The sequence below is a fragment of the Convolutriloba macropyga genome, chromosome 6 (assembly GCF_964194025.1).
Source record: "Convolutriloba macropyga chromosome 6, txConMacr16.3, whole genome shotgun sequence".
NCBI classification, from domain to species: domain Eukaryota; kingdom Metazoa; phylum Xenacoelomorpha; order Acoela; family Convolutidae; genus Convolutriloba; species Convolutriloba macropyga.
Genome location: NC_134473.1, coordinates 17,061,235 through 17,133,323, shown reverse-complemented (window position 1 = coordinate 17,133,323; position 72,089 = coordinate 17,061,235). Strand labels below are relative to the sequence as shown.

Here is a 72,089-nt window from a genome sequence, read left to right as displayed (position 1 = left end):
GTTATGGTTCGCTTGAGGTGATTTCGGACAATGTCTATTTACTTCTCTGTGATTAATAAACGTGTAATGGATAATAGTGTCCCCGCCCTTTACAGAATAATAAACAAAGAAACAGCTATACATAAGCCGTATTATGGCACGATCATTCATAGAGGGAATAAGCCACGCCAGCCTGAGAAGTAAGAGCTTGAGTGAACATAAAAAAATTGGAAAATATTTCATGCTCCGAAAAGTTTGGCAATTGTCACCAAATATATTGAAGATTTAATTAGTGCATCTCCAAAAAAATAAGTGGTTCCATTTATCTGAGAAAAATTTTTCTCTTTACTTTATTTTACCATGAATTCACAAGAAGGGGCAAAAACTGGAGGGGGCAAAAACTGTTCCAGCGTAAAATGATCCACAAAAATGGGAATGAAAAACTCTAATTGAGATCTATGTTTATAGAAACAACTCCTTGACCAAAAATGTCTATGAAAAGGCTGTGCTCGACCACAATTAATAATGGAAATACCTGTCTGTCCCAATGAAATAATTTGGTTTTGACATCAGATATTTACTCGACACCTCTGTTCCGATTTTTATGAAAGCTTTGAAAATGAAAAAAAACACAAACCAAAAAACCCATGTTGAGGTGAACAACTCAAGCCGCTCTGATCAGAGCCACTTGGGTAGCACACAAGGGGGTAAAGCGGGATCCACAAATAGAGTCTGGCAGCAAGTCTACGGTATGCAAACTCTGATCTGTGCCCGAGCCAGACTTTTCACTGCCTTCTACCCAGTGAAACGAAACTTGATAGCCATGACAAGAAACATAATAAAACATGAAAAATCTTGCCAAAATGCTGCCATGTTACATGGCAAGAAAAGATCAAGATATGTACGAACTTGTATGATCTTTGCACGGATATCAAGAAACAAATTCTTGGCAAGATTTCCAAGAAAGACTAACCATGACATGGCAAGATATACCAAGTTGTAAAAATTAAAAGGCACCTTCAAACAAGATTTAGCACGAATTCATATGATTAAGCACGATTTACCAAAATTTATCAAGAATTATCAAGAATTATCAAGAATTGTCGGAAAATTCAGCTCCCGTTAGTTTATCAACCAACCATTGAGCCTACTTTTTCCAGTATAGTTAAATTTTAAGTTTGTGCTAGCTCGGTATGTACATAGTACACACCTTCTACAGAACCGCCATCGGGAAGGCCCATAAAAACATTTTTTCTACAACAAAAATGATCGTCCTGAAATACATTATTAACGCCTTAATACCGTTTAACAGTCAGATATCAGCTTATTATTCTCTATATGTCTAAAAAAAATTAGAATCGAGCTCGAAGTTTTTCAAAAAGCAATTTTCTTTTGAAGTTTCCAACTTTTTTGAATTTCCACATTTTGATAGAGTTTTCAAACAATTTGCTATTGGTACCAATAGCACAAACCAGGGAAGTATATAAATAACGGAAAAAATGAAAAAATTTCATATCTACAACACCTCAAAAAAGTGAAGACTTTACAGATTTTTTTTGCGACCCAAAGAAAAGTTATCTGCTACAAGACCCAAGTATACCAAAAATCTGGTTCTTTTTGGAAACAAAGACGTCTACTAGTGATAACTTCTGGTCCCGAACGTCAGAGGGCCGAAAAAAAGACAACTTAAAGAGAAGTTCACAAAAAAAGGGGCTATAATTTGGAAGAAAATGTAGACCTAACTCTCCAAACAACGATATCACGAAAAAAGAAACAATCCTCTTTTATAACAAAACAGCTGAAAAACAGGATTTGGTCTTGGGCTTTTAAATTTTGTTTTAACCTGTTGTAATTCAAACTGCTTTGAATTAAATTTCTTGACAAAGGACAAATAAAATTTGTTGTTGGGCAGATGACTGATGGGTTTTCAGTTAATCTAACAGCTTAACTCAAGTCACTTATATTAGCAATTGAGTCTTAGCTATTGTTTTGTGAGGTGAAAGCTTTTGGCAACAGCAAAATGGTCTTTTTAAAACTTAATGTGAAAAACAGAGGGAAATCATTGTTCTGTGGTCACAGTTTTCTATATCACGCTCCAAGCATTCTTTCAGCGAAAACTAGTTTTAAGCCAAGCAATTTCAGTGTTATATTTAAGGGGATAACCTTAAAACTTATCACCAGCGGCTACATTCACATTATTTCTAGATTATGATGAAATTCGGATAGAAATTAGAATCAAACTGACTGCAGATTTCAACAATTTACATGAATTTTTTGCTTGCCAAACTTCAAAACAAGCAAATGAGGGTATTGAATTTTTTATAAGTGCTCTTCACGTGACGTGAGATCATTATTCAACGCACAACGGAACAAACTTTTTTCTGAATGATCCAAATTACCCCAAAAACTAGTTTATGTTGAGAAACTGATTTTTCTCTGGATTCCCAATTCATTTTTCCACCACCTCATTTCGGGTTGCTTAGAAACAAAATTTTCTATATGTCAAGAATTATATTTTATCAAGTTACGCCAAGAAAATTTCTTTACATGTCTTGATAAGATCTTGTCAAGATCTTATCAAGGTGTTCCAAGAAATGTTTGTCTATCAAGATCTTGGCAAGATGTTTCAAGGTTTGCACGAGTTAACAAGCAAGATCTTGCATGTCATGGCAAGGTGTATCAAGTTTCGTTTCACTGGGTAAGAAAAAAACAGAGGGGCTAAAATTTATATCGAATTGTTCTTTTGGTCCCACTAATTTCTTTACCGTTATTCTTTTGAAAGAACTAGTTAACAATAAGTCAGAAGTGGCTCGTGTTAGAGTGTTATTGAATATTTAGTTTATTGAGAAAAAAAAACATTTAAAATAATATTTCGCTGAGTTTCTAACCCTGACTGGCTTGAGATATTTCAAAGCAAAACCTGACTGTAGAATATTTATGTTTGCGGTTTGTAACCTGTTGGGGGGGCAATAAGTCTTGCAAGCGCTTTGGACAATATTTATGCTATTTTCATATAATACCAAAAAAAATCCTTAAAAACTGTATTGATCCATTTTAAAAGCATTGTTATTTCTTGATCATAAAATGCTATCGTTTTCTGGCCAGAGTTCCTTCTGTGTACAATCCTATTTTTATTTTCCAGGTCTTTTTGTTGATCCCAAATGACACTCCTTTGCAAAAAAAAGCAGCATTTTTGATGAGTGGTTTCTTTTCAAATGTAACGGGTCTGAGATTTCATTTGTGCAACCCAGCTTGGTCTAATTCATCAGTGCGCAACCCAATTGTGTCAGAACCCCTGGAGAGGAACCTAAGGGGAACCTAATTGAGTCTGGAGCCTCAGTGTGCAACCCAAGTATGTTTAGCACACCCTGCCCAGAACACAATTGGTCTGATCAGTGACCAGTTCGTTAGAGGTCATCTAATGACCCTGAGTTCAGCTCATGTGGACCTGATCAGAGCTGGTTTGTATTGAACTCCTCAACCTGAGAAACTGCATTGCGTAAACAAAACTACTGTTGCGTTTAAAGAGGACCAAGCACTATTGGAAAAAGAACGAAACACTTTGGGCGTTCAAACAATAGCTTCAAGAATAATTTTCTTGGCATTACAAAGCGTAGTCAACCAGATTTCAAATTCAATATTTTCAGAAACTCGACCTGGGCCAGAAAAGTCCGCTAGTTAACTGTCCTAAATTAACCGAAGAAATCTTTTGCACTGATGAATGGTCTTGTGTAGAGTTTGTTTTTTATCATCCGAATCAGAAACTTCTTTCACATAAAAAAGTATCGGTTAATGGAAACGCAGAGACAAGTCTTGTAATCACATAATTTAATTAGAATTGATGGGTGACAACAGTGGCAATAAGCACAAATCTTGATCAAATTATATACCCAGTTATTACCACATTTCATACAACCATCTTTGATATACAACTTCTATGACTTTCGGTGACATGTGATGTTTACTAGCATTTCATCATAAGAATCAACCAAAAGTCAAAATCAAGTATTATCAATTCACATGCCAAAACGGAATAGTTATGGAAAACATCAGTATAAACGCCACGTGAAATGGGCATTGTTTTCTCGACAACAAAGATATAAATCAGCACGTGTAGAATTCAGGTAAGTAAAATTTTCGCATTCAAACAGTAAATATTATAGGTTTGATAGAAAGATGTGCTCAATTTTTGACAGAATTCTTGTCATTATATAGAAAAAGACATATAATCAAAAATCCTTGAAAAACATTTTTGCAGCAAATCAGTCAAATAGTCTTTTTGTAGTAATTAGATGGCAATAGAAAATACAATAAAAACCAAAAATTGAATATTTCTGCAAATTTTTTATTTGAGATGCAGATCTCTTATTTCAAAAACGTAACATTTAGAATGCAATATTTAAAAAAGTCAACGAAAATAATAAAAGGGATGTATTGTTGAATTTCAAAGTGAAGAAAAGGCAATGTTAAAAAGATATATATTGAAGATATTTGTGCATTCTCTCGTGAACCAGTTTGAAGTCTTGCACATGATAAAAAAATATTATAGGTATTTTTTTCAAATGAAAAAATAGTTTTAGGATTTAACGCATTAGCGTCGCCAGATGACGAAATACTTCTCATTTTCATCGGGTTTATAACACTTTTAAAGAATAGATTTGATACAATTCTTTTTTCCGGCAATACTTGTTTTGAGGTTTTTGTTATTTTGTTAACTGAAGTAAATGTTTCTGAAAGATGTTTTTGACACATGAGTCATTGTAGCATAACAAAATTCAAATGCAAGTGGTTGCCATGCTTCAATTTCCTCGCCTATGGCTTTGAAAACTGCAAAAGTTTTAACAGTGGGTATTTTTGATTACCAATTGTTTATTTCGCCAGTTGTAACAACAATGGAAACAGTTTTTCGTCTTAATCAAGAGTCTACTTTGTTAAATTCAAGTAAATTCAAGCAATCGAAGAAAGGCTTTGCCATTCTCAGAACATGTCTGTTCTGTGATAGTTGAATCTCAGTTTTTAATTCTATAAAGGTACAAGATACTGTTTGAGAAGAAATTAATTGACAAGGTTTTTTTTGAAGGTATGAGTTGCCAATTCTAGTTTCGAGAAGAGGATATTTTTCAAATAACCTTTGCCAGCTCTTACCGTTTCATCGAACCTAACAATTGAACATGATATAGATGAAAAAAAATTAACAAAAATGGACGCTGATGAATTATTCCTGTTAATAGATAAAGTTTTCTCTAAACAATTGAAGAAACTCTTTCGCAAAAGCATAAGTTTGGCTTTATTGTTGACGATTGAGCCAGGCAAGATTTTTTTCCGTCCAATCTAACTTTTCATTGTTTTGCAGCTAAGAGGAGTGACCTTCTTCACCAACACGTTTGAGTTTTGAGGTTTTTGTTCGATAACCAGCTGTAGATAATTTTCGGAAGGTATAGAAAATAGAAAAATGTGCCGTTTTAAAAAAATTCCAAATAAAAAGTAATATAAGGTATTATCATGATCGGGGCTGTATCCAGAATATATCCGAATTGTACACAACCTCGAAAATGATCAAGTAAACCAATCGCTGTGTTATCGCTCTTAGTTTACCGATTAGTGCGTATAAGTCTCAGTTAAATTACTAATGTGGTTAGATAAGTTATTAATTCACCAAGTTATGTATACAGTTAAAGAAACCGTTCCAATCTAGTAATATCTAAAATATAAAACTACAATATTGAACATCTATAAAAGGCTCTTCGTTCTTAAATCAGCGGGGATAGCTGGAACTTATGAGCTGTACTAAGTTCGGCTTACCAGTTTAGTTTCAGGAAGGACGGATTAATTTTTAGAAAAAAAAACTAAAGTTTGGTTTGAGAGTTTGTCTGTGAGGAAATTGTTGCGAAAGTAAGTTAAGTTTCACAAGTCAGAAAATTAGGCTGTTTTTAACAATTTAACTTCGTTTCGAGAGAGAACCATCTGCGCCACGTCAGATGGGTTGACGATATCTGACGTTGCAGGATGAAAATAACACACCATTTGGTGATTCAATATTTGTTCACCAAGTTTATTTTAAATATCAGTTGGTTCTCAAGTAGCTGGTTCTTTTGTGTTTGTGGTAGAAAGTACCATATGGTGCAAGAACCACGGAGTCAGATTTTTCAAGTGTGACTCAACACTAACTCAACTTTTTGTGACCTTGGGAGGTTTTAAAATTGAACTAGAAAGGTGTTTCTACGGTTACAGCTCACCCCGATTTTAAGAACGAAGAAAGATTTACTACATCAGTTGTACATGATCTGTATTGAAAAAAATTAATGAACATTTAAAATATAAACCATCACCTTGAGTATACCAAGTTTTTAGTTTTCACTCTGAGCCATTTTCCGTTTAAGTTTTTTGGACTTGTTCCTTGCTTCTTCTAGTTTTTGTTCTAGCTGACGGTTTTTCTTCTCTAATACTGCTATCTGCTGCTCAGCTTTTCTTGTTTTTGCAGATAGTTCGAGATTTGTTGTGGCGTACGACCTTGCAAGCTTGACCGTATTATCTTCGTTCTGGCATTTGAGGCGATTCGATACCAAATATTGACGGCGCCAATAATCGTTGCTTGCCGCGCCGGTCGTTTTCCTTTCCAATTTCAGCTGTTCTAATTGGAGTTGCAAATCTTCTACCTCTAGTTCTCGTTGGAAAAGTTTTTGCCGGAATGTTGAGTTTTCTGTTATGAGGGCTGCATTTGTTAATTCATATTGCCCGTTTTCTTCTTCAGGGAAGGCTGTTATTGCTTCATAAGGAGCTTTTATGTACGTGCAGAGATTTTTGTTGTACAGAATGTAGCTCCTTTTTTCCACATCGCGATCTTTTATCCTCCACACGTTCTTTGAGCTTGGGAGGGGGAATACGTTAATTACTGGAACCTCTGAAACAGGGACTTCATGCACGGTTTTTAGAATTTTGTTGGTTATTGTTGTCTTCCCTTCTACTCTAAAACTGTTAAATTCCGGTTTGAGGCTGTACTTTAAATTATTCACGAATCTGGGGTTTTCGGTATTCAGCTGATCCTCTCTAACTTTTTGTGTTTCCAAACATAATTTTATGTTCCTGTGGTCTTGTTCGGTTAGGAGGTCGTTAATACTGGAGAGTCGGATTGCTCTTCCACTGTGGTCTGGCATTGTTGCCGTTGCAGATTCGTGATGAATATTCCAATTTGTTATTGGGTCGTATTCTTCGGGTTGACAGTTGGACATCTTCTTTGCTGGGTGTTGGACTAACTCGATTGGATTTTTGGTGCTGAAGTTGAGGGACTAGAGAAGAGTTTAACGCTGAAAGTTAATTTTTAGCTAAATGCTTTTTGTTATTATCAATTAGCTGCTGGTCTTAGTATTTGCTAAATGCAATCCCACCACGATAATATAAAGAATTAGAAGGAACCAAAGACTATTACCCAAAGAATGAGCTCTAATTCTTCCGCAACGAAATATAGGAAGGCATGAATCAGAGCATGCAAATTGAGGAATATGAGGGGTTGAGTCATGATGAAAGAAAGAAATGAAATCAGAGCGGTATAAGCGGACATTTTTATTTTATTTTAAGCCGTAGTGGTGTTGTGGGCATAAGGAATAATCATTAACACCAATCTTCCGTTGTTTTGGATTGTTCCGAGAGGAAAAAATTTATTGCTAAACCTGCTATTTTTAGGAATTTTGCAAAAGCTAAATAGTTTCGTTGCATACAGGACACGACGCACTATTTGCAATGCAAATATTACAGAAACTATAGTTAGGGTGCGATAAAAGATGAGTTGAGTGATTTAAAGATAACTGGGTTTTGATCCTATAGCATAAGTCACACTGATAATAAAAAACAATGGGAAACCGGTACATTTGTGTTTTACACAGTGGGCAATGTGTATTTCTTTTATTTGCTATCAAGTTTCGATAACAGTTAAGACATACAAAATGGTCTTGATCACCGTTTGTGGGGTGGAATTTTTCAAAACGCTTACAAATCTTAAAACAAATTGGACATACTATTCCAGTGGGTGTATTGATCAAGGGTTGGAAAAAGGTTGTGTTTTTATTTCCCATCTTAAATGACTTAAATGTTTTACTTACCAGGATGGGTTTAACTCCATGGATTGTCGGGGGTAATCGGGTGGTTACACACAGGACAGGATATGAGGGCCTCGATACATTTTATGCAAAAAATGTGGTCTTTGAGGGTCTTAAAGTGGCTAAGGTAAGTTTCGGCTACATGTTTCTTGGTTTGTCCACAAAGATCGCATCGGAAATAGTAACTATAACTGGACGTATATATCGGCTGATTGCAAACGGGGCAATTGGGGTGGTCCCAATATTTAAATAACTGTTGTCGACAAGGGATGCATGTAAAATGAGGGGGCTGATTTTGGGAATTTCCGTGCATTTTCTTAAATTTCTTGCAGGATGTGTAACAAATGGGGCATTCAACAACATTTTTGTCAGTAAAAGAGGATTTGGGAAAGAACCAATTATTTACATAACTTAGAATAGCAGACATAATTTTAAAGTGTTTTTTTAAAAAAGGCTGTGGATAGTTATAGGAAAAGTGTCCTTTAAATCGACAAGGCACAGGAAGAATTTCCAATGCGTGTTGTTGGGGCGTACTTTGAGGTTTCCCTTTTGGCCTGTCTCCCGATCTTCGTAATACACAATGATACATGGTTCTACATCTTGAAGGCCAGGGCAAATAAGATCGAAGGATTTTTGGAGATACGTGATTCTGACTAGTCGTTCTTGATTAAAAAAATACATTTTGGCGGTGAAAAGGAGAAAAAGGAATCGAAGTAAACAGAGGGTCAGATCTTATCTAGACTAAATGGGAGTGTGGTGGTGACAGATGTTGACAAGGCAAGAAAAAAGTACCAAAAGGGGGAAGTTGGCAGGACTGTAATGTATCCGTCTTCCCAGGAGTCTAAATATTCAAAATGGATTATCAACGTGGGTACTAGTGTGTTACTGTCTAATTTTGTGAAAGATCTCTGGAAAAATTGTATCGGTACTAATTTATTCTGATACGGTAGTATCATTTCTTATCAACAATTTTTAATTTAGGATTAAGGATTCTGAGTCTAGCGATTTTGGAACACATGGGGCGTTCTCCATAATGAGGAAGAAGTAATTCCAATATGGTGATGTTGGGTAAACTGACATTTGCCAAGAATCATTGGAGTCAATTTCTTGAACGTCGATTATCATGAAGGGAGTTAGGAGTGGCTATGATTCAAAAGTGCGCTGGAAGCGTACAACCTCCACTAATTTTCCGTTCAGAAGGAACATTTTTGGGAATTAATTACTTTTTTTGAAAAGAAATTATAAGTCATCAAGGTTGTCGGGCCAAAAAGTGGGATTTAGATTAGCGAGAAATAAAAAGAAATGCCAGTGATTAGAGTTTGGTGTCAGGGTTATAAGTCCTGTCGCGCAAGTGTCCCAGTAGTCGAATTCGACTATTAGCTGAGGGGTCAATATATTATTTTCTGAAGAAAATGTTCTGGAAAAACCGAGTATTGACACCAATTGACCCTTATAAAGGAAGTGCATTAGTTGAGCTTAATTTTCTTACAAAAAAATATTTGGTATAAAACAATCTTGTATAAAACTGGAGAGACTATCACGATTAAGACGCAATCAATTATACTATGATATGGTTCCGGAAAAAATTTAGTTTTAAATGTCAGTGTTATGATTAATAAGATTATAAAAACAAAATCTAAAAGGGAAGTACAAACGCCAACAAATTCGACATCGTAGAATACGAAACTAATAACTATAACAGTTGTTACAATGGCTATAGTCATATACATGTAGTTGAGCTTAATTTTCTCACAAAAAATATTTGGTATAAAACAATCTTGTATAAAAATGGAGAGACTATCACGATTAAGACGCAATCAATTATACTATGATATGGTTCCGGAAAAAAATTAGTTTTAAATGTCAGTGTTATGATTAATAAGATTATAAAAACAAAATCTAAAAGGGAAGTACAAACGCCAACAAATTCGACATCGTAGAATACGAAACTAATAACTATAACAGTTGTTACAAAGGCTATAGTCATATACATGTAGAATTGAAATAGAATTAAATTGTCATATAAAATCATTCTAAAGGTGAATTTTTATAAATATCCGTAAATCGGATTGATCTTGTCCTCGTAGTAGTCAAAGTCTACGCCGATGTCAATGAATGTTATGCTAAAGTCAATAAACGCTCTTCAAAGCTTAAAGTAATTAGGGTTACTGGGATAAACAATTATATCTAAAAGATCTTTGAAATGAAATGAAACTACTCTAATATGAATAATAGTGTGAAGCAAAGGCAGGTGAGAAAATATTACCTGTCCTGTATATCTTTAAAAACGAATAAACAATTGATTTGGTTGTCGAATAAACAATGGTTTCATAATTGAAGGGAAGTCATCACCTAAACAAAGATATCAGTTTTTTTTAAATTTTTTTTAGTTATGGAGGGGCAATAACGTTTCCCGTTATTTGCCGAACAGGAGGGTAAAGTTTTTTTGTTTTCATCTATTTTGGTTTCAATTAGAGCGCAATTTTGTTGGGCTGAACTATACTCATGATAGTTTTCTTCATCGATATTATATTTTGAGCTCACTCTTCTTTGTCGTGATGGTGCGGATGGTGTAGGTTTTCCTTCGGAAAAGATTGAAGTGAAAACAGAAAGAACAAATAAGTTGTACGTTGCTCCTAAGAGAATTTTCCAAATCCCTATGTTTCTGTTTGACATTTTATGAATTTCGAAGGCTCTTAGCATTGTGGTAATCACGTCAAGTATGAACTTTATGCATAGGAAAACTGCAAAGTATATACCAAGTTTTTCAAAATAATACGTTATTATACCAAATGTTCCCGTAAATTGTGTCACGAAGTAGTTCGGGGACAGGAGGGAATCGAGATAAATTTGACGATTTATTCCCATTGCTGAAGAATAGATATCTTTTTCACTGTAGTCAATTTCCCTCGAACTTAGTACTTCATGTGAAATTTTTTGAAGTACTGATTTGGAAGCGGAACTGTGCAGAATGTTGTCCCAAAAATCTTTTAATTGATTAGGAGTATAGATACCTGCGCGTTGGGATTCATAGCCAACTGAATTTATGATATGGCCAATTGAAAGCGGTGAGAACAAGAAAGGAGTTTTGAATGGAACAGGGGCAGGCATCAAATGGTACCAAGATTTTTCATTATGTAAGTCAAGTTGGTAGGCATTTTTATAACCTCCAACGCATTTTACTTCATTGCCAAAAGGAAATGTTTGCCTAGTAATAGGATCGACGAACATTGTTCGATCATTATAATGAATAGGAATACGATCGTAGCAGCGTTCGAGAACTTTTAAAGGCGAGTTTTTCTTTGGGCAGTGGTATAGCCAACCAATGCTACCGTCCGTGTACAGAAACATAGACCGGTTGCCTGTTAGCATATAACCAGCTAGCCTATTGTTTTGAAGGGCTAACATTAAAATCGTTTGTTTCTGAGTTCTATCAAGTTCGCACTGGTTCATAATAACATTATGCCAGGATTGCTTGATCCTCAAATCGTTGTGATAAATAATGTAATCCAGCTTAGCGGCTAAGTGAACCTCATAATCTAGCTCGTCTTCACCTACATAGGCCCAGGGTGTACGTGATGGAGAGCGATGAGGGTCATCATTTACCTTTCTAGTGTACCCGTTCCAACTCAGTTCTGTACCGGATGCTACCGTAACTTTGTGATAACTATGTTCACTTTTTAAATCATTAGGTTTGCCAGTCCTCATATTAAAGCCACCTGAATAAGAAACAAAAAGAGAGTCCGAATTAGTTTTGTACAAAGGTTCTTGTTTACCGCACAATGTTTCAGGTTGGTCTAAGACTCGCAACTTAATATACATTTGGGCAGTTTTATGGGTTCCTGGACCTGTATACGGAACTTCTGATTTTTCGTCGCTAACAATAAAGTACTTAGGATTTCCGGCTTCAATGTCATGTTTTATCATTTTGGCATCTTGGGTAAATTTTCTGAAAACAAGACAATTCTCAGGAATGTCCCAAGAGTATGCAAATGGATCTAAAGATGTGGAATCACATCCTCCTTCGTGAAATGCACACGGCAGTTTCTGCCCTTGGGTGTTGTAGACTGACTTGTCTTGAACATTAACTTCTAACGAAATTTCCTGCATTAGAGTTTCAAATGAGTAATGGCTTATATTGCCACTATCGTCGCATGAGGTCGATGAATCGTCCTCGAGGTCGGCTCCATAGTTTTTGTATGAAATTTTCCTATTGTTTAGTTCAATTTCAATGTCAAATTTATCTTGGAAGTCGTTAACCGTAAGTTTTCCCGATCTGTTCGCTTGTTTGCATTGTTCTGGTGAGACAATTAGATTATAGGTAATTAAGGGTGCGTCACGGACAATTGATGAATGAAAAAACATACCGCAGTGATATTTTAAAACACTTACACTAACGGAACACATAACAGCTTTTACGAATGTGCGATAAGACCGTTGATAAAGAGTTACTCTAACGTTGCGCATATCAATGTTTTCAGGGCTGATACTACATGGTGCTACCTGGTTTAAAGAGTACATTTTGTTTTCTTTCATTTGAGAGCAATCATAATGTATAACTCGCAACTTGTGCGATACATCATTGAGCTCGTCTATTTTTTGGTCAAACTGTGAGGGGCGGCAGGAAATAAGTGAAAAAATTTTTAAGCTAAGTATAAAATTTTTAGAAATTTTAAGCATTTTAGGTTTGCTTACTTTATTTTGTAATTTATTTATTTATTTAAGTTTTTTTTTGCGTAGAGATGTCTGATTATCTCTAACTTTGGCTAATGTGGAATATAAAAGAAGTAAAAAAAGGTAAAAATAAAAGTTTTTGACTTGGTCCAGTAATGTTGGACTTGTCTGTCCGTTACCTGAAACATATAAAACTAAGTGAAGCCAGCCTGATATCGGCTAGTCTGTTGTTTTCTTCTGTTTGACACTCTTCGATTTTCCTCATTGTTACTTGGATTAGGCATAGTATTATTATGAGGGTTACTGGAACGCAATGGACTAAATTCTGGGTTAGCTTGGCGTGTAATTTGCCCGTGTGAATGTGGTGTTGAACTCCATGTTCTTTCCCTAATCACTTCAATATTCCTATTAGCGGGATGTTCATTTACTGCGCCAGAGGAGCTTCCTTCTATGAAGCCTGAGTCAAAATTTGTTGGTGTTTTATCTAAATCAACAGGAGTTCGGTCAAAGTCGGTGATAGGCCAGAATTCTGTTTGCATAGGAATTTGAAAGGAATATCTGTTGACAGGTGTGTTTAGTTTTTTTAGTTGGGAACTCCTCAAGTTTTCGTAGAAGGTTTCTAGGGAATCGTTATTGATACCATATTCAACTGTTAGGTCTGGAAGTGTCTCTTCTGCCGGGTAGTATTCAGCAAGATGATTTCTATGTGCAACCTTTCTAACCCTTTTGTCGTTATCAAGCTCTATTTCGTAATTCACATTTGTAATTTTCTTTACTACCGTATATGGGCCTGACCTGAGTTCTTGGAGCTTTTTCGATTTGCCTAATTCTATGCTGTGGTTTTCCATCAGAACTTTTTGTCCAATTTCTAGTTGTTTACCCAATTTGTGTTTATTTCGATGTTTATGTGCTTTTGCGTTGTGAGCTAGACTGTGTTTATAAGTGCTATTGTAAATCTGTTTAAATTGGTTTTCACGGTTTAGTAGTGAAGATTCTGTTTTTGCCTTCAACAATTTGTCAATTTCTTTGTTGTCAGATTTTTGCAGTGTGTGTCTATGTAATGGTAGATCTTTACAGAAGTCAGAATTGCATGTGAGGTTTGAATTTCTTAATAATCCTAATTTTAGTGAGAGTGGAATTTGAGGTTTTTGACCAAAGACAATTTCATACGGTGAAATTCCTGTACTTGAGTTAGGTACTGTGTTGTGAGCAAAAGCAAACTTCGGGGTAATCTCATCCCATTTTCCTCCGGCTTGTTCTAAAAAGATCCTAAAATGTGCTCCTAAGTGTTTGTTTTGTATTTCAACTTTTCCATTAGTCCATGGTGAGAAGGCGGTTCTTGGGGCTGGAGTGATTCCTAGTTCGTGTATCCAACTAGTGAAGTCTTGATTCATAAACGCTGAACCTTTATCATAGACTAATTTTTTAGGTATCCCAAAAGACAGGATGAATTTTTCAAATGCTTTAATGGTGTCAGATGCGTCCGTAGACCTGACGGGGTAAACTTGAATAAATCTCGAAAATGAATCTACAATTACAAGACAATGGTGTTTTCCATTTGACGGTGGGTTCAAAGGTCCTTTATGATCAATGTGTGCCGTGTGAAAAGGAAATGGTATTGTGTCGGTCCATTTTTCTAAAGGTGCTTCGTATATATCTTTCCGTTTTTGTTTATTTTTTTGACAGTCAAGGCAGCTGGCTATGAGGTGCTTAACCCATTTGTACATTCCGGGCCAGTGAAAAAAGCGTCTTATGTTTGCAAGAGTTTTATGTAAACCAATGTGTCCTGCTAACACATCGTCGTGTGCCAAATTAAATGTTTTGATAAATAGGGAGATTGGTACACAAACTTCGATTAATTCAGTGTTAGGATCGTCTGTCTGTTCTTTGATGCAGAGTAGGTTTCCAATTATGCATAAGTTTTCAAAGTTATTGAGATAGTTTGTTATAGCTTTCGATTGGCGATTTTCAATGGTTTTCAGATCTTTGTTTTGACTTAGAAAAAGCTTGCGTATTTGTTGTAATACTGGGTCTTTGAATTTTTCTTCACATAGGACTTCAGTGTTTAGATCAACATTTTTTGCAAAAGAAGTTAGTTTCAAGATCAATTCTTTAGCATCAATTTTTCCGTTAAGTTTTTCAGGGAATGGTGATTGTTTTGTTAGGGGAATTTTATTTTGTTCCTCTTCTGCATTTTGTGCTGCAAAGATTTCGGCAAAAGTAAGAATTTCATGGTCTGGATCATCAATTACTTGGCAAAAATTTTCATTAGTTGCTTCGATAATTGTATTTGAAGGAGAATTTTCTTCGCTATTAGCCTCACCTGAGTTTAAAAAGGAATTGTTAGAAGTTTTTTCCAATTCATTAATCTCAATTTGATTCGCTGTTTTTTGATCGTTTAATTTTTTAAAATGATTAATTGCAGAACCTTGTGAGAAGTAGTCGACAAGATTTGTTACTCCACAAATTGTTGCTTTGCTTGGTATCCCAAAAGGCAGGATGAATTTTTCAAATGCTTTAATGGTGTCAGATGCGTCCGTAGACCTGACGGGGTAAACTTGAATAAATCTCGAAAATGAATCTACAATTACAAGACAATGGTGTTTTCCATTTGACGGTGGGTTCAAAGGTCCTTTATGATCAATGTGTACCGTGTGAAAAGGAAATGGTATTGTGTCGGTCCATTTTTCTAAAGGTGCTTCGTATATATCTTTCCGTTTTTGTTTATTTTTTTGACAGTCAAGGCAGCTGGCTATGAGGTGCTTAACCCATTTGTACATTCCGGGCCAGTGAAAAAAGCGTCTTATGTTTGCAAGAGTTTTATCTAAACCAATGTGTCCTGCTAACACATCGTCGTGTGCCAAATTAAATGTTTTGATAAATAGGGAGATTGGTACACAAACTTCGATTAATTCAGTGTTAGGATCGTCTGTCTGTTCTTTGATGCAGAGTAGGTTTCCAATTATGCATAAGTTTTCAAAGTTATTGAGATAGTTTGTTATAGCTTTCGATTGGCGATTTTCAATGGTTTTCAGATCTTTGTTTTGACTTAGAAAAAGCTTGCGTATTTGTTGTAATACTGGGTCTTTGACTTTTTCTTCACATAGGACTTCAGTGTTTAGATCAACATTTTTTGCAAAAGAAGTTAGTTTCAAGATCAATTCTTTAGCATCAATTTTTCCGTTAAGTTTTTCAGGGAATGGTGATTGTTTTGTTAGGGGAATTTTATTTTGTTCCTCTTCTGCATTTTGTGCTGCAAAGATTTCGGCAAAAGTAAGAATTTCATGGTCTGGATCATCAATTACTTGGCAAAAATTTTCATTAGTTGCTTCGATAATTGTATTTGAAGGAGAATTTTCTTCGCTATTAGCCTCACCTGAGTTTTAAAAGGAATTGTTAGAAGTTTTTTCCAATTCATAAATCTCAATTTGATTCGCTGTTTTTTGATCGTTTAATTTTTTAAAATGATTAATTGCAGAACCTTGTGAGAAGTAGTCGACAAGATTTGTTACTCCACAAATTGTTGCTTTGCTTGGTTTATAACGTTCTTGTGTCAATTGCTCGTTTTTGAATGTATATTTTGCTAGACCTGTTTTGGTTTCTTTAAGTATTGAGTAAAAATCGTCTGCATTGCCTTTTTCGTTGTCATGGAGAACGAAGTAATTTTCCTCGTTTCCATTCTGGTCATAGAACGAAATATCTTTTGGTATTTTTTGTGTTTTAGTTGATGTTTGTCAAGATCTTTCAGTTTTACGTTTCTACTTAGAATGTCGGGAAAAGCTAGATTCTTTCATTCAGTCCCAATGATTTGTAGGTTTTGGAACTGTGAAATGACTAATTGGTATCTAAAAAAACGATGGGAGAGTTTTCCTCGTCTTCCCCATAAGTACATTAGTGGTTTGTGGTCCGTAAAAACATAAACAGGAAATGGCGAGCCAATTATGTAGTGCTCGTACGTTTGAAGTGCTGAAATTACACCACATATTTCACGTGCGGTGGTACTCATTTTCTGCTCTTCTTTAGTGTAAATTCTGGAATTAAATGACACTATTCTCTTCCCTTCAGGAAATTCCTGTACTAGGATAGAGCCAACGCCAATTGAGGAGGCGTCTACGTGAACGTGAAAAGGATGTTTTGTGTCTGGTATAGCTAGTGTGGTGTCCTCACTAATGCGGTCTTTTATACTTTGGAAAAGTTTTTCATGTTCCGGTGTCCATTCGAACTTAGTTCCGGTTTTGGTTAAGTCGTAGAATGGTTTATAGTCTACATGCAAGTTTTTTATGTACATGCTATAGAACGCTAAGCATCCTAGAACTCTCATTGCATCACGTTTGTTTTCTGGAGATTTCAGGGCTTTGAGATCTGCTACCCTTTTCTTGACTGGTTGAATTCCTTCTTTGCCTACAATGTGGCCAAGGAACTGAACTTTTCTAAGAAAAAACTTAGTTTTTTCGGGTTGTGCTTTTAAACCTGCTTTTCTTAATACTAAATGGTAGTTTTCAATAATTTCAAACATTTCGTTTTCAGTTTGAGCTTGCATGATAGTGTCGTCAATGTAAGTTATGGCTTGTTTTCGTTTTATTAGTGGTGCAAAATGTATAGTCATTATTCGGCTAAAGAAGTTAGGAAGACCACAAAGGCCGTAAAAACCTCTTTCAAATGTGTACTGTTTTGAACCGATTACAAAACTCACTAACTGTTTTGTCTCCTCAGTGAGGGGGACTTGATTGTAAGCTGAACACAAATCACTAGTAGTGAAGTAGTTCCCTTTGAGCTGAGTCAATAGGCTTTCTATGGGTTCTAGGGGCCATGAATATCTGCTGAGATCAGTAAATGAATTTAGATAGCGTCCGTCAATTACAAGTTTTATGGTATTTCCTTTAGGGAGGATTATTATCGGGTTAATGAACTCAGAACCCATTTCGTTTTCGTTTCCCATTTCACGAATAATACCTGTTTTGCACAACTGATCCAAAAGGTTTTCTAGTTTTTCTTGATAATGAAGGGGTACTTTGGATGGTCTTTGTTTTGACAACGTGACATTGGGCAATAATTTTACGTTGAATTTTTGTTTAATTTTTCCAACATCATATTTATGTTGTGAGTATACGTCTTTATTATGAACTAGTGTTTCCATTAACTGTAACAGTTCTTGGTCAGAGATGTCTGATTGGCTAAAATCAATTTTTTTAAGGAAAGTTTGGTCTGTATCTGAAAATCGGCCAATTATTTCTGGTTTAACCTCAATGGGTCGCAGACTATACTCTCTTTCACTTTGGGGTTTTAAATGTTTTAGATCGTCACTGAAATCAGTTTCTAATTCGTAATTGTCAGTAAAGTCTTGTTCACGCTTACGTTTTTCAGTTTTTTTCTGTTTATTAGTTTTGTGATTTGAAATAGTTTTTTCGGAGTTAGATTTTATTACTGGAGACACAATTTTCACTTACATGAAGTACTCGATTCCAATCGGTCTCACTATGCAAAAGATGGTCTATAAAAGCAAGATTGTCTACAACTGTAAAGTTTTTCTTTGGCTCAATCTGAATGTCCTCTAAGGTGTGACCTATTGGGCCTTTAGCAATGACAACCTTATTATTTTGCGGATTGTTTAACATTATAGGTAACTCTTTTTCCTTTTGGAAACATCTTACATTATAGGTATAAATACCTTTTTTCTGTAACTCTGATCCAATAATAAAGGATGTTCCTTTTCGGAAAAATTCTTTAGTGTGCTTTATGGTGATTACACGAGTTGTTTGGGGAGCTAGATGAAGTTGGATATCCATAAAAACCGTTTTGTAGAGACTAACATAGGGGTAACTTTTAGTTTGATATCTGCTAAGTGAAATGAAAATGCCGGGACAAATGTTTAGTTCAATTGTTGGTGTTGAAATATCAAATGATTTTGTAGAGCTATCAAGAAAGTCCATTCCCAAGATGTTTGGCTTACATCCGTCTTTGGCTGAAAGCCATGTTTTTATTTTCACGTTGTATTTTCCTTCTATGTCAAATGATGAATTGAAAGTAATATATCCCAAGAGCTTAAGTTTCTTTCCGTTAACGGCTACAGTGTTAGTTTTTATTTTGACAAGATCTATTTTTTGTGTTTTGCTTAATTCACTGTATGTATAGTAATTTATAATAGAACTGGTTGCACCTGTATCAAGAAGGAACTGCGTTTCTAGACCGTTATTTTTATTCTTGTCTCCGACGGGTTGGTATAAGTTAATATAAATATGTTTGTTGATATTTTTATTAGAGTTATTAGCTTCAGAGGGTGACGGAGACTGGTCTAGTTTAAATTAGCATGATTGCTTTCATCATCGCTGAAATAGGAACTAGAACTATTGTTCATGGAATGCACTTTAGGACTTCGCTCTCGGCTATTATCTCGTGAGTTATAGCCACTGTTAGGTCGGTTACCTTGTCTATTTGAATCATTGCTTCGTTTGTTTGAATAATTTCTGTATCTCTGCTCATTATTTGGTCTAGCTCTGCTACTATTTCTATCAGATCTGTATGAATCTCTTTGATTTTGTCTATCTCGAGAGTCGTAACTACCTGACCGATGTCGGTTTGATGAAGTGTAATTGGATGGGTGAGGAGAGTTATTCCTATAATTAGGAGTGTTTTGTCTGTTTTTTTCACTCGGATAATTATCTCTTCTTCGATCGTTATTAATCGGGTAATGACTTTGCTGTCCCGGTGACCTACCTCGGTTTTGACGATAATTATCTGTAAACTTATCTCTGGTTTGCGGAGGCTGTTTGTTTTGTTCTTTATTTTCTTTGCGTTTGTAGCAGTACGCAATTGTGTGACCAGACTTTCCACAATATTTGCAAAATCTGGTTTGATTTTGGTTCATTCGGGGGTTGTTGTTATTATATGTTGCGTTGATTTTGTGGTCTTTCATTAAACTTGTTAGTTCCCTGATTTGATTTTTGAGACCTTCAATTTCTAATTTGTTATCCATGCTGTTGGATGATGTACCAGTAAACTCACTGCTCACTGCAAAACTCAAATCTTTAGTCGAATCATGATTCCTAAGTTGTTGCCAAGTGGCACCTACATTTTCGATTAGAAATTGATGTGCTTTCTGTTTCAGAGCGGGTGGTGTTAGTCCTCTAACAAAATATTCCAAACTTTTTCCCACTCTGAAGGCTTCATTGAAATCGGGATCCGGCCAACCTTTTTCTATTGTTTTGCTTAATCTGTGTATGTAACTTTTGATTAGCTCTTCTGGTTGTCTCCTTAAGTTTTCTAACTCAATCCGTTTTCTGTACTTATCTTTTTCGTCTGTAAACCTGGCTATGAATTGCGTTCGGATGTCATTCCGCGCTAATGCTGGATTCAATGATTCAAACCACTGCGCGGCGGGTCCTCGCAAAACTGAACCAAAAAGTGCTCTTTGCCTAGCATCATAAACTGCGGCTTGGTCAGGGTCAGCTGCTGGTCTAGTTCCGAGAGAGAATTGTATTTTTCTTATTATAAGGTTAATAAAGTCTTGTGCGTCCTCTGATGGGTCTAAACCAGTGAATTTTTCAAGTGCTATGTCGGGATATGCTACTACGTTTGCCATTTTTGATTAAAGTTAAGACCGTAAATTTTATTTTAAATTTTTTTTTTAATTTTTTTTGGTTAATTAGAGTTTTTTTAATTATGAGTCAGAAGTGTTTCGGTTAATATTTGTAATATCTATTGGGTTGTGTGAGGGTATTGCAATATTACTATTTGGAATCTTTAGTAAGTTTAATATATTGAAGAATTCAGGATTATTCCAAATGTACGTGATAGAAAAATTCGCAAAGGAAGCTGGCTCAAATTTGTAGAAAATTGCTAGGAAAGTGCTATTGTTTGTTATAAACCGTGTCACTTTGCCCGTTTTAGTATTTGTTGTAACTGTAATATTCAGATGTTCAACTATTATGGTTTGCACATTGTCCATTAAATCATTTGTTAAAACCTAAGTTATCAAAGGATGAGGGTGCTAGAACAGTAAAATGAAAAAGCGACAAGGTTTATAAATCTAGAAGAAAGTTAACAATATCTAAGTTTGGTTAGAATCGATTAAAACAACTAACTTCTCTGTTAGAAATATCCCACCTGGGTAAAAATAATGTTAACAGAGTAAAGAAACTTCTGCCTGATTGAGTTGGACTGATAATTTATTCTTTTCGTTTCTGCTAGCAGTTGATTTCAATAAAAGCGGTGCAATTACGGTAAACGCGCGTGCTATTTGTTAAAACCGAATTATCAGTTAAGTAAAAACAAAATATCAGGCGTGATTCTTTCCTCTGGTCGCACCAGTTATCATAATCGGGGCTGTATCCAGAATATATCCCAATTGTACACAACCTCGAAAATGATAAAGTAAACCAATCGCTGTGTTATCGCTCTTGGTTTACCGATTAGTGCGTATAAGTCTCAGTTAAATTACTAATGTGGTTAGATAAGTTATTAATTCACCAAGTTATGTATACAGTTAAAGAACCCGTTCCAATCTAGTAATATCTAAAATATAAAACTACAATATTGAACATCTATAAAAGGCTCTTCGTTCTTAAATCAGCGGTGATAGCTGGAACTTATGAGCTGTACTAAGTTCGGTTTACCAGTTTAGTTTCAGGACGGACGGATTAATTTTTAGAAAAAAAAACTAATGTTTGGTTTGAGAGTTTGTCTGTGAGGAAATTGTTGCGAAAGTAAGTTAAGTTTCACAAGTCAGAAAATTAGGCTGTTTTTAACAATTTTCCTGTCAACTGATTTTCAGGATTCTCGGTGTGTTGTGTTTTTTCAACTCAGAGTTTTCTCTCTCTCCACTTCGTTTCGAGAGAGAACCATCTGCGCCACCTCAGATGGGTTGACGATATCTGACGTTGCAGGATGAAAATAACACACCATTTGGTGACTCAATATTTGTTCACCAAGTTTATTTTAAATAACAGTTGGTTCTCAAGTAGCTGGTTGTTTTGTGTTTGTGGTAGAAAGTACCATATGGTGCAAGAACCACGGAGTCAGAGTTTTCAAGTGTGACTCAACTCTAACTCAACTTTTTGTGACCTTGGGAGGTTTTAAAAGTGAACTAGAAAGGTGTTTCTACGGTTACAGTATTCACGACACCGATTGGCTTAATTGTCGCAGTTCTTTGAAACCGGAACGATTCGTAGTAGCTTTATTCTATAAAGTATGTTCCCTTAGATATTTAAAAGGCAAACAAAAAAGGCGACTTAATGATATTTGACACCTGATAATTAGAATTTTACGCATGTTAAAGTTTACGCATGGTGCAATTGGATGCCTGAAACTCGTATGAGAACAAAACTATCATAAAAATTTTCTTCAGCATGGAAAATGAGTTCCATCGGATAAAAACCGCATCTTTCAAATGGTTTTAATATCGAATAGTCGAACAATGCAGGCTTCGTTCTCGATCAAAAGGCAACAATCCGTTAGACTGCACTTAATTAATAATCTCGAATCACGCAAAACAAGAAAAATTTAACAGAAACATGATAAGAACCCTGGATATATTTCTACTCGTCTGCTTTGAAATTTCAACACGAAGGTTTGAAACTCTCCACAGAATTTATAGACATCCCAAATTCATCTTTACAAAGGCGCAAAAGATAACTCGCGTTGTTGTCAAAAACGGTAGGAAATAAATGTTACAAATTTTTTCTGAAAACCAACAGAGATATAAGAACAAAATTTTAAAACTGTGTGGCATTTGTAGTTCATAACAAGAAACCCATGTCTCAAGCAGGCGTCCATTTGTTTTACTTTTGGTGAACTTCATACGGAACAAAGACGCAATGGTTAGGTTCACCGTACGCAAAGACGAACAAATTGTAGATCATAACTTTGGAAAGTACCTTGCTATGCTTTTGAAGAGCAGAAACAAAACGTTTAATAACTATTTATGAGAAGAATGATTTTTGGTTCGTTATTCGTCAGTATATGTAACATTAGCCAAGCTGTTCTTTTAACTTTTTAATCCGACTTTTTAGAGGAAAGTTATTGAAGTGGTGAGCAAGGTCTGCGACTATTCTGGATCTAAGTGTTAGCGGTAAAAATTGCCTGATTGTGTAAAAAATGCGTTAAACGCGGTGACTTAATCAAAAGAAATGTGGTGTATGCGTTGTGCAATTTTTTTCATTCCATTTCTTACCGATGTTTAAATTTTAAAACTACCCATTAAAATTATCTAAGAACTGCAGAAAATGTCGAGAGCGGAAAAAAAGAAAAACTTTAACGGCAAAGTGACATATTTTTTTAAAGAAATCTTGACCAGATAATTAAAAAAGATTTTGCAAAAGTTTTTTTCAATAATGTTACGTTTAAGGGCAGCATAAATTCCGCAGAAGAGTAAGCAAAACGCTTGGACATTTTAAGGGTTTGACAATGATCTCGTCTCAATTTTCAAACCAAATTCTATAGAGATAACAGAAAAAAGAAAGAAAAGATCATAAAGCCACCAGCAACCGTTAAATCAAATCAAACTCGAGGAGACGGAGTGCTGTTGAGAACGAGTAGTACATAATTTTAAATTATTTGGTCGCATTAAATAATCTGAGACATTGCATCACATTTGATTAAATATTATGAGAGAAAAAACAAATAGTTTTTTGAGCTGTCTGAAACAACAGGAAAGGCCTTTACCAAACAATTATACGAAAAAATAGGACTCTCTGTGAAATTGGAAGTTAATATTTCAATCTTTTGACAAATACTAATGTTTACTAACTCAAAAAGCTTTTAAGTTTTATCATTTTTTAAATTTTAATTTTAAAATAAAAAAAAATGATTGATACTAATGGAAATCTGATACATATTATAGACGAGGACAATCTAAAGGAAATAATGTTGCAAAAGTCCCTTTTTCGGCCAAAAACACGGTGTATTTGCCTGCAAAATATTTACATCAAACTTTACATCACATAAAAAATTTTTGTCCACTGCAGTTGTGTGCTAGTATATAAAAAACAAATAGGATAATGTAGATCATTTGCAAATTAGACAACTTTTATATCATATCTCACATTGATTTTTTGACTAAAAAGAAAACTCTCGCGCAGGGATGCTTTCCACATATTGTTTGAAAAGAACTAACGAACTAAATATTATGGATGAGATGGCCGGTGAGAATTGCATATAATGACACTTCAAAACAATACAAACAAAATTAAATAACAACGACGAACAATATTAACGACAAAACCTCTTATTTTTTATTTTAAAAAGAATTAAAAAAAGAGAAAATAGCAACAGATGATACCTGAAATAAATAAATTAAATTCTACTTCACCAAAAAATCAATGTGACCTTTGCCTAATGAGTCCAAGTAACAGATAGACAATAAAAAGAAGAAAAAGGAGCAAAGATTGAGAAAACGCAAAAATTTTTCAAGACAGTTCAATTCAAAGTCACGAACACCTTTGTCTATCAATTTAAATCAAAAAAGGTTCATTTGTACCTCCATAGAGAGCCATTCATTATGCAAAATATGTCATGTGAATTCGTCATCTGAATTTGTGATCAGCAGTTAATGTGGCAAGGCAAAAAACAGAACATTGAAAATGGACAAATGGACAAAAAACGAAAAAAATTGTTGAACAATTGAGTTATCAGAGCCATAAAACATTGAACCCGCATTAAGGGGAAATGGACCTTATGTTCAACTGGATTTTTCATTCAGTCAATTTTGGCCAATTGACATATTCATCATAGACAATTGTTTGTGGCATCATAAGAAAACCCGGTCAGCGAAGAATATATTAAAAAAACCTTTTAGTTTCGTTTTTTCCAAGTTGTTATCGAGGTTTAAACAATTGATTAATATCCTTTTTTTGTTCACCTTTTTCGTTTTTTTTTCAATTTTTTCCAGCTTTACAAAAATTTGTTGAAATTGTTAATGATGGCCTCATTAGTTTTAGCTTTTTAAACCTACAAAATCAAATACTGTTGTTGAAGTGTTTGATCCAATTCTCTCTTCTATTCAAATTTTCTCTAAATTCATTGTTTTTCATCAAAATTGGCTTCAAATATAAATCCTTAACCCCTTTTCTTTAAATTTGCCGGAAAGACGATACAAAACACTGCTAGCACTATCTTTTTAAATTCATCTATGTGCCATTTTACTTCTGTCACCTATGTGAATGTCCTGGAATAAAATTTATATCGCTAGTTTATTTCACTAACTAAAAACACAATAATTTTCAAAAATCCGCTAATGTTTGGATTATTTACGAAAATTTAGTGGTTGCGCACTTGGTATAATTGTGCATTTTTAATCAACGAAATAATTGTGTAGTGGTTGTCATGTGCACGATTACGTAAAGGTGATTTTTTTGGATCCACAAACTATTTGGATTGTCTTTTGTTAGACATTTTCGAAGATATTTTATGCTTCATTCCAACCATGATGATTTTAAATCAAGGCCAGGTCATTGCGAAATATTTTCAGCGAAATGCTCATGACTTTCACGGCTTCAATACTGTTGGCTTCCACAAATTTATTTGTTTAATTTTGTGCTGTTTGTATTTGCTGTTATTTTGTAGGCTTATGGCTCAGTCTCGCCAGTGACAGGTCCCACCAATTTCCTACGGAGTTGCAATTAATCTATCCATTATTCTTTTGTTGAGAGTTGATGGTTGTTACAAAATTTAATGTTAATTGTTTTCAAAAGATAGCACTGGATTTTTGAGCTCTGACATTTCTTATTAAATTTCTTGTCATCTTGTAGCTTAGTCGCAACAAAAAGAGTTGTATTTTCTCTTGAGTTAAATATAGTTTTCTCTTTAGTGCAGTTTCCTTTTTCGGCTATGGTTTTGGCGCTTATAGTAAGCGTTTTCAAAAAAATTTTTTTTGGTCTAGTTTTTATATTTTTATTCGCTTCTTTGGCTGTTCTGTTTTCTTCTTATATTATCAAATTAAAGACAGTTAACATACGAAGTTAATGACGTAAAAAGAAGGCGGAATTGAACATATATAATGGGTTTAGAGATCAGATCATTGTTTCAACGGCTTCAACACTCTTACCAGGTTCCTCTACGACCTGTTACCAGGTTCCTCTATCCTAAATCTTCCTCATTTGGTGACGAATTAGTCAAAAATGTGTATGAGTGGGTTCCCAACATGTTGTTCGACAGCACATTACCGAGCCTCCTTGTTGTGTTGTTTACCGTAGAAACTTATATGTTTCCCCTTGTCGCATTGTTTACCGTTTAACTGATATTGAAACCTATCTATAACTGTGACAGTCCGCTCTAATTCGGATTAGCTTATATACGATTGGTTGATAATCGTATGCTTATGCAAAATTCTGTTTCTGGGGAATGCTTTGTTTCATTTTCTCGTAACATTTTTCGAATTCATTTAATTTGCAGTATCTACGACATGATCAATGATATAGATTTTATATGGTTTGAGAGTCTAACGTTTGTACTGAAGAAATATCATTGCTTTCTATCGATCCTGTGATTATAAGAGCTGAAACTGCAGCATCGCGCACTCGTTTAGTGGGATCGTTTCTCGACAGAAATATCAACTTTGTCCGGAACCTCTCGAGAAAAAGCGGAGATACCGCTGCCACACGACAAGCGGTTTCTCTCACTAAGTAATCTTCATCTGATAAACAGGGTAGGATCTCGTAAACTTGTCGACCTACATCCAATTGATCTTTGATCATTTCGTATAGAGTGAGAACTGCCGATACACGTGTGTTCGGACATTGATCTTTTGTAAGTGAAATCAACAAGTGCATTTTCTCTAACTGAATTTTCCTTGCGAAATATTTTGTGAAAGTACTTCTTGTTGAAGAGTCTATTCGTATGAGAACCCCAAATATATGCAATTGAGTTGCGAGACGGCACAGTTTTGCCCAAATAGGAAACAAGACGTTCTCGTCAGTGCAAAAAGATACAAGATTTTTGGGCATCAATGTTCCGTGTGGTGTCAGTAACTCATTTTTGAGAATACTCCAAAGCCACATTCGGTCATTTTCTGCTATTCCCTCAATATTATTCGCGTAATGGCTGAAAAAGTGGGCGAAGAAAGTTTTCCAAGATACCTCTTTCGCATTTCCCATGTAACAACTCCAGAAATATCTAGGAGTTAGGTCTTTCACTGGGAAGTCAATGTTGACAAACTCGCGAATACCAAGATTGCTTTTAATCCTACGTGGAAACTCGTTGTTTGCTGAAATTTCGTTAGCTATAAATTCAAAATGTTTTTGCCGATTGTGATGATCTGATATGTCGATGACATTTTTTCGGTATTGGGCTAAAATGAGTTGTAATGGGAATCGTAGGGTAGTCAAATTAACCCATTCAAGGGTAGACTTTGCAAGTATGATCGGGATTCCCATCTCTACAGCCAGGCAAATTTCTTCGACAAATCGCGTTTCCTCTAGCATAAATTTTCCACATTGAATCTGTAAGTAGTTTTTCGATTGAATGATTTTGTAGCTGTTTGCTTCGCCGATAGTCAGATCAGCTCCGGAATCAAACTTGTCTCTGCTGATAGTCTGACATACAGCGACTCTGAACCCGTAAGACTGCAAAAAATGCTCAATGTTGGAGGCTATATGAACATCGTCTATTCGATACGAGATGCAAACGTCGTATATGTGACGGCTTCTAGAAATTTTTCTATTCGTCTCAGGAACATTTTCAAAATCCGAAAATCGGGATGTCGGCAAATCCAAGCACTTCGTAATAATTCCGCCACTTTTCTTTTTGTAGTTTTCGAGACCTGTTGTATCATTATTGCCTGTGTTGATTTCAGGAATTTTCAGTTTTTCTTTTAGATCATATCTCGTGTAATCGAGGTATCGCCGATCATTGCACGCCGTACATGGCCGAATTCTGTTGTCGAGTATCGAAATTTTTGGGTTTGGAAGAGCGGGAATAACTGTAGACTTCGGCCGGGCTCGTGGTTTTCGTGACGTCATTTGAATGTTGATTACTTTCTCAATAGATTATATCAAGCGAATAAACTATGAGGAAATTTCAAGTATGAATTTTGATGACCGCTGAAATTTTCTAGTCTATTTTGAAATTATGAGCAAATTTGTGGCCTGAATTTATTTGACCGCTGATATTTTCAAGCTTATATTGGATTTGAGAAAAACTATAGCACCATTAATTGCGGCTTTTTTGAAAATGGCATGGTGTCTGGTTTCTGCTATGGCTGTTGTTTAGACATTGTTACCCAGCGTGTTTGTGTTTCAGAGGCTATTTATTTCACTGTTAGTTGAAAACACCTGCAGATACGTTTATGAATTGGATATAGCGATTATGAACAAAAGAGGATGTCTGGTTTAATCCTAAGAGTTCACACTTGATTGGATCAGTTTGGAAATGCTGAAAAGATTCGGATTCAGAAATTGAATTGATATCATGTTGCTTTTGAATACAGGGCTGGTTTTCATCTTACACTGACCAATACAACTGATAAAAAAATGCGGTGAATGCGTTGAAATTTTTAAGTCGAAAAATTAAAAATACGTTAAAAAAAGTTACTGTAACTATTTGTGCTCATCTCATCAAGTTTACCCGAATTTTTAACAATGATTGTAATGAAAAGCATCATTATCTAGCACTGATCTGACAAAAATTCACCGATTTTGGTCAAATGATTAGACTAAAAGTTGCCAAATTTTTGTATATTACAATCTTCAAAATTCAGTACATTTTACTGCTGAATTAGTAAAAAATAAAAAATAGTTAAGCGTATTTTTATAAATTGTAAGTTTTAATTCATTGAATGGAAACTTTCATCAACTGCTCTCTCACCACTGCTGAAAGTAGTTCGTATTCTGAAACAGACATATTCGTTTCTTTGAGACAATTATCATGCATATGCAGGCATATACAGGGTACTGTTCATGCACATAGAGGGTTTATGCGTAAACATAATTTTTACTGCTAAGAAATGAACAAATAGATTAGCTTTGATGTTCTATCAAATTAAATTTTGGATTAAGTAAAGATAAAAAAATTGCATCGGAACTATTTGTAGGGCCGCTGATCACAATGTTGCCCTCTAAAAAAAGGTTACTTGCTACCAACTTTCTAGTGGACTGACTTTCAGCGAAAACAACAGCGCCAAAACTATCTAAGAAATGTGTCACTTATGTCAAAGGAAAAACCAGCCTTTTCATTTACTTCTATTTAGTTATAGGGGTTTTTAGCATAGATGTCACATTACTTTTTGAATTTCACATCTAGACGTTTTATTCTACTGTGAACGTTTGCTGAAAATGGTTCGATAAAAAAATGGCTCCAAAAAATGAGTTCGATAAATTGCAAAAGAATTAGTATATCTCAGACGAAAACAGGTTCATCGACAAAAGAGAAAGAATTATTCATAAATAAAGTTTTTTTGAAGGGGGAGTTGGGGCCCTATTGCTGCAATAGGCATTGAGTTGATGAAGGTTTTCAGATTGTTAAAATTTTAAAGTCCAGCTTGTCTAGTTTTAAACTTTCGCGATACAGAAATTTTCAAGTGATTTTATTTAGACTTTATGAACTATGCTATGGTACGAATCTTGTCTTGACAGATTTTTAAGTTACGGTTTTGAGAAACGACCAATAAACTGGCCAATTGCCCAAAGATATACCCCGGCTAACCACCCAGAGTGTTTCAGTACTGAACTTGCGTGTTTCATTCTAACTTGTAAAACCAGCACTGAAACAGCTTAGTTACATAAAAAAGTCGGTCATAATGTCAAAAAAACCAGAACACCTATTCAGACTGTTCAGAGTAATTTCATAATCAAAAGAAAGTCAAAAATAGTTATGAACAGATTAAAATTAGGATAAAATCAGAAGCGCAATTTTACTCGAAAAAAAGACTGATCAGTGAAGATTGTGACATGAACAGAATCTGTAGAAATGGAAAAAAGTATATATATAGTCTCTGGATTTACAATGGTTCAGTACTGAATCACTTTGGTTGGTCAGCCAGGGTAATAGATTTGTCGGCAAGTGGCTCCAGGCAGCGAAAAACTAAAGCACAGTCGTACACATAATTTTTCATCCATAAGATGAAATACTTCAAAAGAAAATATGATATAACAATAAAACAAGAAAAAACATTATATAAAAATTAAAAAACAATTTAAAGCTGGATTGGTTATTTTTCTGTTAATTGGGCAACACATAGCTAAACTGTCATCGAGCTAATTATTGCGATAAAAGTCTATCTGAAACCAATGATTCTTCAAAATGACCCCTCATTTCTCGGTCCTGAATTGCCTTTACAGATGAACGGTTAAATTTAGTTTCTTTTTTCGAAACGCGCAAGCTAATTAAAAAACGGAAAGTTTAATTGAAATAGCAAAGAAAACGTATTCCCATGTTAGTCCTTTTTTTCAGTATTTATTCAGTATTTTACAGTTGAATGCCTGCATGTTATATATTTTATGGGAGCCGAAGTTTTCGTTGTTGTGTCGTGCCAACTTTGGCCGGCGATTGCACCTAGATACAAAATTGGTACGATTCAAAGGCTTAGCAATCTGACTCATTTTTAAACTTTAGTGTTACGCACTGATTTTTATAGTGTTCCTCGTGGTGTTATGGAGGTTTATATTAGGAGTAATTAACTCGGATAATTGGCATTTTACAAGGACTTATTTGGTGTTTCACAGTGCGGTTTTTAGCAGATATATTTTGAAACAAAATTAGCTAGTAATACCCTTTTATTGAACGGTTCGGATGCGCGATATATCCACTGGTTTGCCTTGTATCTAATAGCTTTTCTCAGAGTTATTCTGCTCTGTAGAGGCCTGGTGTAACTTAGAGTTTTATAAGGATTTTCCAGTTCAATCTTTAATTGTTTTGGCAATAATTAATCAATAAATTTAGCAAGAAGTTTCTCAAGTTTTTATCAAGGTTAACAAGATGTTAGGCAACTGATTGTTAGGCTGGTTCTCCGGTGTTCTGGTGATCGTAAGTTCCGCAGGGCTGTGCCTTCAGTTGTATTGGTCCTTCGTAAATATTTACTGATTTACAAGTTGGGCAATTTCCGGCTTTTGTACGTCTCTTGATGTTTGTTAAGTACATATACAAGTTCCGTATTAGCACCTACTTTATCAGAATAATTACTTCACCAAGTACATAATCTCTCATAAAGTTATTTACTAATTATGTGAATTTATCATCAAGAAACTCAAAAAATGTAAATATTGAGGCTTTTAGGCACTTGATATGTTTGCTAGTAAACTGTCACTGTGCGGTTGTTTTTCGTAAACATAAACAAATTAAGGGCTACAGGCCTAGATGGAAATATTGGCTATATATGGCCTTGAAACTGAATGAATATTAATTAATATAAAGCACTTAGTTAAGGATATTTTAAGGAATATCATCACGTAACTATGAGGGACGAAATAGAGGCGTGACACTACCGGACTTTATGAAAATTTTCCATGAAAATTTTAGAGAAAGAACTGGGGATTTACAATATTTCTATAAAATATATAATCTGCACGAGTATGAGGATATAAACATATTTTTGTTGGAGCCACCTAATTTATGTTTTCTTAGAAAAAAGTTTGGAACGAAAGCATTTTAGTTAAAGACATTGAAAGAAGTTAAGAGAAATAAAGTTTAAGTTAAGACAAATGGAGATAAAGGTTAAAGTGAGGAAGATTAAGACAAGATTAAGGGCTCTGAGGAAACATTAAGAATGTGAAAGGGCGCTAATTTAAGAGGAAAGAGTGAAGACATAAGTTTAAAGTTAAGATTAAGAGAATAACGGAAATTAGCACTGGAAATAATCATGGTTATTTCTTTGAATAATGGCTCTAAACTTTTAGAAGGAGGATAAGAAGGATACTGGTTAAATGAATGGTTTAATGCACTGGTTAATTTCTGAAAGTGAACATTTATTTCGAGTTTATAAAGCACTGATTAGTTTTACTTAGTGAAAGAATGGGCACTTAATCTGTGAAAAGAATAATTCTTATCGAACTTATATAAGACTTTCAAGAACTTGAAGCATACTCTCCTCTCGGGATTGAGCTTGGTTGCCCAGTTCATTGTCTGTGTTAAATCGGTCCATGGTTTTGAGTGACATGGTAGAAGTTGCAGGCATGGAATTTCGTCGTTGTCGTTTGAGGGTTCCAAGTTCTTCTGGGGAAATGACTGTTGGTGGTTGCTTGAGTTGTTTAGCGAGTGTAGTAACAGCTTCTGCTTTCAGATGTTTGGGTACGGAAACTACTGGGTTTAGCGGTACATTGGTTCCATTAAGCTTGATGAAATTTGGTACCATTCGTCGTACAAAGGCTACTTTATGGTATAAGAACATGAAGAGAATATGTAGGGCTAGATTTCCGATAAAGACAATGATTGTTAGTGAAAGAGAAAGTTTGATCGGAACGTAGGATTCAAGTTTGTCAATAAGTGCTGGTTTAAATGACTTCAATTCAGTTGTAATGGGCTTTGCTATAGCGTCTAGTGATTCTGTTGATAACTTTCGATTCGAGTAAATAAATTCTGTTTTAACTTTCTTCAATAAATCTAGATTTGCTTCTGTGCTGGAATCATATTTCGGAAGTTCATTGATGTTGGGTACTGAGTCAATTAAATGTGAAAGTGGATCTGGTAATTTTACATTAATTCTTGTTGCTGGAAGGTACTGACAGCTTTGTAAATCAGCTCGAATTTTAATGTGGTCACTGAACATTGTATGTCCACATTTTATTGTGATTAAACAGATGTTACAACCTTTATGAGGAATATTGGTGTTTTGGCCATTTTCATCCATACCAATCTCACTAAAGGTAAAATCACTTGAAGCTGATGTTAGTAGCCAAATTCCGTATCCAAGGTTCTGTGCTCGTTCAGGGTTGGGTAACACAACCTTCTCTGTGTCACATACTTTCAATGCTGATATTGAGTGGTGAAACTTGAGGGTTGCTAGACACGAGGAGAATCCAAGGTGGGTTTCCATTGTCTCATGACAGATTCGGTATCGTGGCGATCCAAGACAGTTGTCATACTGAGCTTTCGTCAGTACTGTAGTTTCCATCTGTCCTTCGGAGATTTCTAAGTAATCTCCCTCTATCACATATCGTACGGCATCTACAGAGTCCTTCTGAGGCATAGGGATTACTATTGCACGATAAACTTCAAACACTGTCTGGCTAGAGGCTAGGGGAATGGCTAGTGTCAGTAAAAGTCCGTCTTCAACTGTCGAAATCTCTTGTACTAATTTCGCATCGTAGTACGAAAGTATGTCAGTCATAGGTATTGCCAAAGTTAGACGATCCGGGGCGTTCTTTTGGCTGTCATGGAATGCATCAAGAATATTTATCAAAGATTTACGAGGTACTAAAGAGATTGCAAGACGTTTATCAAGTAAAGTAGGAATTGCATTTATAACATTAATGCGGAAAGAATATAAGGCTCCTCTGTAACTTTTGATATCTGCATAAAGAGTAAGTAGTAATGAGGCTGCTGTGTCAAAGTTAAAATTCAACTGTTGCTGTGATAATTGAATTTCCATGCAGGTTGCTATTGCATTCAGATTATGTTCGACAATTGCAAATTGTTCCTCAACTAGTTTCCAGTTTCTGTTCTGGTTTTCTTGCATTTCGTTTTGAACTTTATAAACCTTTGCAAGTTCGTCAGCAACTAGGAAAAACTTCGCATCGGTTTGTGCTCCGATTTCCATGACATAGTCGTTGAGGCTGTTAAAACTATTAGCTAATCGATCGATGTTTTCAGCGTTTTGAGACGTGCGCTGACAAGATCTGAAAATTCCTGTTATTCCACCGCATCCTCCGCTGCTCATTGCTATTCCTGGACCGAAAAGTCCAATTCCAGCGACTGCGGCTGCTATAGCAAGCGGGGCGGCTCGTTTCTGTCGATTGTGAGGGTCCTCTTCGACTCTGGTGAGGAGTTTTTCAGTCTCGTTACGTAGCTTAAGTACTTCAATTTCAGCTTCGATTGTTTCATTGAGGATCTTCGTGTAAAGCCAGTCGACATTGAAGGCTTTTGTCTGATTCCAATACGTGGTAATGTACGTCATATTACAGAACTCTGACTTTGTTATCCATTTTTGCGAGAGTTCATTAAGTAGGGTCTCTACTTGTTGCCGTATCGTGAAATTGTAACGAGGAAACGGTACTAGAAATTCCGCGTTGATGAATTTCTCAGTGATTAATATCTTCGATTCCTTATGGAAAATTATTCCCTGGGCTAGAGCTGCTTCTGTGTTAATCGGAGTCTCAAAAGTAGGGCCAAAAAGTACGAGATTCAACACAATTGTAAGTAACATCTTCGTGTTTCAATAATATCAACTATGTTTTAGGATAATCTTCTACTGATGTGGCTCCTCTGAGTGTTTCAACTGGTTCTAATCGTTCTTCCGGTGTTTATTTGTTCATTTATTTGATGTACTCGGGCTTTTAGTTCTAGTTTTCTCAATATGGCACTTGTTTATGAGATGTTTATTCATTTCAGGTGTGCTCTACTTTTGGGTCATGTGTGTTGATGTGTGTTTTTATTGATATTACTACTAAAGATGGTGTTTAAACATGTTGAAGTGTGGTTATTTGGTTGAATAATGGGTGTGTGATGATGGGGATAGTGGTTGGGGGGTCGAATTATGCAGTCTTTACATGTTTTTTCGAGTTTTTCAGATTATTCTGCTTGCAAATATGTGTTTTAATATTACTGTCGGCCCGAATAATATCACTCTGGGGTGCTGCAGCAACGGGACCAGGTATGTATCAAGGAACTGAGTTCACTGGTCTCGTTTGCGGCACCCAGGGTGTAATATCAATAATAGTACAGCAGTAGTTAATAGCTTAGAAGATGGAGGAGATGGATGGGACTGGGACGTAATATTATTATTAGTATTCATATTATTATTCTTATTATTCGGGATTGTTGGGATGTGGAGGAGAAGAAGGATGGGAAGATGTGTGGGAAGAAGGACGGAGAGGGAAGAGAGTGAAGATCAGGAAGATGAGGGAGGAGTTGAGATGGAGGAGACGGCAGTTTAACTAGTTATTTTTATTTATTTATTTAACTTATTAACTGACTTTTAGTTGTATATGTTTAGTTGTAGTTTGATGAAATATATCCTTATATACTGACTAATATACTTGGTGCTACTAATATTTAATAAGGTGCTATTAATATCATAGTAATTAGTATATAGCAATATTTGTTTTTGTGAGGGGAATTGAGGATATAAGTAGGGGATAAAGGAAGAATTAGTGAGGCGTAGTGAATAAGTAAATGTTAGTGAAGGGTGTAATTGTGTTCAAAGCGGTGTTGTGTGTTTTGCGGCATGCGTTATTAACAATTAGTGGTCGTTATAGCATGGTATTTAAACGTCCTTGGCATTTATTGCATAATCTGTTCTGTTTGTGTGTTTTCATTCCTGTGATTGTTCATTTTTGACTTAACATTTTAACTTTCTGCTGGCTTAATCACTAGTTTGGCTCAATTTTTGAATTTTTAGATAGTTATTGCTAGCCATGGATGTTGCCCAGTATGAGGATTTTGTGACTTTCTCGCGAAGCAAGTCGTTGTCTCAATCTGAATGGATGTATCCATCATTTGTTCGGACATCTGAGGAGCGACGAGCTTATCGGGACAAAGCAGAGCATATGGTACTGGGGTCAAAGAACGTGGGGACGTCTGAGTTGGTCGTGAATCAAGAGGTGTTGTTGTATAAGGTGGAAGTGAAGGTGGGCAGCGAAATGCAAGTTCAGGAGAAGGAAATTCCAACTCAGCAGATGGTGTCTCAGGAGTTGGCTTCGCTTCATGTCGGGTTTAGTGCTTCTGCAAAGCACATTACTCGTGTGAGGTCACAAGTGATCGCCTGAAAGCTGCTGGGTTCTTCTTTCCACGTTCTATGGGAGGATTGCAGGCCGCTGTTGAAAGGTAATTGCATATGTTTATAATATTTGCGTATCTTTTTGGTGTTTTTCTTTAGTTTGTTACATGTATTATTAAATGTGAAGTGGTGTGTGCTTATTGTTTAGAGCTACTCGTGAATGTGTGCCATGTTTCGTGAAGAAGATGCACGGCAAAGAGGTGCATTGCACTTTTTTCCGTGCAAATCTTCGTGCAAACGTGTGTGCCGAATTGGGGTACGAGTTTTATAATGACATTTATGCTGAGCATGTGGACATAGTGTCATTTAAAACTCCAAAGTTGCTTGGTGCGGCTGGTGTGAGGGCCGAAGTTGGTGGTCTGTGTGCTCTCAGTGCTCTGTACTACACATTAACTGGTCGGAAGTCAGGTATTTGTTGTATTTTATTGCAAATTTCAGGAAGTTTAATAATTTAATTCACTTTTAATCGATTTAATACAGACAAGAAGGTTCCCAAGCATAATGTTCGTGCTCTACGCTTGGCTATTGTGGCCATGATGCGTTCGCCTGGGTTCTCTGAGCTTGTGAAAGACCAGTTAGGGTACTTTGTGTCTGAGTATGAGATTGCTGAGAGTGAAGATAATGGGTCGTTGGCCGAGTTCTGGGTAAAGTTTCTTGTTATACTTGATAATCCTGGTATGTGCATGCGTAAGTAGATATTATCTGAGGTTTTGCTATTTATTTTGTCGGTATGGCTTATTTCCTCGGATGCAACGTCAACATCTATTGGCAGTATACTGAGGAAATGGGGGGCGGCTGGGTCTGTTACAGGCATTCGATCAATGCTAAAGCCACCGCTCCTGCTGTACTGATCCAGTGCATCGGGAAATTCAACGACAATGAGTATCGGTACCATTGTGAGCCAATCGTAGACTTTCCAAAGTGAGTATTTAACTGTTTTTGTGAAGATTTATCTTGATTTTTATGTGATTTTGAGACTTTGTGCATTATAATGACATTTAAACAGGTTGGACGATGCTGAGCGGTACGTGACTCGTTCTACTAGGACAAGGGGTCAGTCCGGTCAGAGTACTAGTGGTGGTGGTACCGTAGTTGAGGATAGTGCCGATGAGGATTGACTAGTGTCGGTGCAATTGAATTCATCATGTAGTTTAGTTTCACCTATAGGTGAGTTTTTACTTATTATTTGGCAATTGTAGCTTTGCTAGTTGGTTTTTACTGTTGGAACTAGAAGCTGTAGTGTGTGTGAGCATGTGGTAATTGCAGTGTGCGACTTTATAATGACATATTTGTGAGAGTGCAAAATTGATGACATAATGACTTCTTTCATTTTTGAGCATTAACTTAACTTTACTTGTGAAATACGGGTTCTAATGGTTCTAGACACTTGTCCTGGTTATTAACAGCGCTTGTGTGTAATTTGAATTGGTTTGGAAGAGTATTTGGTACTAATTTTCACATGTAAATTTTTCGTAATATAGGCCATTTTTCCACATCATGGCTGGTGTTACATATATGTGAATTTTTCAATTTTTATTGAGCTTTGGGCAAATTTTTTGGCTTGGCCCACTCGGTAGACATCTGTGGGGAAGTACTATGCCATAAATTCAGGTTTTTGGGCACTTTTTGGTCAACTTTTTCATTGATGTATGAGAAAACGAAAAATGCGAAAAATTGAGGGCTCCAGCGTCACTCAATTTTTAAATTGCTCCAATCGGGCTCAAAATTTGCAGATCGCTTCAGTAGCTCAAAAAACCCTGCAGCGGAATTTGGCGCAATTTGAGCATTTTTCGCAAAGTTATTACTGTTTTCGTGATCTGAACCTGGCTATTTTTGAATCATGAAATTTCAAGTCGTCACTGTTCATACATTATCGGTTTTGAATGGTTAAAATGGTACTGTCTGTGCTTGGTACTAATGTAGATTACTGAATTATAGGGTATGAAGCTATTTATCGGGTCAGAACCTTGATTTTTACGTCCAAAATGCTAAATTTTAGGCATGATTTTTCCACTAATTGAGTTTTTCAAGACATGTGTCGGTCTGGTGATTCTCTAGTGGCCTAAATCAGGTGCTAACTGTTAGTACTGATATCTGTGACTATCAGGGGTAGCATTTTGGTAGCATTGAAGTTGAATAACTTGTGTTTTGTGCCGGTTTTTCTGTGAAATTTACTAGATTTTTACTTGTGAAGCGTTATGTTTTGTGCATAAGTTGGCATAGATTGGAGATAATTGATTTTTGACGGTAATTGGGGGTCATACTAGTGAATACTATGTTGGTGGCAGCTATTGGTGCAATTTGGTGCATGATTTGACTTTATTATGTGGAGTTTTCACTTTAGAATTTTGGGCTAAATTTGATCAGATATGTGCAATTTTTGATTTTTTCACTTTTTTCAACATTTATGAATTTCTGTGCTATTGTATGGGTTTATTAGGCTTGGACAACTACTAGGGAGACTGAATATTGGTTTTGGGCTCATAAATCGGCTATTTGGTACTATTTTTCCGGTCTAAATCTGGCTCTATTTTGACTAATTTGAGAAGAGTTTGGTAGGCTTCAGCTTTTTGCTATTATTTCAACATTTTACTTAACAATTTTCAATATTTTTGATATGGGCGTGTAGAGCTTGAGCATACGGATGTTTTGAGCTAATAATATCAGGTTTTCGATATTTCAGATTTTATGAACTTGTTCGTAAATTTTCAAAAAGTCTCCAAAGTTGAGGGGCCCAGCGTCACTCAATTTTTAAAATGCTTCGATTGAGCTCAAAATTGATGAATCGCTTTATTGGCTCAAAAAACCCTGCAGCGCAAAAATTTGGGCAATTTTGAGTATTTTTTCACGAGTTATAACGTTTTTGCTGCAGTGAACCTGGGTTTTTTGAAAAGGCTCAGATAAGGGATAGGTTATTGGCTATGAGGCTATAAAAAAACTTGTTCAAAATGATTGATAATGCTATGGTTGGACTGCTCATGAGTAGAGCTAACTGAATTAACAATAAAATTGGGCATATTCGGGTATTAAGATGCATTTTTCATCAATTTTTCTTGAAATTACACTCAATTTTTTGTGATTTTCTGTACTTTGGCAGTCTTTTCTCAGCTTGTAGTGGAGTGCACATTCTGAGAGATATAGATGTAGGAGTGCTGATGGTATGGTTAATTTTTGTCAGAAGTTAATATTTTTGACTTTAGTGGGAAATAACTGAATTTTTCCTGACAAAATTGTGGCGTTTTGAGAGCTTATTTGGGTTTAAGTCTTCATGGTTGATACTGGGATGAGCTAGGACTGGTTTTTATGGTACCACAAGGCTAGTGGGGTTTGCACTAGGGTTGTAGGGGGTATAGGTGGCTTTAATCGGGTCAGGTGGGAAATAAAATGACAAAATTTTTGAAGCAGTGAATTGAAGCAGAAGCGCAATTTTCGTTTTTTTGTCATTTTTCAACATATACTTGCAAATATTGGGTTTTAACGGTTGTTTGAGGTTGTACCTTGTAGTTGGCAGCTAGGAGTAGCTGCTGGAGGCATTTGGGACAGTTTTTGGCATATTTTTGGGGTATAATTTACACTATATTATAATAAATTTTAACGCACTTTGGTAGGGTTCGGTATTTTTGTCATAACTCAATTTTATTGATTTTTGACGGGATTTTTGGGTACTGGGATGTCAAGCGTGAGCAGTAGGATGGTCTAGGGCTATAAAATAGGTCAACTGAAGGTTTTTTGTAGGAGTTATCATTGAATTCGAGCGGATTCGAAAAGTGTCAAAAATTGAGGGCTCCAGCGTCACTCGATTTTTAAAGTTCTTCAAATCGCTTCAAAATTTGCATGTCGGTTTCTCGGCTTGAAAAATGCTGCAGCGCAAAAATTTGGAATGATCGGGGCATTTTTCACAATTTTGTGGCTATTTTTCGGAAGTGAACCTAGGATTTTTGGAAAGGTCAACTTTGAGCTAAATTTTTGGTACCTAGACCGGGTCGAGAGGGGTCGATTATAGCTGGAATCGCTTTTACTGGATAAGGGCTTTTCAGAACAATAGATTAATCCAGGTTTGGACAAGTATCTCTTGAGATAGATCAAGATAACTAGGATTTTAGGTCGAGATTTTTCGAATTTTGGGCAATTTTTGGGCTTTAGGGCTAAGTTGCTCAGGCTTGGTGGGCTTTTGGGGCAAATAGGGGGTACTGATAGACTGTACTGGGTCTGTACATGCTAGTGGATGTAGATGGTTATGGGTAGAGGGTCGAAGACTTGGCATATAAGCTCAAAAATGATGTTAAAATCCAATTTATCATAGCCACTGGCGAGTTTTGGAAGACTTAAGTGTGAGATTCCTGCATCTATTACTATTTCTCTCAGTTCATAGAGACTTGCTAATACGGATTTGTATGTGGGTTTGTGATAGTATCTAGATTTGGTTACTAAACTGAAGATATAACGTTCAGAAATGGGGTCGAAGTAAATTAAAACTGAGCCAATATCAGGTGGATATCTAAGTCTAATTGCACTTGGGTCTGCTGGGTACCAGCTTTTGACTTGTCGGAATAATCCCTTTGCCATTGCAAGGTCTGCTGATATACAGTGTGCAAAAGAGTGTGGAGAGTATATGATACCTGTTGGTGAACTTAGATATGTTGCATTTATTTCTTGACTAAAGGGATTTAAGTTTTGATTTGAGGATCCTGGTGAAGAGTTTTTTGTTTGAGATCTAGTTACTGGTTTGTTTGCTGAACTGCTGGGCTTTTTCCCTGAATATTTTGCTATGCTAGCTCTTACTTGATCTAATTTTGTCTCTCTACTTGGGGTACTTGACTGTTTTGATGCTTGTGCTGATGCTTTTATTGCTTCACGTTTTTCTTCTTGTTCCAGTCTGGCACGAGCATTTTTTGGTCTAGGACTCCCTGATCTTCTAACTTGGTTGGTTAGGTAAGGGTTTGTCCTAACTTCATCGTGTAACCATAGTTGTCTAGTTATTTTAAATCCTTGGACATTTTTCTTCTGTTGGTATTCTGGTGATTTGAAAGCACTTTTTTCTGGTTTTCGTTTAGGGTGATAAGGTCGCGCTCTTATTTTTCTGTCATTTAACGCAAATTGTTCTTCTCGTGTTTCTGGAGGTGACTCAACATCTAATGGTACTATTGACGGGCGAGGCTGTTGAGCTGGTAGAAACATTTCATTATCTGATGAAGATGATACGTGAGGAACACGAACTTCTGGTTCTTGCTGTCTAATTTCATCTGCAATTAGTGGATCGACTGGTATTCTAGCGATTTGTTCAGCATCTAGGTTCAGATCAGCTAGGTTTTCGTCTGAACTAATATTTTCATCAAATAGATTTGGAATTGCTTCATCTGAACTTGAGGAGTCAAATACTGGAAGATGGACTGGGGCAGTTCGTGGTCTAACTGCTGGTGCTACTACCCTTGGTGGGGCCAGGGGTGCTGCTGGAGGTGCTGCTGCTGGTGGTCCTGCTAATGGTCCAACTAGGGGAACATTTATGGTAACTCTGACTGGGTCTGGTTTCACTTTCTTGGATTTTTGTATCTCTGTTTCTTGTTCATTGATTAATTCTGGGATATGTTTATCAAAAAGATCTGGTTCCATGTGTTGTCCTCTAGATGGATCTGGTTGAAAGTTTACAGGGTTGATGACTTCAAGGTCTTCAGGGGTTTCACTTGGTTTAATTGGCTTCAGTCTGATGCGATGAACACATTGTGTGTAATTCGTATTTACTTTTCGAATGATATAATTAGAATCAGTAAGGACTTTTTCCACTTTATATAGCGGTAGCCATTTCTCTACTTGGGAAGCTATTACTGTAGACTGTTCTAGTAGCTTAGGATTCAAAAGTAAACAGAATGATTTCTCAGGAATCGGTTTCGCTGAAGCTTTTTGATCATAATACTTTTTGTACTTCAGGTATGCGGTCGTCAGTTTTTCTTTGTTTTCTCCAAACTTTTGCATCATGGCATCTTGCAGTTCATTTACAAAGTCCGAGTTTACTGCTACTGCATCCATTACTTTTCTAGAGAACCTAATGTCGAGGGGCTTTATGGGTTCTCTGCCATGGAATAAAGTTGAGGGACAACAATTTGTCGCTGAATGATATGAAGTATTATGAATAAAGGTTGCAAGAGGAACATATTTGTGCCAGTCTTTCCATTGTTCCTCAGTATTGAGTTTCAAGATTCGTTTCAATGGTCCATGTGATCGTTCTACTGCTCCAATGGTTTGAGGGTGCTTTAGTGAGGCATGTTTTAACTTTACTTCAAGTAAATTTGCTAATTCTGACATTAAATCTGAAGTAAAATTTGTTCCTAAGTCACTAAGTATTGTTTGAGGAATGTCGCTGTGTTGGAAGAACACCTTTACTAGTTCTCTGGCTTTTGTATCAGCATATCCATTGGTTAACGGAACTGCGAATAGGTACTTTGTAAATACATCTATTCCACTCAAGACATACTTATATTGTGATGACTTTAGGGGGCCTACTAAATCTATTTGTAGCATATCTCCTGGGTATGATTGTAGAGAACTGACTGGTTGTAACTTGGGTGTGATGTGGCTTTTTGGTATTCTGTTAAGTTGAGACAAGTGAGGCAATTTTTGATGAAACTAATGAAATGTTCGGTGAAGCCTGGGTAATAGAATCGCTTTCTGAATTCCTGAATTGTTGCTTTAATGCCTAAATGTCCTGCTGTTTGTGAATTATGGAGCCTGTTTATAGTCTCTTTCCACAAATGCTTAGGTACGCAGAATTGTTTTTGGAGTACTTTTCCAGTATCATAATAGAAGTTCCGGTATAAGACATTCCCTTCAAGAATTAATCTGTTGAAGTGTTTGTTGTACTTTTTTAAATTGGTTGAGGCATACATTAAATCTGGTTGTTGATTATTTTGTTGTATCCAGCTTATTACTGTTCTAATGTCTGTGTCCTTTTGCTGCTCTTCTGCTAAATTGAGGCCAATTAAGTTGTCTGTAAGATCTGGGAACTCATCTAATGGATTTGGGTACTCAATTGAATTTATTTCTTGTTTTCTTTTAAGTTTAAATAGCCCTTGAATTTCTGTGATTGGTGAAATATTTTGTTGTTTTTTATAATGTTCGTAAACTCCGAGTTTTTTGAGGACTTCTAGTTCAGCGTTGTTAGCTTCGTCATCAAAATTGTCAATATCAAATAATACGTTCAATTCAACATCAGGGTTTTGTGCTTCTGTATCAATTTCTATTTCTCTGACTGGAATTCTATCTGTTAATTTTAAAGACATTGTTGCTGTTTTATCATTCTCCATTCGGGAGAGGAAATCTGCTGCGTAACTAGCACGTCCAGGAATGTGAGCAATTACTATGTTAAATGCAAGTACTCTGTCTAAACAGTTCCAAAGTGATGGCGGTATTACTTTTGACTGAAAGAATTGTGTGAGGCTTTTGTTGTCAGTGAGTATAATTACTTGTCTATTGGATCCCCAAATGTAGTGCGAGAAATAGTCCAGCGCGTAGTACAAAGCTAGGAACTCTTTGTAGTAAATTGAGAACTTTAATTGCGTTGCATTAAACAAATGCGATCCAAACGATACGGGAGCGTATGTTTTCTTTTCTTTCTTGCCTGTCTCATTTACGTATTCTTCCACCATTAGTACAAAACCTGCGCCGTGGTAACTAGCGTCACAAAGAATTACATACTGCAAGCCTGGCTTTGGCAATCGCAATGTTACATTTGTTGCTTCCATTAGATCCTTCTTTATTACTTCTAATGCTTTTACGTGTTCTTCTGTAGTTTCTATTACTGCATCCTTCTTCAGGAGCTTATAAAATGACATTAGTTTTTCACCTAAATTAGGGATGTAATTTCGGAAGAATTGCGTGAAGCCGATCAGTCGCTTTACTTGTTTTGTTGTTTTTGGCATTTTGAATTTATCAAGAAATTTAGTTATTTTCGACTCTTCTGGTGATATTCCTTCTGCACTGATGTTATTTCCCAGAAGTTTCATTGTATCGGTTGCTTTTTCACACTTTTCAGGTGACAATTTCCGTCCCGATTGATGTGTACATGTAAAAATTTCTGGTAAAGAGGGTACCAATTGTTCAAAGTTTGTTACTGCATTTCCAATATCATCCATAAACTGGGTACAATTTCCTGAAGCTAGGCAGGGGTCCAAGTAATGTCTAATAAAGGAACTAAATCCTGTTACTGACTTATTCAATCCTTGTGCAAGACATTTATAAGCATAAGTTCTCGAAGCAAAGTTAAATGCTAGCAGTTGCACTGCTACATCGTCTGCCATTTGTACACAGTGATATGCTTGAGAACAGTCAAGTTTCGTAAACAGTTTTTTCCCGGCAAAGTAGTTTATTGCGTCGCTCATGTTCGAAATTGGGAAATTCGTGTTCACGTAGTCATTTTTCAGCAAATGGTTTAATTTTCTCAAGTCAATTAACAGTCTAAGTCTTCCTGAGTTCTTTCGTTGTGCAAAAAGAGGACTACTATATCTTGATTGGGACAAAGTTGTTATCAGTCCGTAGTAATGCATTAATGCTAATTCTACTTGCAACTCATTTCTCAGATGGACAGGCGTTGGAGGTCCTTGTTCATAAATTGGTATGCTTCTTTCTGGAGTTAACTTTATTTTCAAATCTGTATTGTATCCGACGTCAAATCTATGCTTTGCAAAAATGTCACTGAATTCATCTAATAGTTCACCTACTACTGCTTTTTGCTCATCATTAAGGGCCAATTTCTCCCACGGAAATTTGCTCAAAAAGGTTATTTTGTCCTGATGGTTACCCCTTTGGATCTAATTTCTCCATTTCTTGCAGTTTTAGCAGTTGCTCAAAGATTTCTCTCTGCAAGGGCGACAAATTTGTCGGATCTGGGCATGATTCAGGCGTTGGGAACCACAATTTTTTATATTCGGGCGCTGGTTTCACTGGTTGAGGTTTCTTTTCGGGGTATCTGTAACTTGAATTAATTGATTTATTTCTGTTAAGTAATTTTCGCTCATTTTTGCAACATTAATTAATTGAGGATCTACTTCTAACAATTTTTCAGCTTGGTCTGATGTTAAGAATGAGAATTTTGCTACTTCTTCGCCTTTATTTATGGTAATTGGCTGGTCAGTAATGTTCAGGACATAGATATACAGAATGTTATTTTCAGCAACTTTACTTAAAGAGGACGTAAATATTACTTCGCTATCTTTTTCAAAGATTTCGTTTGGAATTATTACCCCGCAAAGGTCAGTGAATGATTCTAGTTTATCGTAAAGCTTGCATTCTAATACTGCTTGTTGATTCGGCTGTAAGACTTGCTTTTTCTGTGTATAAACTTCAAATTTTTTACGTTTTACAACTCTTCTAGGTTGCTTTTCTGGCTTTATTTCATTTATCTGTAGAGTTTGATCAGGGAATTTAATGTAACTTTGTCCTGGGCAGATGCTAACTTTATGTTTAACAGAGAATGGGTTGCCTAATATTACAGGAGTTGTGACAATTAAAACAAGGAAATCTTCTGTAAATGTTTGTGTGCCCAATTTAAATGTAACTTTAATTGCTTTGTCAATTTTAACTATATTTCCGTTTGCCATTTTTACTTTATCTAGATCAGGCTTTTCTATTTCTGTTATTGGATTGATATTTGTATTATTAAGCTCCTTGTAAAACTCACGACTTATCACGTTGGCAAATGCTCCTGTATCAATTAGTGCGCGTCTTTCTAATTCTCCATTAAATTTAACTTTAACATAGGATAATGTTCTGCCTAAAAGTGGGACAATGCTGAATAATTGCTGAACGTGTGGTGTTGGCTTTGGTGCGGGTTGAGATGCTTGTGTTGGGAGTTGCACAGAATTATTAACTTTACTTTTATTATTATTACTTTTGCGTTTTCTACGCTTTTTGTTACTTTTATTATAAACTGGTTCTATTACTTTATCTAAATAAGGACTAGACGTGCTTTCGTTATAATGATTAACTGAGTTTTTATAATTTTTATTTTGTTTCTTAAAGTTGGGTGGCTTTATTAGTTTTTTTGTTGATTAAATGGAAAATTCATACCTCTCATATTTCTACTTTGGAGTGCACCAGCACCACTAAATTCTTTTGCTTTTTGCATACCATATCTGTCTTGTGCCGGACTATCGTAAACTATACCCTGTCTAAGAAAGTTTTGAGGGGTATTTTTCGTTGGAAGTCGATAAACAGGTCTATTAACATAAGCTGGATGAACAAATGGAGGGCTATCTGAAGGTTCGGACCAATAATTCCGGGTTTGTGGCTGTTGATTATAATAAAATGGTCCAGGGGCATTAAATTGCGGTCTAAACTCTCGGTAATTATTAGCACGAGGGGCATACTGTTGCTGGGGCCGACAGTTTTGCTGAACTGGACGATGATATGGCTGATATTGAGGGTAATTTGGTCGATAATTTTGATATTGGGGGCGGAAATTTTGTCTATAACTTTGTCTGTAGACTTGTTGAGGGTAATGTGGTGTAAAAATTTTTATTGGATCTTGTTCTGGTGGCTCATTTTTAGGTGCTGATCTCTGCTCAAGTTTCTGCTCAAGTTGTTTCTGATTATTTGAAATAGTAGTGATTGCTTTTAACATTATATCAGTGTTTGTTTCGGTTATTTCATTAAATCCGTCATCAAAGTACTCTTCTCTATTACACATCTCTCTTATTGCAATTTGTTGGCTAGCTAGGGTGCATAACTTATCAATTGTATCTGTATCAGGCCTTTCTAAGAGCTTAGGCTTAAGCCAATTTGGCATAGATTTAATGAAAAAGCGCTTTATTTGTTCGTTTTTTCTGTTTTCTGACGTTTGAAGGGCAGAATCTCTTGCTGCTGTCTCTCTTTCGAATCTACGAGCTTCAGCATCACCTCCTCCTGCTGCTACTACTACTATTTCAGGTGCTGGATATGCTTTATTGGCTTCAGTTCTTAACTTTACTAAGAAATTTTTTACAGTGTCTGTTTTTGGATTGAACTTTTGGTTCTCTAACTTTATAATTCTGATCTCTCTCAAGTCATCTTGCGTGAATCTGTTTCTTAGAGCTGTTATACTGTCTGCGAAAGCTAGTCTGGTAGCCTCTGGTAAGGTTAGAAAGTATCGTAAAGCGTCTCCTTTTAAATGTAACTGTAAAAAATTCGCTTGTTGCGCGTTTGCGATTGCTGCGACTCCGATTGCACCTGTTATTAGTTGTTCAAACTCGTTGAAGTTGTCCGTTTCTGATCCGGAAAAAGGCGTGATCTTGATCTGCGCGTGTGCCGTTTTGCTTTTTCCCTGATTAGATTATATACTTTTCGTTCAATCAGTCTTACGTTCGTTCTAAAGTATTAAATAGCACACTTAACTTAACTTAATGGAGAGATTGAAGGGTTTTAAGAGATGAAGACAGTTAGATGAATAGCAAAAGGATATCAGAAAAGAAACTACTGAAACCATTCGTTCAGAAAATAATAGAGATGGGCTGCTTATGAACCTATTCTTAAAGCTCCGGTCGAATCGTCAGACCTATATCGTTGAAGCCGTATGGGCCGCCGAAGTCTCACCTCTAAAGAGTGCCCCTTAGTCTAAGAAAATTCGTGGGGACCACGACCGCACAGGCCTTGTGGAAGCTGCACTCAGATAGGCAACAGCATAATTGACCGAAGTCACTGTTTGATTCATTAACTTCCGGAGCTGGGTGGGGAAATAAAATATAATTGTTTTTATTTTGTTTAAATTTATGTTTTGCCCTCTTTTAGTTAATATTTAAGTGATGGTTTCAGTAATTTAGCTTATTCTGATGTTATCTGATAATCAGTGATGATTCTGTCAAGGTTAATATCTCTATCAGATTGAAGTTTGTGACGAATAAGGCCAAATTTGCGAGATTTCTGATTTAAACTTTTTGCTGTCCAATAAATTGCTACAAGTTTATCGTCTTTATCTAGCACATAAATAACGATGGATTTATAAGCTGAAGAGGAAAAAACGCTTACTATCTGAGCTTGTGTTTTATTGCTGTTATGGGTGTAATTGATGTTATTTCCTTGAATATGTTCAACAAAATTGGGGGAAGCTCGGCAATTATTAATAGCGGGGAGAATTTGTTCTTTATAAATTGACATAAATAAAGCACCAAAGTTAATTTTACAAATTCATTTACTCACAATATCCTCGTTTGCAAATACCCTGTGTTGTTTTTGTCCGTTGTGGCGGCTGTGGTTGAGTTTGTTCCAGTTATTGTCCACTCAATCACTTTTGAATTATTGTTGCTTTTTGTCCACAAAGACACAAACACAGTTTCCACCCATTCTTTCCTTTGATACTGCTTTCTGCATTATCGTCTTGCTGGGAAAGGAAGTGCTGGATGCTGATCTGGATGATTGGAGGCTCTTAAGGTAATGAAGAAAAAGCGAAAGAAGAAAATGTCAGAGAGAAGGAAGAAAGTGTCGAATTTATCAAAGAATTATTTGGAATTTCGGTCCGTTAAACTGGGAAACAGTTAGTAACTCCTGTCACCATGTTACGCACTGATTTTTATAGTGTTCCTAGTGGTGTTATTGAGGTTTATATTAGGAGTAATTAACTCGGATAATTGGCATTTTACAAGGACTTATTTGGTGTTTCACAGTGCGGTTTTTAGCAGATATATTTTGAAACAAAATTAGCTAGTAATAGCCTTATATTGAGCGGTTCGGATGTGCGAGATATCCACTGGTTTGCCTTGTATCTAATAGCTTTTCTCAGAGTTATTCTGCTCTGTAGAGGCCTGGTGTAACTTAGAGTTTTATAAGGATTTTCCAGTTCAATCTTTAATTGTTTTGGCAATAATTAATCAATAAATTTAGCAAGAAGTTTCTCAAGTTTTTATCAAGTTTAACAAGATGTTAGGCAACTGATTGTTAGGCTGGTTTTCCGGTGTTCTGGTGATCGTAAGTTCCGCTGGGCTGTGCCTTCAGTTGTATTGGTCCTTCGCAAATATTTACTGATTTACAAGTTGGGCAATTTCCGGCTTTTGTACGTCTCTTGATGTTTGTTAAGTACATATACAAGTTCCGTATTAGCACCTACTTTATCAGAATAATTACTTCACCAAGAACATAATCTCTCATAAAGTTATTTACTAATTATGTGAATTTATCATCAAGAAAATCAAAAAAGTAAATATTGAGGCTTTTAGGCACTTGATATGTTTGCTAGTAAACTGTCACTCTGCGGTTGTTTTTCGTAAACATAAACAAATTAAGGGCTACAGGCCTAGATGGAAATATTGGCTATATATGGCCTTGAAACTGAATGAATATTAATTAATATAAAGCACTTAATTAAGGATATTTTAAGGAATATCATCACGTAACTATGAGGGACGAAATAGGGGCGTGACATTTAGATTTCTCCAGGAAATCTTAAAGAACAAAGTTCTTGAGTATTTTCTTTTTTATTTTCCGTCTGATTTAAAAAAAAACTAACGCATACGATTTTGAATATTTGTTTTATGTTTTAGATATTTGCACTTTTGGGGATGTTTCAAATTAATCAAATGATTTTTCTTATTGTGACCTTATTCTTAATCTATTTCTTCCAAACACTGTTATTTTAAATGTCTTGCAATCTAAGATCAGTACTGTAATCTTAAATCTTAGAAAAAGTAACTATCTAACTATCGGAATGACAAAAATATTGATCTTGGAGCTTTAAATGATTACTTACTTACTAACCAACTTGTTCTTGACTACAACTAGCAGTAAAAAGAAGAGCATTCCAATAAATGTTTGAATATTTGCATCGCGGTTTATCTTTTATCACGTTTTCGAGATTGTCTAAACTGTTTAGAATATCTGACTGCGGCTGGAAAATTGTGCGTGCTTGGACATTACCGATTCCCTCTTTAAGTTATATTGTAAATTGCCAATGAGCTATTTGTAAGTCTAACCGAGAATCGAGAGGGGAGTTTTGCAGAGTAAACATACTCTCGTCTGTCTCTGGGAAATCTACGGTAGCTGGTCTGACTAGTCCATTTGTCTGAGAGTACTTTGGGTGCCTCCTTGTAGTACCACTTTGTCGCTTCTCTTGATAACTGCCTCGGTTGGTTCAGTTCTCTGTACAGCTGAACAGAATATCACCCCGTTTAAACAAACAGAATAGTAGAGACTAAAGGTGTTAGCACGAGTTAGGGTGTTTCCTCTGATTCAGAAATGTTCAGAGAAACTCCAGTCTGAACTTCGGTCTACATCAGGAAAAATTCAGAGAACTTCAATTCCTCAGTTTGAGGTCTCAGACAGAAGCGCCACCTCTGGCGTCTGATCAGATGTCACTATTGTCTGATACCTCTCTACCTAGGTCTCAGTCACTCTAATTTCAAGCTGATTGGAAAAAATTCCTAACTTTACTTCCTTCTGAATGAGAAACGGTTCTGAGTTTTTTTTTTACTGATTCACAAGTGAAAGTTTGATTTCCTCTGAAGACGTTCTAAGTCAAGCAGGGCAGAAGATTCAGTTGCCAGGTGAAATATAAAATCTGTAATTTATAACACAGAGGTCAGCAAATTTGTTCCGAATTTGACAATTAACATAACCCCACTCATATGCACTTCTTATGTGGTCATAGTCTTTTGTAGAGCTCTGTATCAACTGATTTCTGGGTTCGAACTGTAAGCAACTGAAAGTCAAAAGTTTTTTTTTAGAAAATCCTATAATTTCCAGGAGAGTGCGCTAAACTGTAAAAATAATAAGTGACATTCAAGCAAAAAAGTTCTACCATAATCTTTGAATTTTCTCGAATCAGTCTTGGTGCCATTGTGAATGTTGCAAAATTACATTAAGCAGCCAAATACACCCGACTCGAGGTGTCAACGCTAAAAAAGATGAAAAATGAAATAAATGTCGTGAATGCAGAGAAAAGTTGTAATTAAGAATTGAAGTTTTTAGCGTTGAAAGCGGTGAAATTATAAATTTCACCGATATAATCCCAACATCCTACGATATTTCCGCGATGAAGAGTCACAGCAAATCTTTTTGGTAGCGGCAATTTTTTTTCACCGCTGAAGCGTTCAAAACCAAATTGCACTACTAAATATTGCTAATCTTACAAAAATTTTCAGCTAAAAACCGCAAATCTTCCCCGTAAACCTTACATTATCTTTTGAAAAACCTCGACCCGGACATATACTTCATCTCGTCCAATTAAAAAGGGAACAAAGTTGTACTGTTTTTTGCGATTTTTTTGCAATCCTGATAAATAAGACTGTATTTTATGGTTTGTTTTTTTTTAACAATAAGGACAATAAACAATTCACGGCAGCTTGTACTATTGATTTGTATGTTATTCTGTTCCGAAAGGTTATAAAAAAGTATTCGCCAGCTTATTCTGATTAGTTTGTGAGATCAAGAAAGATTATAGCACGCTCTTGCAACAAGATGCATAATCTGGCAGGATTCCACCAAAAAAGATATCTCAAAATAACTGTTTTCTCCAGCAATCGCCAGCAGTTATACAAGAAAACTTAAAAACTGAAAGTGGTATAATATTGAAACTCACAAAATGTGCTTTTTAACAAGACAACTACTAGCTGTTTTCAAGCTGCTTCACTCACTTAATTTCTTTGTGTTTTAGTGCGAGGAGAAATTCACAAATTTCCGCTCTGATAGTCAGGGAAAATGGACAGTCATAAAAAATAAGAAGACAATAAGGGTAGACAAAACTTCTCAACAGAAACACCTCTATCTTCCGTACTTCTCGAATCGTAATTTTGGAAAAATAAATTAAGAACAAACGAAAACATTTTGTTTGTTTTTATTTGGCTACTGGAGTTCACTTATGTTTAACAAGCTCAAATGGCTAGTAAAATTTTGCAAGCAAGTTAGCAGAGTAGCTGCTCAGAAACATCCATTTGCCAAAAACATAACCGTTTTGATTTTTAACAATAGTCGGTCATCGTTATTTTTGTCCGTCGACTATTTGATTTCAACATCCACCTTGAGCTGCACTGAAGCGCTTTTGACCCCATAAATAACTAATCATGCTAATAAAAAATTATGTTTTAGTAAAAAAAATGTTTTTTTTTGCCTTTTTCACACTTAACGGCTGAGAATTGGCGTTGTCTTTTTGCGTCTGTCTAACTTAATTTATAGCCTTTAATTTACGTCAAAAACTAAAATTCTAGAAAATTCTAGAAAATTCTGTACCTGGTGCATATTCTATTAAGCCTTCATTCGTGTTCAGTAGTTGTTCTTGTGGTATCGAATCACTCAACAACGACCGAAAATAAGCAGGAGCTCAAGTTAAAATCAGAGGAAGTCAAACCCCATTATGAATAAAATCTTAGTCATCCTTTCTCCAATTTTGCAATATAAAATAATAATAATCATAACAAGGAGGCTCGGTTATGTGCGATTGCAAATAAGGTTCCGACCCCGCTCATCCAAATTTTGGGCATAATTGTCAACCAAATGAGGAACAGATAGAAAACCCCCAAAAATTCAAACATTTTTCAAAAAAATTGGTGTATGAACAAAAGATCGCCTCCAAAGCAAACAACTTAGTGGAGCAAACGAAAATTGCTGCACTAGATTGAAGAAATCTACAGTCATTAAGAAAGCGAATCAAGAGGAACAGCAAAATAAAACAACAACAACAACAAACATTAATTACATTCAAAACTTTATGTCCATTTTAAAAAAAATTATTAACAAAGTCAAAATAGCGTCAGATAAAACTAAAGCTAAACAAAATAACTTGTATTTTACTAGAAAATATATGAGACCAGTCTATAATTAGGCTCGGTAACAATTAGACAAAAAGAAAAAAGACAGGAAAGTTAAAAAATTTGCTTATATTTCAAAAAACAATTATTTCAAAGTAATGGAAACCAATAGGTTTTAACTGATAACATCCAAAAAACTAATTTACGCCTATGCTTCTATATGAGGGCATCAGACCTGCCGTTTTTTAATTTTCTCTGCATACAGAGAAAAAGAACAGCAAATTTCTTTACAAAAGAACAGCAAATAGAGAAAATAAACAAAGATACATTTCAAACTTGCAAGAAAATGCTGTTGAAGCCGTAAAGCCATATTTTGACACGATTGCATCTTTTGTGAACACCAATAATGTGGTATGCGACCCTTAATTAATGAGATTAGGTAAGAAGTAGACAAAAAGAAAAAAGAGCAAAATTGAGTAATACTTTTGTATTTTTCAAAAAAATTATTTTCAAAGTAAAGAAAATTATATTCAGTCAAAAAAGAACCAAAAACAGGAAAGTTAAAAAAATTCGCTTATATGTCAAAAAACAATTTATTTCAAAGTAATGGAAACCAATAGATATTAAATGATAACATCAAAAAAATTTATTTACACCTATGCTTCTATATGAGGGCATCAGACCTGCCGTTTTTTAATTTTCTCTGCAAACAGAGAAAAAGAACAGCAAATTTCTTCACAAAAGAACAGCAAATGGAGGAAGTAAACAAAGATACAATTCAAACTTGCGAGAAAATGCTGTCGAAGCCGTAAAGCCGAATTTTGACCCTCAAAATATGTTCGATTGAACCTTCTGCGAACATCAATAATGTAGTGTGTGACCTCTAATTAATGAGACTAGATAAAAATTAGACAAAATGAAGAAAGAGCAAAATTAAACAGTACTTTTATATTTTTCGAAAAAAAATTAAATTCAAAGTCATGAAAGCCACTAGCCACAAAAAGAAAAAAATGTTTAGGTCCTTTTAGTCGTGCAGAAGAAGCCCTTGAGACTTGTTTTTATTCAGAATCTGTCTTATGTCTACCAAAAGAACGTCAAATATGACAAAAATCAAAAATTAATTTACTTTTTTTGCAAAAAATCCGTGTCGAAGCCAGTTAAGTCATAATTAATTCATTAAAAACACTTGAGTTTGAACACTTTCGCCTTGCCCTTTCGCCAGCAATTTCATATAGGAATTAACTAAACTTATTAACAAAACTAGATAAAAAATAAACAATAAAGGGAACAAAAGTTCGAAATCAAATGGTGTTTTCTTCATTTTTAAAAACAACTGTGTTCAAGGCATCTGAAAGGCATCAGCTATCTACTAAAAGCAGAAAATTGACTCGTCTAATCCTCCATAGAAAACCAATGATATCTGTCATTAAACAGGACATTTCATACGACTTAAAAAGCAAAATAAATACGACAGTAAAAGACAAAATTAAAAAAAAGTAATCATATTTTGCAAGAAAATGATTGATTTTTTAACGGTCGAAACCATTAAAACCAGAAAAAATACGCTTAAAGTTTTTGATATGTTCAATTATGCCTGATTTCGAACGCCAACAATGTGATATGTGAACTGTCAATAGTTTGATAATGTGACAAAACAAGAAAAAACGTGAAAAACGGGCAATGATTGAAAATAAATTAAAAAAGTAAAATCTAGTTGTATCAAAATCAGAAAACCATAACTTAATCCTTAAAAACAAAATAGGGATCAAAACCTAAATTAGGCAAAAACATTAAGAATTAATTTTTTGCTGACACTAAGCTCCAATTTGATCAAATAAAGAAAAAAATATTGGCAAAGTTCAATAAACCGTTGTTTATATAAAAGTAAAATTTTTTTAAAAGTCAAAACGATCATCAAGTTGCGAGTAAAAAAGACCAATACATTAATTTGGAGCTACTTAGAAAGCCAATTGAACCCATCACCAGTAGTTTTGATCAGGAACGTTCTGTTCTTTAACTAATGTGAATAACATCGAATTCTTTTAAAAAAAGACAGACTGATTATAACCCAAATTGTTTTGGATTGTAGCAGTCTAAGATCGGTCCAAAACTAAAAATTCCAATGCTTTTTGTTCAAAAGGAACAGTTAAGATAATTGGATATAGATAATTTATAGATATTGATAATTTGTTAGTTAAAAAATTGAAATTAAGTGCTGAGTTCTTGATAATCGTCGAGTAAAATTAGCAAGAAGATTTCAAAATTTTAATTACAGAGCACTCTCAATGGAAGTAGAATTACGACTAGCCCCTTTTGGAGTTTACAAAGATTGTGCTAGTTGTTTTGAGTTTATACTTCCGTTAAATTTAGTCAAAGTGGACTAAAGACCTTTACTTTGTGCTATTTTTGATGGAAAATGCTGAGTTTTGAAGTATTTAGCCAAAATTTTTCCAAACAAAATAAATCAAAATAGTCAACAGTATTTCTTCGTCTTTAATATACAGTCATCAACACTATTTTAACAACTTTACCATATTTTAGCAAAAATTGATAAAACTTTAGGCAATAATTCCGGAAAATGTGAAATAATATAACTCAAATTGCTCTAATCTTCACAAAAATTTAAACATCGATAACTGGCTCTAGAACAATAATTTCGAAAAACATCTTTTTATTTCCATATTCTACGCGGGACGGACTTTTTAATGATACCACTCAGAATTCTCTACGATGAACATATCGATCGGTCAAAATTCACGGAACAAAAAAAACCCATTTGAGTATTTAGTTCCTCCCCCCTCAAGAGGGGTCGGATTAATAATGAATTGTTCCAAATAAATATCGACAGTAAAATCAATGATTATAAAGAACTCATTTACAGTTATGTATTTGATATAATATGTATTTGTTTTTGATTGTTAAGTATTGTCTCTTGATGTAAAATGCCGTAGGTTCTATCACGTGTATAAGAGTCAACTTACGCTTTGTTTTCTTTTTCAAAATAAACGATTGTTTAGCAGTGAATCAAACAAAACAAGAAGTAGAACATTAAATTTTATAGTTCAATTCTCTTTTGGTATCATAAAGAATTTTCCTTTTCAGTTTAAAAAAATTGGTATTGACAAATGTGTTATGAAATGTTTTATGCAAGAGCATATATGCAACATCGCCGCCTACTTAGCAAAAATCTTACGAGAGAAACCGACAATATATATGGCCTCGGGTCTGTTCCGTCTGGCCAATACCTATCTTTGGTCGCTGACCTCATCCTGGGATAGTACGACTCGCGTGAAATATTTGACATATTTTCGCTAGACTATTGTAAGATAATAAATTGTCAATTTCAAAAGAAATTTAATAGATCGTAAAACCGCCGGAATAATTTGACTAGAGAGTATTACTTTTTCAATCTGTGCATTGTAGTAGCTCCTCTTGTCTTGAACGTCTTGAGTCCTCCTAGCCTCCCAATGCGCTGAAGAGGATCCCACCCCAATGACCGCATTCTGGCTGAAATTGTTGGCTGAAGACATGATAAAATCTAACACACGTCAGGTTTTTTAACGAAATCTGTAGTACATAAAAACTTGATTGTATTCTATTCTGTTTCACGCTGTCTACTGTTAGTGAAAAACCCAACCATGCAACCCAAGTTGAATTTCCACACGCGGGGGGGGGGGGGGGGAGGGGGCTAATAAGGCTCGATCCAAAACACATTGTCACACGTAACAGTCTGGACGCTGGTCGCATAAAAGGTAAAGGTCCTATTAGAGGACAGGCTGAAAAATGATTCTATAAGAAGAATAATTCTAGAGGTTGCTTTTAGAAAGCCCAGCCTGAATAGGTTGTGTATGTAAAATCACATTAACTTGAATTTTAGGCTCACAAACGGTAATAGGGTGGCGTGAGACAGAATAGATCAGAAACCTGTTCGCTTTTATAATATAAAACAGCAAATTTTTTTTAACAGCAGATAATTTTTATGGCCATGTGCTGTACAGAGAATACAGTTTATCGTTTTTAAAATCGCAAGTTGAACAAATAGTTTGTGTTATTTTAATTTTAACAATATTTGTGGCATTGAAAAAGGCTTCAAAAAGACTTGAATGTGTGGCTGCTACTCTCAGATTCAATGCTTGATACAGTCAATTGGTAAAGATTTTTTTACAGTAAATGAATTCAAAATTTGAGCAGAACATAACGTCTAAAAGAGAAGCTGACATATGTGGTTCAATAGTGTTGAGCGATGCTGATGCTGTCAACAGTTACTTTTGGGAGCGGTTTTCTTAGCCTCCCACGTTGGAGGATAATCACAAAAAAATGATGAAATATCACACCTGTTTAATGGGCTGCCCGGGCGTCTATTTAGTAGAGGACTATTATCAATTCTATATAATCAACATAAACACTCATGAGCACACAATTACGAGCTACCCGGACCATGGCGCCAGCTTGAATCATTAATATTACATTGAAATGGCATATTAAACAGAGCTTGGTCATGCACTACTCAGTGTAAATTTGCAGTTCAGAGGGTACCAAGTGTAATATTTTTAAAAATCTGTTCTTGCAATGAGCAGAGCAAGAAGTAGACTGTAAGAATAGCAAGAATTAGAATGAATTACTTTTGCTTCTCTTACATACTGTACATAATAGCTAAAGGGGAAATTTTGAATTTGTGCATGCCAATAAATTTTTTTCAGATTGAATTGCATCATTTGTTGAAGAAAGAACTGTGGCGCTGCTATTTGATCAAGAGAAAATTGATCAGATATGTCTCAAAGAGGAAAAGTAACGATTGTTCAAGGGTCCGATGAAAGAATAAACGATTGCATTGGAAACTTGTGTCAACTGGAGTCAGCTTGTATATTGCTAGCAATATTTTCTGTGTTAGTTGATTCATTTCTCGTGAAATGCTGAATCGTTTTTGGTTTAAACAATTTAGTTTAAGTGCACGAAGACTTTGATGAGAACGGTGCGTTGCATTTTAATAAGTTTGGTGGAGGCTTCTCACACGTGGTGGTTTTTATTCATTAAGTTTTTGAAGAGTATGTGAACAGTGTCCAGTGTTCTCGATATGTTCCACACTCAAGGCTGAGTTAAGGTGATTCCTGTATAAAATTTTGATCTCTCTTTGAATCAGTTAATGCAAAGTGGGCTATGATTTTCATGTCAAAAGATACTGCTTTTATTATCAGTTACTGCATCGGCTGACATATGTTTGGCTCTTTTCGGTTATTGCCCCCCAGCCTTATATAGCTAGTCTGTTTGCACCCCCCAAATATGTTCTTTTTGGTTCTTACATATCCGTTAGTTTAGTCATAATAAATTGCCGGTACTGGTGGACGAATGGATGAATGTTTGTTTCCAGTTGTCAAAAAAATCAGTGCCATAAAGCTATTCCTGTGAAGGAAATGTTCTCTTATACAGATAATGTTCTCTTATTTGGTGATTATAACATTGATATGTTGAGCGTAAATGGGCAGAAAAGCCTTCAGAATTTTGCGGCGGGACTAGGATTAGAGTTATCTAACATTGATATTCCGACACGCATAAGCAACAATAAAAAAAGTTTGATAGATCACTGTTTCTTGTCTAATAAGCAAATCACTAGTTGCAAAGTCTGCTTACCTCCTTTCGATATTGATCATAATGTAATATTTTTTCAGAGCAAACTTTTTTTGTTAGAAGAAAAACAAAATTTTTTTTTATACGAGATACAAAAAATTTTGTCGAGAAAAAATTTAATAGAGATCTGGCTCTTGCAGATTGGAGAACAGTTTCTCAACAAAGAAACTGCGATGAAATGTTTGCAGAGTTTAACAAAATTTTTCTGACAATACTCGAGAAAAATGCACCAACAGAGAAGAAATTAGTTTCTAATATAAAAAAGACTACTTCAGAAAAACCTTGGATGACAAAAGAAATTAAACATTTAGTTTCTGAGAAACATCGTTACTTCAATGAGTACAAATTGACACAAAGTGCTGAATCTTTTGCGTCATTTAAAAAATATCGCAACCTTATAAACAGAAAGTTAAAAGAAGCACAAAATCAATTTTCAGAGGATTTTTTTAAGAAAATTGAAACCACAAAAGAGAAATGGAAATTCATTAAGAAAAAAATCGGAAAGAAAAAAAACAGTCCAAACATCACTGAAATTGATGAGAATGGTAAAAAAAACGAAAGACAAAAAATCAATATGTAACGCTTTTAGCAGAGTCTTCAGCGAAATGGGCATCTACAGAGGGCAGATTGTTCCATTGAACGTCGAAAAAATGGAGCGAACTTTTCAAGAGTTTAATTTTAGACCTTTTACTTTGAGGGAAATCTATAAAGTTATTGACAATCTAGACAACAACAAAGCACCAGGGCCGGGATTCATCAATGCTTGGGCATTGAAATCCGGAAAATATGCTATTGGGACACATCTTCAGATTATATTCAACGATTGTATTCAAGAGAAAGTTTTTCCAACAATTCTTAAGGATGCACACATCACACCAATTTTCAAAAAAGGAGATGTTTCTGTTTTAACTAATTATCGTCCAATTTCTGTAACACCAACTTTTGCAAAAGTTTTTGAAAGGCTTTTACTTAAACAGTTATTAGAATATCTTGAAAAATTTGCGCTCTTGAACAAAAAACAATTCGGTTTCCAATCTCGAAAGTCGTCTACTGATGCTGTTCTTTACTTTATTGAAAAAATAATAGGAAATATGCAAGATAACGACACAGGTGCTGTGTTCTTAGATCTTGCAAAAGCTTTCAATTCAATTTCACATGAAATCTTTCTCAAGAAAGCTGAAAATTTCAACCTCTCTCAATCAACAATTTTACTTCTCAAATCTTTTCTCGAAAATCGAACACAATGCGTAAAACTGGGTATTGACTTATCAGATAAATTAACTATTAATCATGGTGTTCCACAAGGAACTGTGTTAGGACCTCTTATTTTTCTGTTATATGTCAACGATTTTTCTGAAAAGCTGGAAGGTGAAAATGATGTTGTTCAATTTGCGGATGACACTAGTATTATATGCAAATTTGAACGTAATGAAAATATTCCCCAAAAAATTGAAAAAATATTAGAACAAACAGACAAATACCTGACAGAGAATCAACTCACATTAAATGCCGATAAAACAGAGATGTTATTCTTTACAGATCATACTAATTCGGATCCAGAAATTTCTTTTAAAGGCGAAGTTATCAAACCAGCTCATGCATGTCGTTATCTGGGAGTACAAATTGATTCAAACTTAACCTTTGAAAATCACCTGAATACAGTTTTAAGCAAAATGGCTAATGCAATTCGTTCTTTGTATCTTGTAAGAAATCAAATACCTTTGAAAGTAAGAATCGATGTTTTCAAGTCAGTTGTACTCTCTCATCTCTCTTTCAGTGGAGTATTCCTCCAAACTCTTACAGTGAAAAAATAAACCGCATAAACAGGCAAATTAACTGGGGAATAAAAGTTTGTTATTTTCGTCAAAAATTTGACCACTCCATTGATCTTCTCATTAAGGATTGTATCCTACCAGCCGAATTGTTTATCTCAAAAGTTAGCCTAATGAAGCTACAAACAGATATAAAACAATGGGAAACATCCGAAAATTTTAAAATGTTCACTAGTCGCCATAACGCCAGACAGAACAACAGAACAAATCAAATTATTATAAAAAAGAAAACGAAAACGAAGTGGAGTAACAAATCTTTAATCTTGAAAAGCGTTCAAAAATGGAACAAATTGCCCTCTTCAATAAGAACTTTTAACAGTAAAACTTGCTTTAAAAATGTTTTAACCGAGTTTTTGCTCGATCAACACAGGAAAGTACCCGTTAATAGACAAATAGGAGCCTTCAAATCCTATTTTTACCTATAAAAACGAACAGCCACAATTTGAAGATTACTATATTAATAACAATGCTGATTATTTTATTTAACATTTTAGAGCATGTAGATATCTAACCTTAGGGTTATAGTCTGAGTAATTTACATGTTTCAAAAAAAAAAAGAAAAGCGCAAAATATTAGAAACACGCATTATTCTTTGTCTGCCTACATTACAAGCAAAGTTGAATTACCGTATGCGTCTTATTTTAAAAACTTCGCTGCATATTTAATTTGTAAATGCCGTTTGGATATAATTGTGTATGTAAATGTACGAAATGCAACCAATATGCTCTAACATGTATAAGTGGGGGATGCAAATGAACGTGTGGGGGAGCAATAACAGAAAAGAGCCATATTTTTTAGATGTATTTTCTCTTTGCTGTCATATGTTCTGCCCAAGCAACTCCGATCTAATCTCTGGTGATTAGAATTATTTTTTTCCATATCACAGTCTCTGAATATTAAAGAGCGCATCCAGACTCCAGACTTTCCCGTCGCTTTGCCTGAAGTGATCATGGTGCGTGGACACTGATGCTGACATACCATGATGTAATTTGAACTCCTCCTTGCCAGTAGCCAAGAACAATTTTATTGGTTTGACAGGAAGCTGAAATAATTGTATCAAAACTTACCACGGAGATGCAGCACTGCTATCTGTGAGCGCTACCTTTAAAGCAGTGCATTTGAACTTGAACTTCTTTCAGTTTTGAAACTATATACGCAAACTAATTCATAAATTATGCTTAATTATTAAATGTTTTCTGAACAGCTCAAGATTGGTTTTCTTCATTGCATCATTTTCTAATTTGAGGTAGTATTGTTGTTTAGCGAATTACCTCTTGTTGAGTAAATTACGCGGGTAATTATCTCCATTTTTCACAGATGAAAAGCAGTCGCTAAGATTTAATTGTCACTAACCAGACAGGCTTAACAGTTTTATGCTCAGCTAGGCAACAGAGTGTGCATAATTTATGAACATAAGAAAATCATGGTAATGACTCAAGGAAAATTCATCTTCAAAATTTTAAAGTGGTACAGGAACAGAATAATGGTTAGAGCAAAAACAATGTTTTTTTTTAATGTTTCATCCCTGAAAGACAATGACAACTGGGTCCGGGTACTTTGTTTGTTTTCAAGCTTGGTTGCCTATTAGCTTTTCTGGTTTAGTTGTCTTATATGCAATTAAAATCTGCCTACGTGGGCTCATCATTGATAAATTCGAGCAATATGTTTACTAAAATGACAACGAAGTACCCTTTAAAAACAGTTCCTAGAAGAAAAAAATACTTTGACAAGAGAGAACCCTAGGCTTGAGTCATTGAGTGAGGTTCAATAAGGCACTTGATTGGCAGCAACTCGACAGCAGCATCAAACAGTCCGTACTGTAAATCTTGCACATTTAATATAAATAGTCACTACTCTGTTGTTATTATGAACGGTTTAGTGATTTAAATATAAATTACACCGTCCGTCAGTTGATAGCAACTGAATAGTCGCCAACTCATCGCCAGGGCGGTGCATGTGTTCTACAGAGAATCCCAGTAGCACCAAGCAATTACCAAAACCTATTCATCTCTCATGATTGGATACTGGCCATCAGGATAATTTAGATGTCATTATGACTCTTCCCAATTGGCCTAGTTTTACTAATGATGCTGCTGAGACGCCCTTGAAATCACTGAAAAGACTCAAATTAGGGTTACATGAGTGGAATTGTTCACAATTTTGAAAAGTACCCTTGTGGTTGGAACCGAATTACTGTGTGCATAGGGCATTTATTGATGTATCAAGAAGATAGTAATTTTGATTAAAATTCATTAAAAGTTTTCATTAAAAATGTTCTCAGAATTTAACATAAACTAAGGTTCTGTAATTTGGTGGTACTTTCGTTATATCGGAGTGCTTTCAAATTTAAGAGTCGCAAGGCACGTAAAGATGTATCTCGTCATTTTGATCGTATCAAATTTGCATTTTAAAGCCGCGTAAGTATATTGAAAGACAGATATAGGAAAAAAGATCAATCTTAGATGTTAAACACAAGTTTTTTTTATACAAAAGATAAGTTACGTTCTGATTACCCGATTAAATTGCCGAAATGTGTCTGTTTCTCTTAAATTGGCGAAATTTGTCTGTTTCTCTTAATAAATGATAGTTTAAGATAGTTGTATTGAGCTCGGTGAGTTTTGTCTGCCTCGTATCAGTGCACGGTTCTGAATCCCTAGGAGCTCAACCGAAGTGCTTCTGGTAACCACAATGGTTGGCCAAAATGAAATGAGTCTGGCACCCCCAGTTCGCGACTTATGTCAGTCTGATCAGAGCCAGCTTTGGTCTGGATGGTCTGATCAGAGCTTGCTTGGGTTGTGCACTTCATCCGGGGGATTTCTCACGCGTTTTTTGGGTTCTGATAAAAGATTCTTTAATCCTGCACTTGAAACTGGGATTCACAGCCCAAATGTAATCCTAAAAGATCTTTCCGCAAAAATCACTAATGTCAGAGTTCAAAATGTTCTAATAAACAACTTCTGAAAAACAACAAAAAGGAATCAAGTTTCATAGCGTACGGAACCATGAGATTAACCTGGGAGTGCATATTGAGTAACATAATTTTCGTGCTGCTGTTTATATTCAGTCAGAGTTGATAATTTTTCGAACGAAATAGGAGCGAAAGTTTACATTTAACATTCATCGTACATTAGTTCAAAATATTTCGTGAAATTGAAAAGTTAACATTGGATGCGTTTTGAATGCTTCAGTGTCTTTTTTCTAGTCAACACATCTTTTGACGAAATCACTTATTTTTTATTGAGGACGATATTTCCGCTATTATTTCTTCCAAGCAGTGTTTCACGCCAAACTGTTTTTAATTTTCAGGAGCACGATTAAATTAATGGCCCGAGTGAATGCCGAAGCTAGCAGCCATATTCTTGTGAGCAATTATGTTGCTACCTCTTTGATGCAAAAATTAATGCGCGTAACAAATTAAAACAAGCAAAACAATTTACTTACTTTCAACTTTGATCCAATTAAGCTAGAAATTCATTACTCTGCATAAAGTGAGCGTTGACACGACAATTATTTGATAGAACTGTAAATTATCCCCTTTCACTCTCTCAATTTTTAGACCAACCTCCGAATTTAATTAGGGGTTAGAAATTTTATGCTACCCTGCCTTTTTGTTACGTCAGTTTTGGCCGATCGAATTCTTTCATTGGAGAGTTGAAAGTGGTATTATTGGCAAGCTGTTAAAAAATTAAATTGCTTGGTGAAAAAACTTGTCTATTTTGATTTCCCGCAAAAAATATTTTGCAAAATTTTCAAACTTTTTCACGTTTTGACGCAGTCAGATCACAACTTCGTTCCAATTTTTTTCGAATAGCTAACCCAGGTTGAGGTCGCGCCGAAAATTCCTCTGATCAGACCGTCCCAGACAAGTGTGATCTCTGATCAGACCGTCCCAGACCAAAGTGACCTCTGATCAGACGGGTGTGTGCTCGATGATCATTGTGCGCTCGAAGTGCGCTCGAAGCCGCCTCTGATCAGACGAGTTCTAGACCGAAATGACCTCTGATCAGACAAGTTTCAGACCGTTGTCCAGACGAGAGCCAGACCATTGTCCAGACTAAAGTGCGCTCAAATTGTTGTCCCAGACCATATGCATGGATGAGCTCTGCAGATCTTCAATTACGAAAGTATTGCGCGAACATAAATGACAATAAATAGAACAATATGATATATCAATCAATGAAAAAGTAACTTTTCTTAGCAATAAGCGTGTCCAGATATCACCCACGTTGAAGTCCCGAAGCGAGTATGTCCATATGGAAGATGAATGCACTGCAGGAAATCCAAACATCTGTATTAGTGGATTCTTAAATAGACAAGGAGGCTCGGTAATATGCGCTTGCACATAATGTCTGACCCCGCTCATCCACGTTTTTATTTAATTGTCTACCAAATAAAGAAGAGATGGAAAACTTTCAAAATCTCAAATATCACTCGAAAAAACAAGTAATTGAAAAATAATGCTGGACTATAGGGCCGACGAGACTTGCCATTAATGAGAGTAATAGACAAGACGAACATAAAATTCGTATAATATAAAACAAAAAGCGCGAAAAAAACTCGGTGTCTAATCTTTATAACACACAAAATAACAAAATGAATAAGGAATCAGATAAAACGTGAATTCAACAAATTAACCTATTTTTCATTAGATAAGATATGAGACGTGACAGTAAAGAGACTCGGTAAGAAGTTGACAAAGACTATCGTGCGTTAGAAACGTTCTCTAACCAGACTAAATTGCGTTAGAAACGTCCTCTGGTCAGACTAAAGTGCGCTCGAAAACTTCTCCTTATCAGACTAGTGTGCGCTCAAAAACCTCCCTGATCAGACTAGTGAGCGCTCAAAATTGTCTCTGATCATTCTAGTGTGCGCGCAAAACTGTCTCTGATCAGACCGTCCCACACCAAAGTGATCTCTGATCAGACAAGTTTGAGTACATTGTCCAGGCCAAAGTGCGCTCAAAGCCTTTTTCAGACCATGTAATTCGAGCGCACCGGGAACATGTGTGCGCTCGAAGATCGTCTGATCAGGGGTCACTTCGGTCTGGCCACCTCGACAAGTGTACTCTCTCATTTTTTTCAAAATTTCTGTAAAATGTCAAAATAATCCTAAAAATGATACGTTGCGTTTTCCGAAAAAGTTCAAAACTTGCAATGAAAAACATAGATTGTTAACGGTTCCCTGGTTTCACTGTAATGATTTTAGGTTCTATACTGCTGTATCTTTCTCAGATTTTCTTCAAAAAAAGAATGCAATAAAAGAATGCAATAATTTCATTTTTCAAGTTACTTACTTGCATTACAATCATTAACGCTTGTGCGATCAATCCACTTAAATGATATAAAGTTAACTAACTTCAAAGCAAATAAGAAAGAGAAGCACTAAATTAAGAATTTTTAAACTGAAGTTCGTTTTCTCTATGAAGCCAAAAATTTTGTACTCTTGAATTATTGTCAAGCTTGAAACAATAACCACTCGTGATTTTTCCGCTATCTAAGTTACCAGCCCAGTCAGAATGCGAAAAAACTTTTTAGATCTAATTTATCACACTTCCTATGAATAAGTTTTTCCGACTTGGTACCCTTCAAGTAGCGTAGTAATGCTTTTGCGGCGTTCCACTGCTTGTTCGCCGGATTTTCTACGAAAGAACTCAAAATTTTAGCTGCATGTGCAACATCTGGTCTGGTAGTCAACTCTAAATAGTTTAACATCCTACTGTCCCACTATCATCACAAGACTGCAAATTTTGATGTTCTTTGCTTGCTATTTTTGGTGAATCAAGTTTTGAAAGCTTTGAACTAACATCTCGGGGTGTTTCCAGTGTCTTACAGCGGCTCATTTTATACTTCTCTATTAGTTTTTCTATATAAATTCAAGTCACCATAGCTATTTATTTTAGACTTCTCACTAACTTTCTTTTTGAAGTTTTCGCAAAAGTTTTGTCGCGTTCCTAATATGACCATATCATCAACTCAAAGGCAGATTATTCCCTCTAAAAACCCTTTGTCCTTTTTATAAAGAGGCACTCATCTTGAATAGATGGAACAAAACCCAAACCTCCAAGAAAACTTTTTATTGTTAGGTAACAATTCTTACCAGACTGTTTCTACCCATAAAAACTTTTATTAAGCTTACAAACTAATGGATTTCCTTGCTCATTGTATTTTTCAAAACCCTCAGGGTGCTGCTTAAAGATCTCTTCATCAAAGTCAGCATTTAAGTATGCAATTTTAATGTCCATTTGTTTGACCTCAGAACCGTTAAGGAGTGCATAGCTTAAATGTATACTGATAGTTGAGAGGCGCATTGTCGGTGAAAAGGTCTAGTTGTAGTCTCTGCCTGGTACTTGGCTAAAACCATTAGCTACCAATCTTGCTTTATATCTCACTATTTCTCCGCTAGGCCCGCACTTCAGAGTAAAATGGCAACGGCTACCAATAGGTTTGATTTCATGATTATCTACAAGTTCCCAGACATTGTTTTCAGCTAATGAATTATACTCTGTTTTCATCTGTTTTCATTGCTTCGTACCAATTTTTCTCTTTTAGTGCTTCTTTTGGTTTCTCCTGTTGATTTAGGTATCAAATTATCATTTATCAACTCATTTAAGATTGCTACTGGATTCAGATCTGCTTCATGCTTTAACCGTGTTTGCCGTGAACACAACGAGTTATTATTGACCAATTTGTGTCCGTTGAAAGTTACGTTTCTAGACTTTCTAACTTTTAATGTGCCTTTTTCAACATTAATTTCTATAAGATATGTTTTGCTTTTATCTGATGATCCCAAGAATATATCTTTTAGTGAAGTCCGATCTATTTTCCCTCGGAATTATTTCTCAATTTGAACGTAAGCAGTACAGCCAACAACATTTAGTGATTCTAAATTTGACCTTTGTCCATACATTGTGTCGAATTGTGTTCTTTTGATCCCCGAATGGTAACAATAGTTTTTAATGTCACTTGACATTATTATTGTATAAGGCCAGTATGTCTTATGAAGTCCTGATTTCTAAATTAGGCATGTCGCCTTTGGTGCTATTGTTCCCCAATTACGTTCAAATTCATCATTTTCGTCGGGTGTATAAGGTGCTGAAAGTTCTAGTCTTACGCCTCGCTTTATACATAATTGCTTAATCTAATTCGAATTGAATTCTCCCGCAGCATCGCATCCCAACGTTCCTGGTTTTCCTAAACCTGAAACGGATTGCCAGTTTTTTTCTTTTGCATCATCCCTTGTCTTTAAGAAGTGCACTTTCTGATACCCGCTAAAGCTGTCTACGAAGCCGATTGCATATCTGTGGTCATCTACAGCTTCTGGATTATTGGCCCTAATATATCAGTATGGACTATTTCTAAGACATCCTTGGCTCTTGTCCCGGAAACTTTTGAAACAGGAAGCTTATTTGACTTATTGAATTGACATGTGTCACAATTCCCTACGTCATGTTCACTTATTCTAATTCATATGGCATGATCCTTTAATTTCAAAAGATCTTCAATATTGTTTTTCTAGGCGGTTGCGCCATAAAGGTAGCCGGTCTGCACTGACTAAATTACAGTTTTCTGTACCTGTTGAATTCACTATTTTCCATTGGAAAAGATTGCCATGTTCCTCAAACGGGAAAATTTTCCGTTTTTAGTTCTTATTTCTAAGTTCTTACCGAGCAAAACCTCATTATCAGCCGCTCTAAGTTTCGACACTGAGAACAAATTGTTCGAGTTATCAGGTACAAGAAATGCATCTGATCATCTTTTTTCCGCTCAGACCCTCTGCTCTTTTCTCAATTGTCCCCCGTCCTTCAATTGAACTTTTGGTAATATTTGCGTTCGTCATTGTCCCGGTATATTCTTTGTCAGTCTCAATAAATAAGTTTTCAACCTTAATCGTCTGACTTGTTGCTCTCGAGTCTAACAATAGTTCAGAGGAAGGATTATTACTTGTCGTTTGAAAGAATGAGAAATACTCTTCGTACTCAGTGTTCAGTTCTTCAACTAAACTATAAGACCCCGATTGATTGTTTTGACTAAACGTTCTGCCTTCTGCCCTGGCTTACAAATCTTCTCTCTGGTTTCTGGTTCTTACAGAATTTGGATATGGGACCCTGCTCACCACATTTGAAAAACTTTTTTGGTTGCCCCCCTGTTTGTTCTGTATATGCCTTTTTTTGTCGACAATACTTAGCCATGTGTCCCACCTTTCGACAATTGAAACATTTTCGGTTTTATTGTAGAATATACTCTCACTTTTCTTTTGAACATTCTCATTATCAAAATTGATAAGGTCCTGCTTAACTTCTATACATTTCTCCTATTTACTACATTTTACGAGTGTGGTGAAGCTCTTGTATACTTTAGGTAGCCCCTTCATAATTATTGAAATAAATATTTTCTCGCTCATGCCTTCGTTCACCAGTGTCAAGTTGTAATTCATGTCGTCTGCTCTTGTTAACTAGTCTACTATGCTTTCAATCGAGTTCTTCTTAAGGCTAGTTAATTCTGATTTTAGTTTATAAAATTGCGGTCTCTTATAAAACCTTTTGCGAAGTATAGCCCAAGCTTTAGTACCATCACCTTCATGTGGTCTCAGGAACAGAACTGACTTTTTATCTAATGCTTGAACAAGTTCGTACCATAAAGTCCTTTTCCTCTCTTCTAGTTCTTTCTTTCCTTAATTTACAGCTTGTGTTCTTTGTTCCTCTGATGCGCCATTCCTAACAGTAGCCATTCCTAACAGTAGACATTCCCTAATTTCAACGAGTGCATACGAGTTTCAAACTATTCCGCAAAAAATATGAAATCATCCTCACGTCCACTGAAAATTATTCTTTCTGACTTCGAACTTTCTGACTTGGAACTCATTCCTGAACTCAATTTTAACCCCTCTGTTTGTTTTAAATTGTTTTTATAGTTTTTCCCGTTTACCTAGTTATAACTAAATATTATTAGTTTAGCCTATGTACATTGTGTTACTGTGGTTTACTCGAAAGCTAGTACTGATCCACGTAAGACTTTGTTCTTTTGATATAGGTTAAGGTGAAAATTATTCGGAGTTAGAGCAAAACTCCAAGCCGTTTTTTTAAGCGTCGGTGTGTCGTTGTGTTAGCCAAAAATTGCTTTTTGCACATTGAGAATGCAACAAAATAGCACTATGAGCACAGTGAGGATAACAAAATGAAAAATGAGTGTAAAAAAGCTGTTTAAACTGAGCTGTTCTCAGCAATACTAAGTAGGCCGAAGAAGCGACCGTAGAAAATTCTGCTACACAAATATCTACTCCAACACAAAACACCCCCACAAGCTTCCACAAACAAAGCCACTCACACAGCTACACAACCTCCCTCTCCACAACCAGAGTCTTCTAATCAGCTACACACACAAACAGACACCACAATCAGCTACAGATGCTCCCTCTCCACAAACAAGTTCCTCTAATCCGCTACACAATCTCTTCCACAAATAGAGTCTGCAATCAGCTACAGATGCTCTCTTCACAAACAGAAAACTCTAATCAGAGACACAAGCTCTTTTTCCACCAACAGGAGTACTCCAATCAGCTACACAAACTCGTTCTCCAACGTAGTAAGGTAAGAGCACACTGGAGCTTCAGTTCCTCTTGCTTTCCTTCTGACTCTTGAGCACTGCTTGACTACAAGTCTTGTTTCTCTTTATCCTCTCTTTCGTTTTCCAATTGACATCAGCGATCCTCTAATGCAGCTCAGAGACAAAGCACCATAGTATCATTTTTGAGGTGGGCTGATTATTTATCTCAAATCAAATAACTCAATTAGAATTGATGTGTGACAACAGTGGCAATAGGCACAAATCTTGATCGAATTACATACCCAGTTATTACCGACCTTTTACATTACATACAAATGACTTTCGGTGACATGTGATGTATAATAGCATTTTATCATATGTACCAATCGTCAACATCAAGTGTTATCAATTCTCATGTAAACCAGAATAGTTGTGGAAAACATCAGTATAAACTGCACGTGAAGTTAGCACTGTTTTTTCGACAACAAAGATGTAAATCAGCAAGTGAGTATAATTTTTCATTTTCGAACAGTTATTTTTATACATTTAAATAAAAAATAATATAAGCTTATCTTCCATACTTATCAGATTTCAACATTTTTTAGAAATGATCCGGTAAAAAATATAACAAAAAGTTTTCTAAAATGGCAAAATTGAAAAAAAACTCAAAACTGCAAAAAGATGTCTGGTATACATTTAAATCGATCATAAAATCTCATATGCTTACAATTTTTCAAAATTTAATGAAGTAAGTGGAAAAAACCAAAAAAAAACACTTTTTCCATAGAGCTTTAAGTATGAACTAAGAAGCAAATATAAAAATGCGCGTAATTGAATAAAATACTCTTCTTGAACATTTTTGTTGGCTGACAACTTGTTCTTACCTCTATTTAAAAATAGTTAGAGAAAAAAGCTGTCAGTTAGACTGTTGTTAAACTTATAAGGACTTTTTAATATACAAAACCTACAAGGACTTTTGTTTGTAAGTAATCTTTGTTTTTGTGATTTGTTTTTGTTGTTTGTCTTGTCACGTAATCTAATTAATGGGAGATAAAAAGGACATTTACAACCTCCGCGCTCAAAACATGAACCTTAATCAAATCATGTGGATTGTCCCATTGCTTCTGGTGACCAATTATGCATGGACGTACAGCTTTACTTGGTTGTTTATACTAAAATATGAGAGAAAGCTCGATTAAATGATGAAGGCAATACTTCAAATTGAGAGTTTAAAAGCCATAAAAAAGTTAAGTTAAAAATCGTAATTTTAGGGACTTCATTGGAAACCAAATGATCCAAGTCTTCAAAATTGCGCAAGGCGAGCAAAAAATTTCAAAAATAGCTTGCATATTGCCAGAAAATAACCGCAGAGGTTTTGTAGATCTGAAGTCTAAAAAACCATTAAAAAAGAGACAAAAAATAGTCTTTTCATTGAAGGCTGAGATGTTATAATTTGATTATGAATCTGTATAATTTATTGCTGCCTCTATTAGCCGCTCTCAAAAAGCCTTCAATGGGAGAGAAACACACGCCTATTTGGCCTTATCTATTTGAAAAGTAAAGAAAAGTAAATGTGACCAGAAACTTAATCACGGGAATGCCAACAAAAATTTCCCTCCAGTTGATATTGAATGAACGAATGAACTGAGTTATCAGTTAGTCGCAACAAAAATTTCAACGATTAAATAAAAAAAACATAGCCGGAAAAACTTCGGAAATGATTTGAATCGTCGTCAAGATTCGGAAAAACAATTTCGGATTATAATTACAAAACACTAAAGAAGACATAAAAAACTGCGGTTTAAAATCAATAGTCATAACACTGTTAGATGGACAAAAAGATTGAATAATTTTAAAATTCGTTGAAAACCGGACTCTAACAAAAAAGTATTGCAAAAATATATAAATCAACAGACTCTAACAAAAGAAAATATTGCAAAAATAGATAAAATCATACGTTACCTGGTAACTCAAAACAGCAAACTATAAAAGTTATCAATCTCAACAAATTCCTTCAGATTTGAAATACGATACATATGTACAGATGGTGTTCTGGTCGTCAGCACATTTTTTGTTTAATATTTCAGTTGGAGTTTTCTAACAAAATTTGAAAATTTCTGACATGCAAACAAAACGTCCCAAAAACTGATTTTTATGAACAACACAACGTTTAAAAACGAAATACTAACAGCAAACATAAAAAGACACTAGTAACACAAAAAGCATCCATCGCGAAGGAGCAAAAAATAGCAAAAACACTACAAAATTGTCTTATACGGAAAAATGAAAAAAAATCTCAAAGTGGTATAAAAATCAGATAAACAGTTAAATCAATCATAAATTCTCATATGCTCACATTTTTTTTATTTTATTTGTGTAAGTAGATAAAAACGTTTTTTTTTCCAAAAAAGAATTGAGAGAAAGAACTAGGAAACAGCTCTAAAAGTGCGCGCACTTGAATAAAACATTTTTCTCACCTTGCGAATTTTTGCTGAGACTTTGTTGCTTATTTGTTGCACATTGATCTAAAACTAAAAACAGTTGGAAATTGGAGAGTGCCTAAGTACTTTCCATTTGAATAGGCCATTTGAATGGCTAAGTACTAACCATTTGAGGCCAAGGAAAACAGTCATTTGGTAGGTTGGAACGTTTCGGCAGCAAAGCATAGCCCATATCAATCGCTCTTGTTGGTTATAGTGCAGCGATTCACACAAACTGAGCGAGATTTTTTTTTAAAAAAATTGGAATCACAGTACAATGCTGACAAGTTATATTTCCAAAGATTGTAA

At 35.4% G+C, this 72,089-nt stretch overlaps 2 protein-coding genes across 5 annotated transcripts; both read right to left on the bottom strand.

Annotated features, from left to right (window-relative positions):
• Positions 1 to 26,082: 26,082 nt before the first annotated feature.
• LOC142340825 (uncharacterized) lies at positions 26,083 to 27,948 on the bottom strand. The gene has a single exon (XM_075391560.1). It carries the CDS (start codon positions 27,695 to 27,697, stop codon positions 26,162 to 26,164), a length of 1,536 nt encoding a protein of 511 aa, XP_075247675.1. The 5' UTR covers positions 27,698 to 27,948; the 3' UTR covers positions 26,083 to 26,161.
• A 170-nt stretch (positions 27,949 to 28,118) lies between these two features.
• LOC142340824 (uncharacterized) lies at positions 28,119 to 56,379 on the bottom strand. Of its 4 annotated transcripts, none has more exons than XM_075391557.1 (4): positions 56,226 to 56,379; positions 55,703 to 55,901; positions 49,533 to 49,706; positions 28,119 to 28,564 (listed from the first exon to the last, which is right to left on the bottom strand). In XM_075391557.1, exons 2-4 carry the CDS (start codon positions 55,829 to 55,831, stop codon positions 28,538 to 28,540), a joined length of 330 nt encoding a protein of 109 aa, XP_075247672.1. In that variant the 5' UTR covers positions 55,832 to 55,901; positions 56,226 to 56,379; the 3' UTR covers positions 28,119 to 28,537. The 4 variants fall into 4 exon arrangements, with proteins under 4 accessions (XP_075247672.1, XP_075247673.1, XP_075247674.1 ...); XM_075391558.1 differs by having other exon boundaries at positions 55,703 to 55,896; XM_075391559.1 differs by having other exon boundaries at positions 55,703 to 55,884.
• Positions 56,380 to 72,089: the final 15,710 nt, after the last annotated feature.

Bases quoted from the DNA above. Each gene is read 5' to 3' on its own strand.
- LOC142340825 (XM_075391560.1), bottom strand. From the start codon at position 27,697: ATGACGTCACGAAAACCACGAGCCCGGCCGAAGTCTACAGTTATTCCC.
- LOC142340824 (XM_075391557.1), bottom strand. From the start codon at position 55,831: ATGTCTTCAGCCAACAATTTCAGCCAGAATGCGGTCATTGGGGTGGGA. The intron at 49,707-55,702 runs GTAATACTCTCT...TATTCTGTTCAG, and splicing joins ACAATGCACAGATTGAAAAA to CTGTACAGAGAACTGAACCA. The intron at 28,565-49,532 runs GTTAGACTTACA...TGTCTGTTTCAG, and splicing joins AACTCCCCTCTCGATTCTCG to AATACGAACTACTTTCAGCA.